The 53,364-nt window shown below is 48.8% G+C and overlaps 11 protein-coding genes across 11 annotated transcripts; 6 read left to right on the top strand and 5 right to left on the bottom strand.

The window, feature by feature from the left end:
- Nucleotides 1-13,132: 13,132 nt before the first annotated feature.
- Nucleotides 13,133-16,036, top strand: H6S33_010242 (uncharacterized protein; the record flags this gene model as incomplete). Its single annotated transcript, XM_044841606.1, has 3 exons — nucleotides 13,133-14,846; nucleotides 15,055-15,892; nucleotides 15,949-16,036. 3 exons carry the CDS (start codon nucleotides 13,133-13,135, stop codon nucleotides 16,034-16,036), a joined length of 2,640 nt encoding a protein of 879 aa, XP_044697385.1.
- A 1,834-nt stretch (nucleotides 16,037-17,870) lies between these two features.
- Nucleotides 17,871-18,716, top strand: H6S33_010241 (uncharacterized protein; the record flags this gene model as incomplete). Its single annotated transcript, XM_044841605.1, has 3 exons — nucleotides 17,871-17,901; nucleotides 17,974-18,582; nucleotides 18,640-18,716. The coding sequence occupies 3 exons, from the start codon at nucleotides 17,871-17,873 to the stop codon at nucleotides 18,714-18,716; spliced, it is 717 nt and encodes a 238-aa protein (XP_044697384.1).
- A 1,108-nt stretch (nucleotides 18,717-19,824) lies between these two features.
- On the bottom strand, nucleotides 19,825-20,672 carry H6S33_010240 (uncharacterized protein; the record flags this gene model as incomplete). The annotated part of the gene is made up of 3 exons (XM_044841604.1): nucleotides 19,825-20,348; nucleotides 20,423-20,618; nucleotides 20,670-20,672. 3 exons carry the CDS (start codon nucleotides 20,670-20,672, stop codon nucleotides 19,825-19,827), a joined length of 723 nt encoding a protein of 240 aa, XP_044697383.1.
- Nucleotides 20,673-21,062: 390 nt separating this feature from the next.
- H6S33_010239 (uncharacterized protein) lies at nucleotides 21,063-22,161 on the bottom strand (the record flags this gene model as incomplete). Its single annotated transcript, XM_044841603.1, has 3 exons — nucleotides 21,063-21,873; nucleotides 21,926-22,010; nucleotides 22,080-22,161. The coding sequence occupies 3 exons, from the start codon at nucleotides 22,159-22,161 to the stop codon at nucleotides 21,063-21,065; spliced, it is 978 nt and encodes a 325-aa protein (XP_044697382.1).
- Nucleotides 22,162-25,318: 3,157 nt separating this feature from the next.
- On the top strand, nucleotides 25,319-27,030 carry H6S33_010238 (uncharacterized protein; the record flags this gene model as incomplete). Its single annotated transcript, XM_044841601.1, has 3 exons — nucleotides 25,319-25,530; nucleotides 25,612-26,650; nucleotides 26,719-27,030. 3 exons carry the CDS (start codon nucleotides 25,319-25,321, stop codon nucleotides 27,028-27,030), a joined length of 1,563 nt encoding a protein of 520 aa, XP_044697381.1.
- A 1,933-nt stretch (nucleotides 27,031-28,963) lies between these two features.
- On the top strand, nucleotides 28,964-30,738 carry H6S33_010237 (uncharacterized protein; the record flags this gene model as incomplete). The annotated part of the gene is made up of 5 exons (XM_044841600.1): nucleotides 28,964-29,181; nucleotides 29,274-29,659; nucleotides 29,717-30,266; nucleotides 30,326-30,413; nucleotides 30,469-30,738. 5 exons carry the CDS (start codon nucleotides 28,964-28,966, stop codon nucleotides 30,736-30,738), a joined length of 1,512 nt encoding a protein of 503 aa, XP_044697380.1.
- A 319-nt stretch (nucleotides 30,739-31,057) lies between these two features.
- H6S33_010236 (uncharacterized protein) lies at nucleotides 31,058-32,791 on the bottom strand (the record flags this gene model as incomplete). The annotated part of the gene is made up of 12 exons (XM_044841599.1): nucleotides 31,058-31,072; nucleotides 31,126-31,203; nucleotides 31,265-31,459; nucleotides 31,523-31,558; nucleotides 31,626-31,776; nucleotides 31,841-31,920; nucleotides 31,983-32,037; nucleotides 32,123-32,178; nucleotides 32,246-32,366; nucleotides 32,431-32,452; nucleotides 32,522-32,540; nucleotides 32,762-32,791. 12 exons carry the CDS (start codon nucleotides 32,789-32,791, stop codon nucleotides 31,058-31,060), a joined length of 858 nt encoding a protein of 285 aa, XP_044697379.1.
- Nucleotides 32,792-36,722: 3,931 nt separating this feature from the next.
- H6S33_010235 (uncharacterized protein) lies at nucleotides 36,723-40,874 on the bottom strand (the record flags this gene model as incomplete). The annotated part of the gene is made up of 1 exon (XM_044841598.1): nucleotides 36,723-40,874. The coding sequence occupies one exon, from the start codon at nucleotides 40,872-40,874 to the stop codon at nucleotides 36,723-36,725; it is 4,152 nt and encodes a 1,383-aa protein (XP_044697378.1).
- A 622-nt stretch (nucleotides 40,875-41,496) lies between these two features.
- H6S33_010234 (uncharacterized protein) lies at nucleotides 41,497-42,061 on the top strand (the record flags this gene model as incomplete). Its single annotated transcript, XM_044841597.1, has 3 exons — nucleotides 41,497-41,579; nucleotides 41,663-41,901; nucleotides 42,045-42,061. 3 exons carry the CDS (start codon nucleotides 41,497-41,499, stop codon nucleotides 42,059-42,061), a joined length of 339 nt encoding a protein of 112 aa, XP_044697377.1.
- An 805-nt stretch (nucleotides 42,062-42,866) lies between these two features.
- H6S33_010233 (uncharacterized protein) lies at nucleotides 42,867-43,937 on the bottom strand (the record flags this gene model as incomplete). The annotated part of the gene is made up of 1 exon (XM_044841596.1): nucleotides 42,867-43,937. The coding sequence occupies one exon, from the start codon at nucleotides 43,935-43,937 to the stop codon at nucleotides 42,867-42,869; it is 1,071 nt and encodes a 356-aa protein (XP_044697376.1).
- Nucleotides 43,938-51,033: 7,096 nt separating this feature from the next.
- Nucleotides 51,034-51,994, top strand: H6S33_010232 (uncharacterized protein; the record flags this gene model as incomplete). The annotated part of the gene is made up of 2 exons (XM_044841595.1): nucleotides 51,034-51,147; nucleotides 51,200-51,994. The coding sequence occupies 2 exons, from the start codon at nucleotides 51,034-51,036 to the stop codon at nucleotides 51,992-51,994; spliced, it is 909 nt and encodes a 302-aa protein (XP_044697375.1).
- Between the last annotated feature and the right edge of the window lie 1,370 nt (nucleotides 51,995-53,364).

The raw sequence follows: 53,364 nt of genomic DNA, 5'->3' as shown, positions 1-53,364 counted from the left end.
TATAACAGTGCAATTAAGTCCGCATGCTTGATCTTAAAAATGTCCCAAGGTCATCTCTACAATTGGCCCATGATCGAAGTGCACATATATGCGGAGGCACCCCTGAATTTTGCGTTTGTTTACATTATAATTATCAGGAGGTAATGAGCAACAAAAAGGAATCTGGAAATTGGGGTTGAAGGGTTAGGGGTATCAGCACACAGAGATGACAACACCGAGTGATATTTTATGAAGGCATTCGTCCATTAGGGGTGGTCGAAGCACAACACTGGGGAATTCCGGGCATCAGAACAATTTTATTAGAAATACTATAAGTATAAGATCTGAGTAAGTAATCTCTAAGCCTGCGAAAAAAAGTATAACTTTAGGGTTGGGGTTGCAGTCGATCGATGGGATAATTAAACCTTCATGTACTAGTGTACTGTGTGCTGAACTCTCGATCTCAGGTTTAAAATTTAAGATAGAACCCCACAAGATTCATAACTTCGATTCGAATATCAGGGATTTTTTCTGGGCATAAACCGTTATACTTTTGTATCCGAGACCAAGCCGGCCGGAAGTAGTACTCCATCACATGGGCGGGGTCGACCCAGGGGGGATTTATATATATATATACATGCCGGCTCCTTTTTCCTTCGAATAGTGGCTGTACTAAATGCGATGGGGAAGGTCATGAGACTGAGTTTTCTGGACACTTTATGTATACATACGTACATACATACATACTTACATACATACATTATCCTCCTCCTTCACCGATCCGACCCGCCGGGAATTCGAACCTACCGCCCCTTGCTTTGTGCATATTATGCAGTTGTAGAGAGTTAGCCAAGAGGGGAGTTTAACTAGGTTTTCGATTTGACAGCTGATACTTTGGGTCCAGGTTTTTTAGCTTAATTGAAGCTTAATTGGTGCGCGCCTAAGGGAGCTGGCTTAATTAAGTACTAGCTCTAATTAATAGATCTAGGCTATTGTTTACTTTGTCGTGATTATGGGCCTATGGGCGAGTAACTGACTTGGCGGGCTTGTATTAGTTAGATTGGGGGGGAAATGCTTATGGTAGTTGTTCCGGCCACGTACGGGGGAGCTTTTAGATATCTGATGATGAAACGAGCGGGGCGGGCACAGGGAAGTGGGAGAGCGGGAAAAAAGCTAAAGTGCAGAATGCTAGTATATATGCGAGCCAAATAGAAGATGGATTTGTGGGGTATTGGATACGGAGAAACGAGTCGATCTGGTTCGACCTTGATTAATTGTTTCGTTCCCGGGACATGATCATGATGATAATGATAACGGCATTATGAGTGATTGCCTGTGACTCAGCATTTTCTCTACCTCTTATCCCCATAGGTCTCAGATATCGATAAGATCACCCATCAGTACTACTGATTTATCTATCAATAATCAGCGGGACAGAGACAACTCGGGCTCGTACTGTATATACCAATCTAACTAGCTACATAGCCACTGCTCACGCCCTAGCAGTACAACTACATGTAGCTACACCGCGCGCGGCGCCCGGCCGTCCGTCGCAGCGCGCATGCACGTCATGCATTTATCTTTTTCTGGTTGTATGGCATATGTCGCAATATATTATTTTTGCGCTTGAATTTACCATTTTCCTGCATGGCAGCGTGGCAATGTTTCACGGATGGTCCAGTACTGTACTGCTCTACTACACTGTGCTCTGCTGCGCTGCGTGGTGGTTGGGTTATAGGCAATCCAGCTTCAGATATATCAATAACAGGAATATTCGGACTGTAGGTACTCCCTATCTGGGTGTGGGGGGAAGGGTGGTACTGTACTGGTATTACAAGTATACTACATGCTTTTTTTTTTGTTTATGTTTTGCAATTTTGAGGAAAAGCTAGTTAGCTAGGGATCGGATACTAGATGTCACGTACGTATAATGCAGGCTCCCAGAGTTGGGGGTAAGTATATCGAGAGTGTAATTCTGCGTATATATATATTCTACTGCTACTACTACTACATGTATCTATGATTCAGCTAGCTAAGGAAGTAAGTATTTACTTGCATGCATCTACATATCAAAGACATCTCCCATCCCCTCCTGCTCCCTCTGTTGGTAAAGCCAACCACGTCGTATGAAACAGGAACTGCATCTATCGACTGGAAACTTCGCATGAAAAACATGCTCATTGTTCCCGCACCAAGGTTTTCTGCCTCATCACAGCAGCAGCATCACATCCACAAATGCCGCATAGTTAGGTATGTAGCTAGTAGTAGGAAAGGGGTGCACTCATATTGTCACGGATCATTCATTAATGGGGCTGGGCGGTGAATATGATTACCAGGAGCAAACACGTGGCGGGTGCTTTGGGAGTTGCTGTGATGGTTATTGGGGAGGATTCGAAAGGGATCGAAGGGTTGAAGGATACACACGTTTGAGGGTAATATCTGGCTCTAGCTTTGGCTCGTGGCTTTCTGGTATTCCCTGATGTAATGACTTAGTATGGATACTCGAACCCCGAGACAGGTTGCTTCTGCGATATGTAGATAGGGCGGTGTTCGGGATTGGGGGTTAGTTTCTTCTTCCTTTCTTTCTTTTGAGGCGGTGAGGAGATAGGTATCTGAGAAGAGATTCCATATGGTATGATGTCAAATTTTTCCATCCTACTGATAGGTACGTACGGCAGATTGATGAAATTGATCCAGGCACGTGTATATGAGTATTCATACTTTCAGATGCTGGAGGGGTCGGAGTTAAACCCTCAAATTAGCCTGCTGAGTTATATATGACCAGAAGCTGGATGGGGATCCAATGAAGGTGTAAGGAAGAAAGAAAGCCCAATTTGTTTATATAGGTAGGTATTGTACATAAATACATTGCGATTAATGAGCGTTGTTGTTCAATTACAATTTGTGAGAGGGGGGAGGGGGATATGTGCCAGGCCTTTCTCTTTCGTACTGCGGTTAATTGACAAAGCCTCACTGCTTAATGACAGACGTGGTACATGGGTACATAGTAGATCTACGTGCGTGTATGTGTATGTGTATGTGTATGTGTATGTGTATGTGTATGTGTATGTGTATGTGTATGTGTATGTGTATGTGTATGTGTATGTGTATGTGTATGTGTATGTGTATGTGTATGTGTATGTGTATGTGTATGTGTATGTGTAAGTGTAAGTGTAAGTGTAAGTGTATGTGTATGTGTGTGTGTGTGTGTCTATGTAGGTACTATGTATGCACTCTATATACGTAAGAAAGCGGGATCATACTGATCATGATACCGGGGCTCTACAGAAAACTACCTACAGCCTAGCTAGCTAACATTAGAGATGTAGTAACGGAAATCTTAACCGCGGCGTAGGAAAAAAGTAAAAAAAAAAAAGGAAGAAGAAAACATACTGGTTCGAAGGGTACCCAATGGTAGTTAATCTGAACCCGTGACATGCAGGACATATATGATGATCCGGGGAGACAGACGGGATGCAGACTAGAAAGAGGAAATATATGATTCTTTGGTGCGTACGTACGGGATGACTTCCACGCCTGAGGCGTGGAGATCGATATCGATATAAGAGCCTCCTGGTCCGCGGATGAATGGGGAAGGATGTGAAATTGCGATATATCTTTCTTTGGCCAGATCTATAGAGCCCTTAATTGGTTTGATCAATGATATAGCATATTGGCCAGCTATAATGATAATGACTCTAAGATATGGAGCCACCTGAATGGAAATGGAACCACCTCAATTCACTGAAAAGCAATACTACGCGGGTACCCGAAACATGTGACCAATACTTCCCCGACCTCCTCTTCTATGTCTTTTTTCACTGCGGTGCATGGTAGTTGTAATTGCGAACGTATACGTACTGCATGAGGGGACGGCACAAGAGATGCTACTAGCTGACGTTTTCGGGACACCGTAATCTGCTTTGTGAGTACTTTGTATATATCGTGCCATTATTTTTCAGGAACTGGATTCGATTTGGGGGGAGCTGGTGGGGAGTCGCTAATCTTGATCATTGGTGGGGACTGCACTGTTTACTGGTGGTTAAAGACACGGGGCTGGGTGGGGGTTGTTATGGCGCAAGCATTATGATACTCGGCCGTGCGGATCTAGAATGCAATGATCGATTCAAGGGGGTATAGAAAACCCTGTATCGTTAATAAGTAGATATATAGACTAGAGAATACTTATATGAGCATTTAATCGTCTTCACTTAATAGTTGGAGTATGTATATCTTTGTTGGTTCTAATAAGTTCGTGAGTTCGTAACTATGGGTTAGTTAGGGTACTTTAGGGTTATATAGCTCTAGGCTTATCTATATGTAGGTATAAGGGTTATGTAGTTAGGTTTAACTAGGGTTATATGCGAGCCGTTCGATAGTACATATGCATTCTTGCAACAACCTTAGATGATTCTTCCATACACCAAGACTCAACTGAACTGAAGGTTGAGTGATCCAGCTAGTACCAAGTTCATTGGATTTGGTTTCAAAAGTAAAGGCTACCAAGATGTGAGTCTATATTCAAGAAACGGACTCCATACATGGGCGTCACGAGTTCATATAATCTTAATTAACCCTAAATACATGTAGTTCTCTTCACGAAAATTTTGCGTTTGTGGCATTCATACTGTAGCCAGATGTTTAGTAGCAGGTCATATTGTAGCGTACACTTTATATGACTGACATAAGATCGACCTTGATACAAGGCATAAAGGTTGTGGTAAGAATTCTGACGTGCTTGCCTTTGAAATTGAGATAAAAAATACTGTAAAGACCTTCTTTGTTAACTCTAATGATGTCCCTAACTTTAACTTGGCAAACATACCCAGTCCTTAATTGGTTGAAATTAACAGTAGTAATATAATCTGCGGGTATCTCGTTCGTAATGCCATCCTTATTGTCTGCGTGTCAAGATCTTGTATTTGAGTTGTTAAAATATTGAAATGTGTACATAATAGGGCCCATTGGGTTGATAGCTTCTTTGATCCTAGGTTCATGACAAGTCACTCGTTATCGGACATTGATTTCCGTTGGATATCTGTCTGGCTCTTTAAACAATAGCGAAACCGTGCCTGAGCGTTGTATCGACACCTTGTCCAATAGTGACTGTATAGATGGCTACATGTAGGCAGTCAACCTCATATTTACTACTCAATCAATTGCAAGTCACTTCTCGACGCACCTTCTACCTTCGCGATCCCCACAAGCCCAGAGGCATATAGCAGATGTAGCGTGAACCCAATTGCTCACCAACGACACCCGACTGATAATACCAAAATCACGATAATAAGTTAAAGTAACTAGAACAAAGATCTGGAGTAACCTCAAACGCCCGCGGGTGGCAATTCCGACCCAGCCATTCCCCGTATGTGGAAACCCTAACGCGTACAGATATTTTACTGAAGTCCGAGGGCGTCTATGATGTAGGCGAGCCGTTTAAAGGCTTAGAAATTGGGGGAGTGTTTCCGGTTTGCATATTATTCTATATTGCACATCCATATCTATCACATATCAAACAATGACTCCCATTTGTTATAAGTTACTAGCTCATTGCTTTGCGATTATTTCTTTATCCTGTTTTTATTACTTTCTTTTGTCTTTTCTTATTGTGTGAGAGGCGGAGGAAGCGCTTGGGAAGTTCTGGGGTAGTGCGATATTGTCATAGACTACGGTCTGCATATAATTAATGAGTTAGACAAAAAAAAATCTATCACATATCAATGATTGATCCTGCGGAGTGCATGTGAAGTGGCGTTAGAGTCGCAGAAGAAGATACTCGCAAAGGATATGGCTATATACTAGACACTGGCCCTTCCTGCAACTATATCCGGTTAATACGGAGTTGGCTCCTGGTATTGTTGATAGGAGATTGAGAAATCTAGGTGTGGGTTAGGGTTCTATGAGAAACGGCCACCTTATTCTGTGAGTTTTGGCTCTTTAAATTCACTCTTAGGTCAATATTACGGGGTTCTACTAGATCGGAAATATAGCTACTGTATTCTAGTGGCGTAGACGTCGAATATTAAACCAGTCATTGACATTTAGAGTATACTAATAACTATACCAAACCATCGTGGCTCTACTATAACTATCGTATCTATAAGTAGTACATATATACGCCATAAGATCTCTCTGTACTTATATTTAACTATGAAATTTGAGCTACAAAAGGAATTTCTTGCCTATATCTTGATGTCTCCCGTGGTTTCTCAATTATAGTATAAATATACCCTAACCCTTAAGATCTTGCTTGACACCGAATCCCCTTGAGCTCTACGACGACTCAGGGTAGTAGGGGAATCTTCTCTTCTCCTTGTAGGCTCATGTCTTGGGATTAATGACGAAAACCCGTCCCTCGGTTCTAGCAGGTCGGGCATTATAATTTACCCCCACGTGAACCCTAGCCGGACACGAATGTATACTTCAAATTGAATTTCCTCTGATCGAAAGTTTATACTATAAGAGATTAGCAAGGCTTGCCTGTATGTGGCCTTATGTACGTGGTTACTGCTGCCGCTGATCATGTCGATGGTTTCTGAAGAAAAGTATTTGATGGCGTTGTTTATTATTAATGCATCTCTTTATTGAGAATCTACATTTGGATATCACTACCACCTATCTCCCAAATCTTGGGTGCTCTCTGCAGTGGTGGAAGAGTTTTTTTCTCGTGTGGGTAGCAAGGTAGCCAATATATTCCTCTCTCTACCCACCTCCTTCTTCTGATGACAGTCCCCCACGAGATTAACTTCCCCATAGAGGGAGGCGGATGATCAAAGCGTGTAATGTAGTATAAAAACTAGAGATGGTATATCGATAGCGGTCAAGGAGCTAGCTAGGCTGCAACAGTGATACGATAGAGCCTTTTTTGAAACATATATAATCCATTCTCTCTACTAATCACGGTTAGGCCCCCCACTGATTACTGGATCCTGGGGTGCTTCATTGCGCCGAGATAGTCATATTGGATTATGCGCAGTATGTAGATATTTGTTGTAGGTATATGTTATGACTCGCGTCTAGTTGTTAAAACACGACTTGAGAAATTTTGAGATGGGATCCAGCCGGTGACTGAGGCAAGTCTATCTAAAGAGGAATATTATAAGCAATAAAGAGGATTTAGCTAGCTAGCTAATCGATGAGTCCAAAGAGCGTATCGATAGACCCCAAAATGTCCCGGATTAATTAACGGTCTTCCAGGCCCATCACTTTACGTAATTGCTATGCGAGTAGCAGCCTTTCTCGCAGCTGACCACTCAGATGATTTTCCGGGACACCGAGACCCTAGCAGCGGATAGCAGTACCCTTAGACAATGTATGTAAGTTAATATATTGAGCCGTTAGGTTAGAATATCGAGACCGTGCATACAGCAAATGTCCGTTGGCGGTTCATCCGGCCCGCCAGACGAGCCTTCCAAGATATGAATGCGTTCACATATATCGAGCCCTATATAACAATATCTGTAGACAGCATTTTGCGAACCGACTCAGGACCATACAAAAAAAAACATCATATCAAAGTTTGTGTCCGAGTGATATTTCGTGTCTGAAACGTCAAGAGGGGAATGCTTAGGGTCACAAAACGCCATCCCTTGCAGGTTCATTGAGCTAATCCACTGGACCAACCAGCCTTGCATGCCTCCACATATCGGACAGGTCAGCCCCCAAGTCTTTCCCCGCAATTCCAAGTTCGAAATGTTTTGTGACTCTGGTAAAGTGCCGTGTGAATTGAAACATAAGATCGTCGGAGCCGAAGAATCTTGGAAAAAAGACCTGTAGTTTCCTGGCCTCAGGTCTGTAGTCATCACGAGGATATATATATCCATGTAATCTTGAAACACTCCGATCATGTATTTCTGCCCCTGCCAGTGGGTGAATGATATGACTTGCATAATCAGCTATCAGCTCTAGCTCTCGAAAAAGAGTAGAGCGCATTTTAAGTGAATAGATAGCTACGCATGATGCGAGTTGTAGATTGCGGAGTACTCTGGGCCGCCGCAGGTATGAAGCTCGAAAAAGCAACACAGACCGGCCGACAGTTACGAGTTTCGCCATAAGTTGTATTCTACACCATCTTTGAGGAGTAAACCCTTAGCCGGGGACAACGCACAACGTCATATTCATCCTGGTGCGTTTTTCTTCTTTCTAGAACCCGATGCGATGACATCTCTTGAGCTCCCCAGCTATGGATGGTACCTACAAAGAAGCTTTAGGCTTGAGCTAGAATTCCGGGGGGAAACGTGGACCAGTAGAGGTATTAGTTCGCGTGCACCCCGGATGTTTGCTGGCAAGTCTAGGATGTAAGGCTAACAAAAAAAAGGAACAGTGTGAAAAGCTGGGGGATCTGTTGCGTAGAAACTGGGGTTTCCCATAATGAGTATGCCCCAGAGTATGTAGAGTGCTGATAGTCCATGTGCAGCAGGACAGTCTAGTCCATTACTCTAGATATCCGTTATAAATCTCGGCCCAAGGGTCGGAAAGCGAGATGGCCGTGGTGAATCCCAGTGATGCTGGAAATAAAGCTTATTGCGGAAAAAGCGCCAGTGCTTGATCTTCTGTACTCCGATTACGCCAGGATAGCGTCCATATCAACATCTTTCGGCGAACAGTGACCAGCTACATATCTGGCCATGGGCCCGCATCAATTGTATTCATGTAATCACCGGTAAATGCACGGTTTGAAGCCCCCTCTTATCACTCGCCGCGCGCACCTCAAAAGTTCATGATAGGCGAGGAATTAAGCGGAGGAGAGGGGTGTAAAGTTTAAAAAGGACCGCCCAGTGCAGTCAATCATCAGTATGAAAAGTATTTAGAGTAACGTGACCAGTCCTTTTTCGTACATTGACCGTGGCCCTGCAGCGGAAGAATTAGTTTCCCCACCTCACCCCCAGCACCCGCAGCTCGCCCCATCTTTGAGGATAGCATTCATCCCCTTACTCTAAAGGACCTGGAAAACCGAGACCTCAAGGGGGGAAAAACAGAAAAAAAAATTAGCCTGAATAAACGTCTGCTATTGGCTGGAGTTTGACAGAAACCAGCTCTATTATGCGGCGCCGCACTTTACTCTTACATTTCAAGACGTGGCCATCATTCTTTTCTTTCCTTCTTCTGCTTCTGACGAATGTGAGACATGTCCCGGAGGTTTGGTGGTGGTGCCATAGGGTGGGAAAATCAGGAACAAGGAAGATGCTGGATGATGGAAGCAACTATTCCTTCTTCTTCTTTCGTGATCGTTGTGATATGCTCTCTAATGGCATCGCTGTAAGGATTAATACTCTATCCATGGTAACAGTTGGAGGGGAGAGATGAAGGTCAGGAAGCTTCGTGGACTCTTCGCTTTTTTTGTTTCGGGGCTCAATCCCTCCCCAGTCTAGGCCAAATTAAAATGTGGGATGTGCTCAATCTGTCGATTGTTAGATAACGTCGTCTTAACATTGGAAAGTGTTAGATGTGAGCTCTCACTCATGCTCACTTCATTTTTCTTTTCTCCATCAGAACTATCGAATTCAGATACCAAATAAGCTGCCAAGAACAGTAGTCTAGTGATGAAGCTAGGAGGCAAGAACTACATATGCTCTCTGTTAAAGCCACCAATCAACATGGGCAATTGTAACACATTTATTATTATGTTTGCACGCGCTCAGTTCAAGCGATAGAGATGTGATATAACCCTTATCAAGGGCCAGTAAACAATCGCATCATTGTCCGATGGAGTAGGTAGCAAGAGCAAGGTTCATTGATAGGAAGGGCGCTAATATTCCCAGAACACCGGAAGGTGGAAGAGTTCCTTTCCTTTAGGACTCTTTATTCTCTTCCTCGGAGGCATATGCACCGGTGGCGCTCAAAAATACTTGTCTACTCTATGGTAGAGTAGGTACTCTAGATTACTGTGCACATACATGTATGTACGTAGTGTGGACGTATTCTATCCAATGTGCCACTTTATTGATGCACGCGTGTCGTGCAGATTTATATTCAGAGACATCCACAATGAAAAAGGAGTTAAGCTTGTGCAAAGACCTAAAATATTGGCAGAAATGCGTATGTAAAGGCCTAATTTGAGGTTATCGATATTTAGGCAAACCGCACTTTATGTAAAACTGCCGTTTAGTAGAAGCACACACTCCAGAACCGGGACTTTCCCTGGAACATACACATCACAGGTTTCAGCCTCACCCGTTGATTGTGAATAACGTGACATGATCACCTGGGAGACCTTGGAAGTTGGAGCTCTGTAACTCAGTAGATATTTGTCCACTTCCAACTTGTTCAGTTATGAGTTTTTATGCCAGGACTAACTGCCGTCGATGTTTTGTACAACTCCATTATTTTTAACGCTGCATATCCTTGTACCTAGAGTAGGTAGAGTACAAAGGTGCAAGGGCCCACCACAGGTGGCTGCAGGCGGTCGTATGTGTTTTTCTTTCTTAAGAGGTGCCGGCACGGCCGTGCTTTGGTAAGTACCGTCGGTCTGTACTCGAACACTTGGACGTACGACTTCCACATATACACAGTCTAAGCTGGGGAGGTACTGTTGTCTACTCGCCGCCAGCCGTGATGTGGATAAGAGGGAATAATTAAAGGCGAGAACTCCTTAAAAATTTATTCCCGAGTGAATTTAATGGCATCCAGAGGCGTCTGTGGACTATTTTGCTTGGCAGCAATTGAACTTGAATTTCCTTCCTAATGAATATCAAGTTCATGGCTTCTCCAGAGAGGTCACATTGCCAGGCGGTTGAAGGCTTTCGATGTTCAATTTTTAATTGCCCAAACAAGCAGCTTGTTGCAGGTGGCAAACAAGGTCATGGTCCCTGGATTTAAACTCTTGCCCTTGCATATTAGACATTGGCGGCTCTGCTAGTACCCCTTCTTCTCTCAATTGCCTGTGTAAAAGCGTTACGTTTGAATAGAATAGCATGCCACCAGGATTCAGAACTCGGATTGTATCCCAGATATCCTTTCATTTCGGACGTTTCCAGGTTATTGTATGTAACGGGGTGACGATGATAAGTAATAATCCTCGCTGCCGCAAGGACGAGCGGAGATTTAAAGCCGTGCGTGATAATATATATCACAACATTAATTGAATCGGGGTAACGAGCGGTGAGCGCCAGATATCGTGCTTTTTGACCCGCGGCCACGACCACGGGTATGAGGTTATTGTCCGTAACATTCTTTACCACTGGTATAGGATTACTATAATATACCCCTAACTATGTTGGTAGAGGTTGCAACAAGAGAAACCCTTGACCATTTCACTTTAGTTAGCCCCGTTTGACTCCGACTCGCAAGGTGACCAGTTCAGCCTCTGTAACGTCAAAGGCTGACCTATGTAGTTGTAGTTATGAAATCCAGCCAAACCGAAATTCTGAGATTTTTTTTTATTTCGGGAATCTGCTTCTCGGGTAAATTTTTTGAGCCATTGAATGGATCTTGGCTGCCTCGGAGGGATTGGGAAATCCGAAGTTGTGCCTGCAGCAGAGGGCAGCAGAGCGGCGTTATCGTACCCTAAGCCCCATAAGAAAACCGTTAATTTTCGTGGTTTGGCCGGGCCAATCAACCCGAAACGGGAGCAAGGGCCAAGTTTGTAGCTCTGCACTGACATCTGAACGATTGACCTTTTTTTTATTTTATTTTTTTATTTCCAGAAATCACCACTGAAGGAGTATCAAGGGACGCGTCTGGCCGAGTGAAGGAGGGAAGCAAGGAACCACAAGGAAGCAAAGAGGCTACGCACTTTCAGGAACACGCACATCCACACGAGATTCGAGGCCGATCAACATCTAGGGGGGGCTGGTGGATAAAGTAGGAAATCGTCAGAGAGAAGGAGAGAGGGAGAGAGGGGACGTACACGGGAGTGGAGGTACGCTTCCTCAAGTTTTCAGGTACGGAAACAAATCAGAACAACCGAGAAACAAAAAAACGCTACTGCCGGTGTTAGTGCCCCTCTCACGCTCAGACCGTTCTTTGCTCAGTCACAACTTGCAAGACTGAAGATCCATCTCGCATTCTCACTCGCCTGTGTATAATACAGCTTAGTACATCTATCTTACAGCTTACGGGAGAGAGGAAAAGACACGGGCCTTCTCGTGGAAGAATAACGTATCACATACTGTTCTCTGTATCAAGAAGAGAGATACCGTACACAGTAGGTCAGTTATCTCATCTATTATCCATCTATCATCATCCCCCCCCATCCATATCTTCTCCAATATCCTATCTCATCCACTACTCCCGGGAGTAGCCGCGAAAAAGAAGTAGGTCAAATCATTCTCTGTGAATAGATCATTCTAGCAAGGGGTTGGCTGGTTGAGAGTGGAAGGGATAATAGTGGGAAAATACACCTTCTTTTGCAGTACAGTCAGTTACACTTCAGGTTCACTCAGCAGGAATAAAAACTAAAAAGAAGAGGGGGGAAATAAGAGAGGGAATTTTTTTTAAAAAAAAAATCCCCCGGAATAATCCATCTGACAATTTTTTTTTTCAAAGGCAGCAGAAATAAAGAAAGAGAGAGAGAAAAATAACCCAGTCTCTCCTACTCTGGTTGAATTAGAAACCCGCGCGACGTTTACCATACCAAGATCCAAACTGCGGAAGATTTCCGGAGTTCCCAGACACCTGCTGTCATCACAGGCCGCCCTGTGTGCGAGCACAGACCTGCAGCCCACCACCCAGCGGGTTAACCCAATTTCTGGCGAACCGGCACCGACGAGGCCTGCTACCCGATCGTGTAATTGGTCCTGTTAACTCACTCAGTCGGGTTCCGACAGCAGTTTTCCAGCGGCGGCGGCGAGGTCGCCCTTACTACGTTCCGTATAGACCGTTCCCGTACCCAGTTGGGCGAGATTCTGGAAAGCTACCAGGGAGGGAAGAAGGGGGGGGAAATGGAAATGGCTGATTCATATGCGGCTCTCCTGGGGGTGGGATCTCCTACTGCCGCAGCGCTGGCAGCGGAGTCTGGAAGGTGTGTGGAAGATTTATTTCTCTATTTATTTGTTGTCTTGATTCGACCGTTCATTCGTGCCTTACCGTGAGGGGCTCTGCTTGCTGCTGCTGCATGGGGAGGATCAAAGTGAGAGGAGAGAGGTGCGGAGGTCATCAAAGAAACATCACTACAACCACTATACAAACACCGCTGTGATTCGGAATCGTGAACATGGCTCGGGACCCGGACGTCTTTCGTCCAACACTGGCGACTATCCCGTCAACATCCTGCACCTACGTATTCGAAGATGGTGGATTCAGCAGCGGCGGGTTCAGCAGCAGCACCATGAGCCCCATTTCACCAGTCGACACACCTCCTTCGACACCTACCAGCATTGCCAATTCCTCATCGTTCTCCTCCTCACATAATGGCAGCAAGACTATGAAAAAAAGGTTCTCGGATTCGATTACTGACATGTTTGCTCTTTCGCTGCACAGACGTCGACCTTCATTACAACAGGGCCCTACGATACCCCCAACCAGAACCACCAACAATGCAGGAAGCAGCTCAAAGTCCAGAAATCGGTCTTCCTCTGCTACTGCAGCTGGAACGAGCTACCTACGCAACACAACAACTCCAACACTCAACTCATCACCTTCGATGGCCACGATAGCGTCGACAAGTTCTACAAGCAGCAGCTATAGAGGGGGATTGTCGAGGCGGGACTCAGTTACAGACGTGGCTCGGATCTTCCCGCAGCCACCAACGGGGGTGGGTGTGACGAGGGAAAATCCTATTGGAGACTCGCCGACAGCTTCGCCAGAACCCATCAAAACAATGGCCAGCAGAAAGATAATGTCGACAGAACAATTGAGAGAGGATGAGGAGTATCACGGTGGATTTGACATGGAAGATTGGGATACCTCCAGCTTCGAGGATGGGAATCTTGCTGCACAAAAAGCTGCTGCAGACGTTGGAATGAGGAGGATGACTACAGGCATCACGCGAAAGATATCGGACTCGAAAAGGATTCGGCCACCATCACCTAGTGATGCCGAAGAGGAAGTTGGGGGAAATAAATCGTTAGCCGAAGCGTTTGATGATAAGTGTTCGCTAGGGAAACAGAAGGACCAACTAGTGATTCCCCCAGGATCTGTGGGGAGCGATAAGCGGGAATCTACAACATCAGCTTCTGCTTCAACAATACAGGGATACACATCATCTTCTGATGAGGAATCGACTGCATCTTCAGTCAGATCTCACAGGTCTATGGGATCCAGATCCCGTAGTTCAACATCTGGAGCGTCATCCAAAGCTGGCCTGCCCCAGAACATGTCATTTACTCATTCGAAAAAGCGAGGGTCTAAACCACACAATGCACCCCCACCATTAAATCTAGAGGCGCAAACAGACGACCGGGCATCGGGTTCGAGCACGTCTGCGGTGTTCATGCTTGACAGCCGACGGCCCACTTCAAGGCCACCGACTGCCCCACCTGCTCGGTCAGCCACCGCTTCTCCGTCAAAGTCGATCAACGCGTCGATCAGACATAAGCAGAGTGGTGGGCTTGAGGTACCCGGAATAATCACAAGTCCTGGATCACCAGGATCACGATTGTCATCATTGGCTAGTGCTGCTGCCACTCAGGGGCCTAAATCTCGATCAATATCTGCAACGGCCTTAAACTTAATTTCACGTTCTGATAGTAGCTCTTCAACGGCCACAACACCCCACACAGCAAGGCTGAATCCCGCCACATCTACAACGCCCGCAGGCCGGACTCAAAAATATCTTACCCAAAGAGACCGACAGGGATCGTCAAAGGTTTCATTGTCCTCTTATGCAGCGCAGGCAGCCAAGAGCAAGGCCAAAGGGCAACCAATACTCGAACCCCCATTGCCAGATCCAAAAAATGCACCATCAGTGGCGCCAGCTCCCGCTAGTGGTATGTATTGGTACAAGGCTGCGACTCACGGGCGAGAGAATGTACCCGTTAGAGCTCACACTTGCACACTTGTGAATAATAATATTTACGTTTTTGGAGGCTGTGATGTTGGAACGTGTTTCAACGATTTGCACGTTTTTGACGCAGGTAAGGGTTGCATTACGGCCAGTTTAAGGTTTAGTGATAATAACATGAATTTGGGGTGTAGATTCAATGTCATGGTCTAAACCAAATGTTTCTGGGGATATTCCACCGCCTCTCCGGGCAATGACGTGCACTGCTGTCGGAAGAAAGCTCGTGATATTCGGAGGTGGTGACGGGCCAACGTATTACAACGATATATATGTTTTTGATACCATTACAAACAAATACACACGCCCAAAGCTTCGTGAGGGGACACTAGTACCCTCAATGAGAAGGGCCCATACGGCTTGTCTGTACCGATATGGAATATATGTATTCGGCGGTGGGGATGGTGTCAAGGCATTGAATGATGTATGGAGGCTTGATGTATCGGATCTCAGCAAGCCATCATGGCGGAACATCTCACCATCGCAGCCTCCATCTCGCGTTGGGTCATCATCAACATCACTGGTAGACCATGCGGACCGCCAGGCAAGGCCAACGGCCCGAGGCTATCACACGGCCAACATGGTTGGCTCAAAACTCATTGTCTACGGCGGGAGTGACGGCGATGAATGCTTCAGTGATGTCTGGGTATTCGATGTAGAAACAAGCATATGGCGCAATGTTGGGATTCCACTCAGCTTCCCCAGGTTGAGCCATACCGCCACGATCGTTGGCAGTTATCTGTTTGTTGTCGGCGGACACGATGGCGTCGAGTACTCGAGCGAGGTTCTGTTGCTTAATCTTGGTGAGTTTGATCTTTACTCTACGAAGCCGATCCATGGGACTGATGTGTGGCGACCGAAAGTGACTATGCAGTGGGATAAGAGAAAAGTCTATGGACAGCCGCCAACTGGTAGAGGCTACCATGGCACAGTTTTGAACGATTCAAGACTATTCGTGATTGGGGGCTTTGATGGGTTTGTGCTGCATCTTCTCTGTTTGAGTGGAACATTATATTAACTGGGTTTATTAGGCATGATGTGTTCAATGACACTTATATCCTCGAGCTTGCCGTGAGCAGTTATTACTCGCAAATCTCGCACTTTTCCATCGAGGTATGATCGAGGTTATGGGGTTTACGAAGAACTCTGAAAAATAGTATATTATTACGATTTGAACCGTGGTACAGTATCTTGGGGTGGTTAAATGTTTTTTGGTTTGTTTTGACTTTTTATTTCGATTCTTAATGTCCCGTCACGAGCTGCCTGGAGCTTTCTTGGGGTTGGACGATGGAGCGAGCGTCTCTTTGCTCTTTTTTTTTATTTTATTTGATGCTTTACTTTTTTTCTTTCTTCTTTCCCTTTTATATATCTTTTCTTTCTTTTTATGTTCCGACGGATTGAGGACAAAAGGAGTTGTTTTCTGGGACGGCGAAACATGAACGACAGGCAGACAGGAGTGATTCTATGGGTTGACGAAGGTGGGAGGAAATACCTAAAAGGAATGTGAATGTGGGAAGAGGTGGCAATGATACCTTTGGTGGGGCGTGGCTTTGGGCTTGGCTTGTTTGTTTATTCTTGCTGTGGGGTGTTTTGAATATTTTTGTTATTTTCGTGATGGGGGGCGCAAAACCAATTTTATAGCTTTCATTCGCTCCTGTTTTTCTTCATCGTTTTTGTTTATCTTGTACGCGTATCTTTTTTTTTTCGTTCTGTATCATGAGCCTTCTTTTTCCTTTTAATGAGTGATGGATATGTTGTTGTTTATTTTTTGCTTTCATTTGTTTAGACAATTCTTCCTTTTTCTTCGACAGAGTTCAATACCTTACTCTATCTATTGATTGAATGTTTTACTCTGGAGTTTTTTTTTGCTCATATAGAAGGCGAGGGGAGAGTTTTGCTTGTGTGTTTTTATGTGTTTTTCTCTGGCTGTTCAGTTAAGACAATCAATGATAATTTGGAAATGATATAGGCAGCAAGTTTTTTTGTGCTTTGTGGGCACGTGAAGCGGCGGTGGCAAGCTTGAGAGTTCGTTAAGTAAACTTGCCCACATGCCAAAGTCTTACCCGGGAGCTCTAGATATGTAATCCCAGTGTTCTGGAACACGAAAATCCCAACTGCAGAGGGGAGGAGGGGGGGCGGGTATCTAGGGCCCAGTGGAGGGGATATCCTCGATCATTCGGAGAGACCCGGCCAACAACCATTCTAGAAAGGAAGCAACGGCGAGCGGCGGATAATCCCCGCAGAGCCTCCTGAATGTCAGAATCTCACCACTTCAAATCACGGTCGTACAGGGGGTTTGAGGTTTGAGGCATTCTAGCAAAAGAGGATAACAGTTCCCCGGTTTATTGGAAATACGGGGACCTCATTGGTTGCATGCACCGGGAAGTGTTTTGCATGTAGGATATGTGCTCTGGATTTGGAATGCGGAAGTGACTCTCTCCCACTCTCACTCTCCCTCTTCCTTTCAAAAAGTTTTTCAAGAGCTTCTTTCTCCTGGATCTCCGGAGCACCGCGGTCGGAGGGACGGAGAGAGGGGCAGTCGTATGTTTTTTACCCGAATACTTCCGGTACGTCATACCACTTTTAGTCATGATTGAAGGTTTTGGCTAAGCCGATATTTCCCCGTCAGGGTGTATTTTTGGGATTTCTCCATCTTTAAAAACGATTGAGGCCTCGAGTTTGGAGCTGTCCATCATATTCAGCTTTGTTATCGGTTCATTGACCGTTATTGAGGTCTCTGCTTTTTGTTGTTTTCGAATTCAAGTTTTCTTGGCGAGCGAGGCTGTTGGCGTCATTCAGACGAAATCTTTAGCGTGGGTGCACAGGGTCAACCAATAAGAACATCACTTATTTTCCTACCCGTCTTTTTTTTTTTTTTCCCTTTCTCTTTTCTCGCATCGTGAGAAATAAATACGGTACTTCGGACACAACTTTTGTAAAAAAAATATTCAACATGAAGATTCTCACCAAGGAAGAAGAAGCCGGTATATACACTCCTCCACCCCACCAATAGAGCCCCACCAAAAACTAACATTCTACTTCCCCCCGCCATATAGCCCACTACAATGCCGTCCTTCGTGGTGGTATTACCGGAGGAGTCGTCGGTACCGCTGTCGGTCTCGGAACTGCCATGGTCCTCTCCAGGCGCTGGCCGTTCTTCAAGCAGCTCACCCTACCCTTCAAGGCCTTCTTCGTCACCTCCACCGGTACCTTCGCCGCAATCATCCAGGCCGACCGCTACTCGCGCGGCTTCGAGGCGGACCGCCATTCGGAGCTCCTCCAGTACAAGGATGCGACAGCGAAAGCTCTCGAGGAGGCCCGGCGCAACAGGACCCCTATGCAGAGGGCCATGGATTGGGGGAGGGAGAACAGATACACCATTGTGACGGCGAGTTGGGTTGCGTCCATGGCGCTCAGCTTGGGGCTGGTCAGCAGGAACAAGTACCTGACGGGGCCGCAGAAGTTGGTGCAGGCGAGAATGTACGCCCAGGGTTTGACCCTGTTGGTGTTGGTTGCGAGTGCTGGGTTTGAGGTGTCGGATGCGAAGAAAGGGAAGGGCAACTATGAGACTGTCAAGATCTTGGATCCGGATGACCCGTTGCACAAGCAATTGATCGAGAAGAAGATTCACCATGAGAGCTACGCGGGAGAGGACTTATGGAAAGGTGGGTTTGTTTAATACCCTTGAGGGTTTGTGGACTTGTGCTGACGGAGTGTGATAGATATGGTTGAGGGTGAAGAGAGGAGGTTGCGCGCACGCAAGGAAGCTGCTGCTGCCGCCGCTGCAGGGCGGTCATAAGTATCATTTTTAATGATTTTTTCTGTTTATTTCTTGTGAATAGCTTCTTTGGTGTGGTTTTTTTTGATAGACGGTTTGTGGCTGGCTGGGTGCATTTTTTCTTTACATTATTATCCCTTTTTTTACCCTTCGTGCATGTTTGCGGTTTTTCTATTCTCTCTTCTCCATTCCCTCTATAAAGTAAATGTGAAGTGAACCACGAGAATATTGATGTAGTTGATTTCCCCCCCCCCCCCTCTGGATTTCTTCTAGATGTTTCTTTTCCTAAAGAAATTATATCTAGTCCATATGCGTAGCTCTGACGAGTGTGATTCATCCTCCTCCAAACCATTGGGGCAGGTAACCAACCGTAGGCTGGCCCTTTAAATTAGTCAGAAAAGAGCGGCCAGCACTGATTGGCTCCCTTATCCTATCATCATTATCAATTGTTATTAGATAGATATCTCGTCCAGCTTAGGTACTGCAAGGTAGTGCGTGTAGTAAGACCAAACTATTGGATGATAGAAGAGACGATGAGAATATTAACAGGACTACTAAGCTTCTAGGTTTATACGAGGACAGGCTGTCACGCCACAGTTGTAGTATACTACGTATGTACCTTACTGACAGTCACGTATCCTGTACTTATATAGGCGCACAACACATGTACAGCGAATCGGCACGAATTGAAGTTTTCGTGAGGTGAACGGAAGCTTAGCTTATCCCTAATCAGCCATTGCAACTCTAAGAACTATGTTCTCGAGATCCAAGGGAAGGTAATTGCCATTGGTTGTATTGTGATTTAATTGGGCCTGGGGAGTTGAGGTGTAGGGTGATGAATAAGTAGGGAGTTGAGGAGTTGAGGAGCTCCGCCGGAAGCTTGATTTTTATTATTCAGAAATGTCACTCCCGAAACGCATGTTTGTTTTTATGAGGTGCATCACGTATGTTTAAAAGTTACATATGTATTCATACTTTTTTTTCGTGCCTGCATTATAAGAAAGAAAGAAGAGATATCTACTATACACATCAGAGAGAGAGAAAGAACAAGAAAGAGATGAAGGAAGGAGAAGGAGTCATTATCATGCCACAATTTTTCACAAAAACCCACAAACCCGAGGAACACTCTTCACCCAAGCCGCTCCAACAACCTCGCCTTCCTCCTTTCCACCAAAAACTCCGTCACATCATCCAAGCTCGGCACCCTCCACCCCCCGGGCACCGCCTCCCACCCCGCCGTCGGCTCCCCACCCGCACCCCTCATCGTCTTCTCCATCGCCTCCGCCTCCTTCCTGCGCTCATACGCCAGCAGCACGCCATCCTCCTCGTCGCGGTTGAAGCCATAGTACTCGGCATCGACATTCCTCCGCATCTCGCCCCGCGCGCGCTTCTCGTCGTCCTTCTTCCCCGTCTTCTTGGGCTGCAGCTCCTCAAACAGCTCCTTGACGCCCGGCAGCTCCCGCGCCCGCCCAAAGTACTTGTACCCCCGGGAGCCGGGCACGGCGCGCCCGTCCTCGTCGTAGGCCTTGGGCCCGAAGCGCATGTAGTTTGGCCCGCCGAGGTTGCGGAGCTGCACCTCCCACATGTGTTTCTCGCGCATGAGCTTGTTGATCTCGTCGTTGAGGTCGCGGATCTGGTAGTCGGAGAGACTGGCTGTATGGCTCACAGTACACTGTTAGGCGCGCCCAATTTACTCAAGAAGGGGCGGGAACGGAAAAACAACGTACGATCTTGGATTTTGGTCACTTTTCGTGAAATGTCCTTCACAACCTGGCCACGCCATTTCTCGCAGGAAGGGATCGAGTTCACTTCTGTGATGACCTTGGGCCGGCGGGTTCGCCCCGCGTCGATGATTCCGAGGTCGGCGGCTTGTTGCTCGCGGAAGCGGAAGAGCATGGACTGCGCTTTTTCACTGTTGCGCGCCTGGGAGGCATGTTAGCCGTGAATTGGGTAGCTGGGGGGGGGACTACCTACCATTTTTGAGGTTTTGGGGGGGTTAGGAGGGGCTTAGAGTGGGTATTTGAGGTGGTGAGAAATTGTGGTGGTGGTGGGAGATAGACGTGAGGTGAGGTGAGGTGAGGTGAGGTGTTGTTGGTCTACGCTTTGTGGTGATTGTGAGTGAGGCTCTTGTGGCTCGCTTGGGGCGCAAAGTAGATGGGGACCCCTGCCTGCCCTGTCTGCCCTGCCTGTGGAACCTGGAAATTGTTTTTTCTTCTTTTTGGGGATAGCTGCTTTTTCTAATGTCTGCTACTCTAATATTGCCTGGAGTATTGCAGACAAAAATAAAGACAAAGACAAAGACATTTGTTGCTTTACATAGAAGAGATCCGGTACTAGTATTAACATTACACATATTTAATCAACTTTCTAAGCACTCCCTCCCGCTGCCTTTGCACTCCTAAAAGCTCCCATGGTATGTTCCCACACTGCACTCATCTTCTCCTCTGAGAACCAGTCCCCGGACCTACTCATCCATCCCTTCGATCCCGTCCTTGTGTCTGTACTTTCACCTTTCCAATCCACCAACCACAAGCCCTTTCTAAACTTCTCATCCGTCCCCAACCACGTAAACCCTTGTCCACAATCGTCAATTGGAACCGAGAAACACTTCATGAGGGGTGTCGCGACAGTAGTCAGTACCCTCAGCGGTGTTGGCAGCTCCCGGCCTATTCCAGTCATTACAAAGCCCGGGAATGCGTGGATGAATCCGATTCCGGGATTCTGGTTGGAGAGGTGCTCGAACGCGAGGGAGGTCATGGTCACTGTATGGAGCTCACAGTTTAAGAGTGTGAAGTTGCCGGGTTTTGCAAGACCAAGATCGTCCATGATAAGAGGGCCCTCGCGGCTGGTTCCGAGGACACTGATGACACGAGCAGACTCCGAAGCCTCCGAGGCAGTCTTGAGGAGTGGGAGGAGGTTCGTGGCGAACTTTAGACGACAGTAGTAAGAAACAGTCATTTTACGGTCGAGGCCTTCGGGAGTTTCTTCGCGGCCGGCCATGCTCATGTAGCCGGGTGACATGAAGAGGAGATTTAGTTTCTTCTCCTTTGTAGCGATTTGGGAGCTGATATTATCAACATTTGAGAGCAGAGTTGTATCGGCCTGAAAAAACTGGATTTTGGAGTCGGGGTTGAGCTTTTGGAGCTCGGTGGTGATTTTTGCTCCAGAAGATTCGGATCTGGAGACATTAGTAGGGATTCTAGATTGGTGAGTGGATATAGTGTACTAACCGTCCTACGAAGTAGACTGTAGGTGCTACCGTTGAGGACACAAATGTCTTCATGGCAGTTTCACCAATTCCAGATGTTGCGCCAACTACATTGAAAAAGCTATCAGTACGATATAGCTAGCTAGCTACCTAGCTATCAGGGTGTAGAAACATACCAAACACAGCAACTAAGCCCTTCGCACCCGGCGTGCTTGAAAAAGCAGCATTCGTAGACCTTATCGAAGCTATTCCGACCATATTTCTTTCTTTGTTGATCTGTATAATTGTAAAATTCTGGCTGATAGTTTAACTTGTACTTCCTCCAGAGGTTGGACGCAACAATGAAGGTTTTTATCTAGGTCCCGGATTTAGTACACAGTCAGATTACGCTTAATTCCGCCCGCATCCTTGTGTAACAGAAGCTGCAACCGTACAGAAGCCTGAGCTGCTCGGTCTTCTACAGGCAGGTCTTGGCACGGGTGAATGATTCCTCTACAGTTTCCGGTAGAATTATTGCGAAAGTCAGAGTTAAAAGAGTGGATTTTGTTGGTCTGTGCTCGTAGCAAAAATCTTTTAAGGGCCAATAGGACTATCGGGTCACGGGTAACCCACTTTCGCAATAATTCTACCGGAAACTGTATGGGATGTGATTCGAACCGAGACAACATCTTCCATGTCTGAGTGGGAGAGTTTCGGCTCGGTTCGGAGGTAGAGTAAGATATGACATATGCGTTTTATGCTAATGTCCAGGTGGATAGATGAAGACCAATAGAGCACACATATTTGACATATTTGAAGACTAATCGTGATATCATGTTGGCCCGGCTAGATAGATACAAAAACCAATGGTTACCAGTGCCAAGCCTTGGTCATTGCTCGTTCCCGAGTGATAATACATGAACCAGGGTCAAGTCACATCCTTTTTATTATCTGGATAATCAATAATATCAATATGCCGTGAGAGCCAAGATATGTACCTGCATGTACCTATAATGCCCAAGGCAGTGGCAGTGGGTTTTCTTGGCTAGCCCATTTTTCCGAATTCATAATGGGGCCTGAGGATCATGGGCGTGTTGTCACTGTTGTCTCCAAGATAATAGGTCCATAACGGGAATTTGTAACAGAATGCAGACCATATGTATCTTGTGTCTTAAGATGTAGGACACTGTTCCAAATCGAAGTTGACAGCCGTTGCCAACACTGTACCCCGCGAATGACAAGGTTCCCGGCGCTCCCAGAAAGTAGGCCACTTTGGAATTGTGGGACGGCATATCAATGAGCTCATATCATATTTGCTTCTCAGAGAATGCCGTTTTGGGGAGACCGGCGATGCACCTGTGCTTCTGTACTTGTGCGGTAGATAAGCAAGGTATATTGCTTCAATGCATGTATTTATATATAGTTAAGGATTGTCCAGTTGAAGGTTCCAATGTACTCTAGACTTGAGCAGCCTGTAAGAATCAGTGACGGCTGGTATCGATCTCTATCACCGCAAACACCTCTTTTCGTTTTTCCTTCCTGGGGGTTGTGATGGCTTGGGTAGATAACGAGTGAATGGTACATAGATGTTTATACCTCCACTCGAGTTCACCCCCTCACTCAAGGATTTGACCGTGGCTGGCGAAGAGGCAATAGAAAATGGTCACATGCATATCGTTTATATCCATCCACTTTTGCGGTTTAAGTGAGGGGTTACCCAAGCGAAGGGCGAAAACATTTCTCAGATTGTTTAGTCCAACCTATCTCAGGCACCGAATTCTGACCGCTCTTCAGCCTATCGTTCTTCGATTTGATGTCGGTGAGGGGCTGAGCTATAAGCGAATGCCTTTGGCGGTGATGGCGAGGCATTAACGAGAGGGGGTTTCTGAGAAGGCAGTGGAGAGGGATAGACACGAATCGGGTGAATTCCTGGAGAGCAAGTCAGCTCATTGGTAAATGGATGGCATTCGGGATTTGCCTTTGGTGGAGTGACCTGGTGACGGGGATAAGTGGCTTTAGACAAGTTGGAAACCTCGGAACAACAACGGTGTTCTATCCGTCGGAACAACATCTCAATAATCTGGGCATATCGGCCCGTGCCGCCCCAAGAATGCCGAGGTATGGATATTTGGCACCGTTATATATAAGAACGCCTTACCAGGTAAGCATGCAATTGGCTACTCAGTTAGGTAAATAGAATTGTTCATTACCTCTAAAGGGTCTCTCTCTGCCTCTCTCTCGCTTGTGTCATTTCATTTATGCATAAACCGGGCCGACCCGAGTGAGCCCCAGTGACCGAGTGATGGGTGTTTAATTCCCTCCCTATCTAACTGAAAAAGCTAAACTCACCCGGTTTAACATAAGCGAGCCTTGGCAGAAACATGGCGACAACATGCGATGCACAACGCATGGCGCCTTACAGTTACCAGTAACAAATTTTTTCAGGTAGCCGCCTAGCTAATGATATTGTAATCCATACCGAAGAACAACACATGGCAAAAGGGCTGCATGAGGGATTCCTGGACGCCGAATATATGTAAGTATGGAGAGAGATAGTTGCATGTACGCATGTGTATCGTCTGGTATTTGACAGGAACACGAAGAATGAGCCTCATGCTCCCAAGGAAACAAACCCTGGATTTATCCTTATACTACCAAGTAGCTATGGATACCCATCCTTGGAATCATAATTCCGGGCAGTCCATCCAACCCAGCCAGTAGACTTCGACGCCTAGACTCCCCACGCAACATCCACCATGCAAAGATCAAGCAGCTAGGGGAACCGTGAGTTGACTGTACGGAAGACGCGAGTACACATACGTGGGCGCTGAACCGGCAAGGCCCTGCAGAAAGAAAAAGCCTCCCAGTATGTACTCTACTATGCTCTACGTACATAAGTGACATACTCTGCTTGCGTGTGCCTGCTCTACAGAGATTACTTAGCTACACCCACATGCCTAGGTATCCGAATCCTCAACCCCTCCCCTTCCTCCGGTAAATACTGTACTGGCTATCACCTACATCCATACCTGCAATCACTCCCATTCCTCGCGACTTCGACCCGGTCGCTGGCTGCTGGCTGGCTCACTCGGATTCCAGAAGTACGAAGTCTGCATACATTAAATACGTACCCCGGAAACTGGTCATAGAATATAGAGTACCCACATACGTATATAGGTGTGAATTCATTCGGTAAGTCTCATCCAAGATTCTTCGTGCCTGGTGGGTGATTCGATAAGGCTGAAAACAAGGTGCATCCTGCCCATAAATAGCTGCCCTTAAATAGCTGCCCTTGGAGAAAAAGGGAAAGTAAAAAAAAGAAAAGATCTGCACTTTTTTAAAGGCCACCGTTTTATAAAAACTACCCCTTCATCCCCATCTCAACCATCTCTTCTCCGGTAGTCAAAAAGAAAAAAAAATCGACCATAATATCGTCATGAACATCCCTCAAGAAATCATCGATCAGATAGTGTCGTACCTCCCCGACCAGGTCAGCTACGTGAGAGCGGCGTTGGTCAATAAGGCGTGGAATTACGCTGCAACCTCAATGTTGTACCGCCATATCGGTATGGAGTTCATGCCCCGGAATTCTCACTTTGGGGATATGGAGTACCGGGGGATGTACAATGTTTGTTTGGCACTGGCAAAGTATGTTGCTCTCTTGCGTACCTCTATAGTCAACTACATGTAGCTTGCAGAAGCTGAATTTGTCCTCAATTGCTCTTCAAGGAACCCTTATACCAGTTCAGTGGTCCAATCACTTCTATTGTACTTCCACCAGCCCCAAGCCAACACAACACAACAACAGGAATGGGAACCTTCATTATCACAAATTCGGTCACTTTTGAAAGAAGTCATCGACCGCAACGGGCTTCCTCGGGTCAGAAAACTGTCACTTTTGTATCCTGATTTGCAAATCGCCCATATCCTTCTGAAAGGACTGTTGCCGCAAATACACAGCTTGCAAGTCGTCTCACCAGCCTTTAAACACTTGTATTTTGAGTCCGAGGAACCAACAGTGCTCAGCAACCTCCAGGAGGTGGAGTTCCAGTTTACTCAGGACATCTCTCGACGGGGAGGAGGTTTTCTGTTTTCCGGTGAGCAACTAGCACTTAACCAAGAGTGGAAAGTGATGGAAGACAAAATGCATGCCCGAGTCAACGGTTTTTTGTCTCGATGCCCATCGCTCCAAGTTTTGAAAATAACTGGAACGAAAGAGCTTCACACATTACTCCAATCGGTCCATTTCCCATCGCTGAAAACCCTTGAAATTGGCCAGGTTTTCAGTCACCAGGTCGACTTTGCGGTAATCTGCCTGAGTTCATTCCTTGAACGCCATCCAACAATCACACGGTTGGCAGTCAATAGATTACCTGATGGTTCTTCACATCCGTTTATCATCCCGAAAGAATCAGTTCTCAACATCCGAGAGTTCATATCCTGCATCGAAGAGGTTCCATCAGATTATCTCAGTTTTATCAGACAATTCCAACAGCTAGAGACATTCAGACTTGAGCACCACATGATAGTAGGATCAATCTCACACAGGGAGGTTCTTGAATTGCTGCCCGAGCTGCAACACCACCAGCCGGGAATAAAGAACTTGACACTGCCAATGCCAACACACATATCGGGCTGGACACTAACAGACGAGAAGCGAGCACTGGCAAGATCTGCACTAGCGGAATTTGGCGTGGCATTCGCGGGAAGTGTCCCGGCAGTTGAAAAGTTTGGAATCAGTCAGGTTGGGCGGTTTGATATGGAAGCAGTAAGCGCATCTCTCCTTCCCATATATATTCTTTGCATGTACAGTATTAACATGGCACTGGGTATTAGTCGGAATGGGCACAGGCACTTTCTTTCCACAACTCCCTTCGATACTTTGCTATCAAAATGTCGTTCCTCCCTACCATATCTGTTCACGAACCGGCGAGCTACAGACAAGGCCTCATCAATGACATAGCGCGATCCTTCTCCGCGGTGCCAAAACTGGAGACCGTGGTATTCTTTGAATCCCTCAATCAACAGGCGGTCAAAGTCACAATCCAGAGACTCGATCACGGTGTCGTGGAAGGTATCGAGGAACTGATAAGTGTCGAAGATGTGAATGAGGAGTTTTTTGACGAATTCTTCGACTCAGGATGGTGATTGTAGAATTCCAGTCAGCCCTTTTTTTTTTGTTGGGATGCAGTGATTTTCTAGGAATGGAAAGGTTGAGGGGGAAATAAGCAATTATTTTTGGTTATCTACATGTGGTTATGTACTCATGCGTATGTTGTCGTGATTGTCTGTGCTGTATCTAACCATACCATACCGGTATGTACCGTACACGTAATATTTTTCTTGGGATAGAAAGGTAAAGATTTCCTAGTCATATTCGCCAGCCCCTAGTATTAGAAATATGTTAGGCCTAGGCCGGGCGATCATTTTATGGGATCTTCTCATGCTCATGCACGTAACCACTCTAGTTACCGCTTCACGACCTATCACTCGCGGAGCTAGTGAAAGCGAATGGAATGTGGAAATGATAACCGAATCTTATCTTCCTGTATCCACGTGGCTAACACGCTATTCCGTATTGCCAAGCTGACTCCCTAGCTTGTTACGTTATATATATTCAGAGAATTCTATCTTGCTAAGGGATTTGCGTTCAGTATTACCATCGGGGCTAGGGCAGTTGACAGGGCGACGCGTGGGGAAGACGTTGTGGGCCACTTCGAAGAAAATCTTGAATAATAGGGGGGAAGAGGCTAGTGAAAGACATAATCGAAGCTACCCTGAATGAGGCTTCGGAACACCTCAGCTGGTGTAGCTACCCCATTATATCTATCAGGCCAAGCGCTACTATTCCATTAACATAATTGACCGTAATCTTCATCTTTTGATATGACTAAATATGTGTCGAAGTTGATCCAAATCATACTTCCATCCTGGAAACACGGTAACTAATGTTCAACTTTGACGTCGTCTGTTCTCGTTCTGCCCGAGTTTTGGAGAAGCCTGGGTTTGAGATATATTCTGGTTCCTTGGAGCGATGCTATCAGTCTTCAAACGTTTTGTTCGAGGATACATACCGCATAGTGACTCTCTGCATAGCTGTCCTACTGAGAGCGACGCTGGAAGTAGCATTATCTCGATTCTTCAGAGAACTAACTGTGTTGTCTATATTGTCGTCTATCTTTCGGATGGGGGTTGGCATGTTGATTCTCCTGCCTGAGAATGAGGAGAGATAGTTTCTTCCCTGGAACGATTCCGTGTAGTCACGTTTGTTGCTCTCACCGAAACTATAAATATCTTTAGTAGTTCTTGCCTTGGACTTTGCTATAGGAGTTAAAGGTTGTTCTCAAATTCATGAGAAGAGAATCCAGTATAGTCCTCTAGCTCGTACACCTGGAAAGGAAGGCATGGTATCCCATAAATTTGCTATTGGGCCGGCTAGCTTGGATAGTACATGTAGGTTATCAGAAGTAGAGTACGTACTGGATCAAGGAGACTCAGGAGAGAGCTGGCTTGTACTACAAGGTTGAAAGCCATATCTGTCCATATATGGGTTGGTAAGCGTTCATATCTCTAGTCGCACAAGCGTTCAAATCGAAGCCAATCTTCCGCGTACAGCCGCATCCAAGAACAAGTGCTGTGGAATCGTCCAGAAACGTTTGAATATTTGATTAGGGGATTAGGCTGTCGTCATTGGGTTTTTGGATGATTTGAAATTTGAAGCTTGCGTGGGGTATAAAAGCATAACTAAGGTCTCGGGAATAATTAATTTGATTACTTACCTCGGCATGCCGTTGAGTGTTTTGCCGAGGAATCAGTAATACAGAAATAAGCTTAAGTTAGGGTCTTGGCAAGAAATGATCACTAAACAACCGTTTGATATCAACAGCTACAATACTTGATTAGAATTTGAGTATCAAACAGTCATAGAGGAGGACGAGGTATTATGTGCGATCAAATATTTATATAGATTATAAGCGGTGCTCCGTTGAAAGACCCAATTTTTCTAGTGCTTATTAGCAGTGATTTCGAGTTATAGCTAAGTTTTGGTGTTTACCTCTTTCGACGGCTTATTTACTTTAAAATGTCGCAATTACCTCACGTATCGAGCAGTCAAGACGAAAGCCTAGATCTCGAAAAGGCCTCCACAGCCCATAAAGAAGAACCAAACACCAAAGAACCCCATCCCCAGGCCAATCCCTTAGACTGGGATAGCCCCGATGATGCCGACAACCCAAAGACATGGAGCCTCAAGAAGCGTCTTTTCCACAGTGTCATTCCCGGTCTCTTTAATTTTGTCGTGTAAGACAAGCCCCTCTTGTGAGCCAATGTGTATGCAGCTAGCAAAATTAAATCAAAAGCCTAATCCTAACACACCCATGCCTATACTCCAGATCTCTCGGAACCTCAATATACACCCCCGGCGTCCCCCAAATTAGCAAAGACTTCCACGTGACGCCCACAGTAGCTCTACTGGGTCTTACTGTATACTCACTTGGTCTTGGCCTCGGCCCGATCATTGGTGCTCCGATATCAGAGACGCAAGGACGGAAGGCGGTGTACGTGTTAACGCTGCCGTTTTCACTTCTTTTCACTCTCGGCGCAGGGCTGGCGCAGAATTTCGAGACATTGTTGGTATGTAGGTTCCTTTCGGGGGCATTTGGAAGCCCGGCTTTGGCGGTGGGGGCTGGCACGATTGCGGACATATGGGTACTTGAAGAGGGGGGCGGGTTGGCGACTGTGCTGGTTATTTTGGCGCCGTTTATGGGGCCGGCTTTGGGTACGTTGTGTCTTATTGGTATTTTATGATCGGTGCTGATGGGTTGAGTAAATATAGGCCCTCTTATTGGCGGATATACGGTACTTCACCGTTCGTGGGAATGGCTGATGTGGGCGCTCCTTATCGTCGGACTTCCGATTTACCTCTTAACCTTTTTCACCTCCGAGACGTATAAAAAGGTCATTCTCGCTCGGCGGGCCAAGGCCCGTGGTCTTCCAATCCCGCCGGGACCAACAGGTGTTCAAGCTGCTAAAGTGCTGCTCACAATTACACTCATCCGGCCGCTTCACATGCTTGTTACTGAGCCCATTGTTGGGTTTATCTCGCTTTATGCTGCCTTTTCGTTCGGCGTCCTATTCGCATTCTTTGCGTCTTTCCCATATGTCTTTGGGATTGTTTATGGTTTTGATAGTGGTTCTGTAGGCCTAGCATTCCTAGGGCTGTTTTTTGGGCTATTTTTGGCAGTGGGGACGTTTGCTGCGTTTGATAGGACGTGGTATGCAGCAGCGAGGGAGAAGGCCAAGTTGGAAGGAAAGGCGACGGAACCAGAATATAGATTATATGCGAGTATGGCCGGGTCTTTAGGGATCCCAATTTCGCTCTTTTGGTAAGTTGTCTAGCCAGAAAGTTCTTCCCCGATGTTAGTTGAACTGACGGGTTGGATAGGTTTGCCTGGTCTGCAAAGAGAGATGTGCACTGGATTGTACCAATTCTTGCTGGAATCCCGTTTGGCTGGGGAAATCTTTGTCTTTTTGTAAGACCCAGTAATTATCATTTTTTTATGGTCAGTATAATTAACAGTGCTACAGCTTGGAACAACAACTTATCTTGTGGATGTGTACCACGCCCTCAACGGTGCGTCTGCCATGGCTGCCAATGGACTTCTGAGATATGCTTTTGGTGCAGTGTTTCCTCTGTTCACTGTGCAAATGTATAGAGGACTTGGGATTCCATGGGCGGGAAGTCTATTAGGATTCTTCAGTATTTTGTTGCTACCAATTCCTTGGGTATTGTTTAAATGGGGCGATAAAATCAGGCAGAGGAGCTCTTATCCTACTGGTCAGAATATTGCTAGGTGACGAATTCGTCAGAAGGTTTAGGGGTGACCAGTGCTTTTCAGTTATTCCTTATTAGATTATTTAGATTGGTATTATTGGCCCGCACATGGAGTTTCTAGAAGTATATAATTAATTAAAGAAATGAAATCTATAGTTCCGTATCTCTTGTTCTTACTATACATATCTTAGAGCGTATGTTGCATACTGGAAATCACTGTTGGGAGGATGTTAACTACCTGTTGGATTCAACTAAATACCTCTAAAGTATAGCTAGACTCTGGTGACTCTCTGACTGACCACGCCGCTCGCGCGATATTTCTTGGCTCATGCTCCTCGAAGGTCATAGCCTGGTACACTATCACTGTTAGTTTATCGATTTACAGACTCTACGCAATACTAAAAGCTTACTGAGTGACTACACGGTCCACGATCAGTACTTGAAGTGATATATGTATTGTGTATCGTTGGATATGAGATTTGCAGATTCTAGCGAGGAAAATTAGCTTTGAAACCGTCAGAAAATTGCGAATAAGGTGCTCAAAATTACAATCAATGCTCCTTTTGCCTGTAAGCTTGCCATTCTGCGATCCCTATGGTCAGGGCCGTTCACTTCTCCACTAGTATAGTATGAGGTTTGATGTATGCATGTTGGGCTTGCATGATGATAGGTTTGGGGCTTAAAGTTCTCAGAGATATGTCCAATCAACTCTGCCGAGAAAGCCCGAAGGTCGTTCAATTGGCTCTAGGTGAAATAGTCAGCTTTATGGGAGTCGATATGGTAATTAATCTGTGATTTAGGGCATACGTTTGTAAAGGGCTTTAATGCCGTAATCATATATTCCTTGACACCCCTCTGATTAAAACACAAGTATTTCAGAAGTTCAAGTTGAGGAATTCAGAAGAGATACTTGGTTGAGATTTATACGAGCATATGCTTCCGGGCCAAGAAGAAACAAATGTTCTCCTGCAGAACTTCCAACTCTATCCCTTCCGCTGGTATAGGATAAGTGATAAGGTTTGGTCTTACAAGGGGGAAAGGCGTGAAGTTTTGGCTCATGGCTCCAAGATTTGTGTATGTATAAGTGCAAACTTTCGAAGAAACGATAAGGTGGGTTTAACTAACAGGAGCTGTCCGTTCGAAAGCCACATAACTAACCGGAGTATTATCTGTTTCTTAAAAGACTTTTGACAGTTGCTCCTGTACTGTGCATTTTAGCAAAATTTGTCGTCCTATTATTTCCGTCAGCCTCATTTTCTCGCCTTACATGTTGTTTGTCGTTCAACTGGAAATGATCATCGTTGTTCCTCGGATTGGACGCCCTAACAACCCGAATAACTTAGAATACTTATGTGAGACAAGAAGGATAAACCTTGGTACCGATGTCTAGCCCATTTAAATACGCACCGGTCGATCGTACAAGATCGAGGTTTCCTTGGTACGATCCTCCGCGACATTCCATGCTATACTCCAGTTAACGGTCATAAGCGCGCATATAAAACGCAAATCCTAACACAGCTGCAGGCATACATATATATCACCGATAATCGACCAGGAGTTAGTTAGGGTTTCTCGGTCCAGTGCCTTATTGAACCTGAAACCCGGGTGGACACGTATCAGCCCTGCGGCAGGGTAGACTTCTCCGGGATCTCTGCGGAAAATGTTTAGGCAACGGCCCTCAGTGAATACTCCACATCTATCCGTTAATGACGTACTGGCATCTTGCTATTGACCAATCTAGACGTCTCAAGGGTATCTGTGAGGAATTATGGTTATTGCACTTCTTTACACTGCCAGCATACTTACTGTGACTCAGTCGATATATCTTTGCTGCATATTAGGAAATAGTCCGCTGCACGCCCCCTTAAGGTTGACAGCTGGTCTCACTCCGCGTGGATATGGTTACTGCACTTCAGGTCGATGCAAGGCACATGCACTTTAAGGCTGTGGCCGGGTTGGAAAATGGACCCAACATTCAAGAAGTCAAATTCAGAGTGTTGTATGTGTGCCTGGAGCTGCGTTCAATAAGGATAGATAGCAACCAACTTGAGGCGTAGGGCGTAGAGAAGTATACATGAGGAGTCAAATAAAGTTTGGAAACAGAACTGTTAGTTTTATCGTTTTAACTTTGCCAAGTCCGTAACGATTTGCAGTTTGTTGGCTACATAAAGTTTGTGACCCGGGATATCACAGAAAGCACATGCAGTGATTTCGAAAGTGTACGCCCAAGGAAGGTCCTGACGGATTGATACCTGGGGACAGGGAAGTAGATCTCTTCCCCGCTACGCGGTACTGATGATCCATGACCTGGTTCAATCACATCCTCTCACTCGGGCCTTAGCCCCACAGTCTTTGCCAAGAACCCATCCCTGGCTATTACATTCTTGGAGTCGACAGGAGGATAATATTTCAGGTCCGCATCTTTCCCGGTCCTGGTAATGGGCCGAGACTGGTGGGTCCTTCATGCAAAGATATCTATAGCTGTAGGTTTATCCCATGGCTATAAAGTCTAATCTCTCTTTCTTCCCACCCATAGGTAGCAAAGCTTGGACCTATGAAACCCACGGGACAAACCTTCTACTTTGCCCCTCGACGACAACAGCCAGGAAGCAACGGAAGAAATGTGTTGCCTGTCTCCACAGACAATACCACAAACATGGTCCCGGGGTCTGAAAGAAAGTAACCCACAGCCCAGAGACGTGGCTCGCGATGAGCCCTTGTCTCCGGACCGGCTCAGTAGTCAGATGTTAGTCTGGGGAGAGAAATGTGTGGACTACTCTCCCTCCCGGAGCGCCCACATGTCAGAATACACTTCCGGCTTACGTACGGTACACCACAAAGAACATACGCACCGCCGCAGATTGGGCTAAAAGCGAAGTAAGCAGCTAACGCTATTGAGGGCAAGTCTCGACTCTCGCCTTCAGAATGATCTCCCTTCTAACGTAGAGAATAACTACCTTATTGTTGTTTTCCGGGTGCCCCCTCATACGCTGGATCGGGGGCGAAGTTTGTTGAATTGGGGCCAGGCTTGGGACGCTTCTAACCCAGTCCTTTCCAAACGATAAGTCACACTGGTTGAGTCTACTGCCCACGTGTTTCATGGCGACTGTTATAATCAAAACCGAAGCCCAACTACGACATGAAACGATTGTACCCCATACACTGTTCCAATCCTTATATTAGTGTGTGGTTGGTCTTACGGGGCTGCAGAACATATCTTCATGATCTCTCACTCGTAGTAGTCCACCCATACGTATCACTCTCGAATTTCTGCCAGTGACTCGACTTCTGGCACCTCTGCTGCTGCTGGCTCGAGTCGGCTCAACCTGCATCAGGTCTGGGCTACTGTTTGTATATGCAGCCTAGTTTCATGATAACGGCCATGATCCGTGCCCCAGATAAATCCAAGGTCTGGATATATTGCATTCCGCACACCGTTCCACTTCTAATACCAATGTGTGTGCTAGTCTTTCAGTTTGCAGGACTTATCTTAATTAATGAATTAAGCAAACAAACAAACAAAAAAGCAGGACTTATCTTCATGGTTTATCACTCGTAGTCCACTAGTCTCAAACTCCCATGAGCAACTCAACTCAATATTGGGAGGTGCATATCCGATGAGCTCATGGTAACTGTAGATGTAACTGGTAAGAGTCGCAGTAATGAGCTAATTGTCGAGATCTGTCTGTGGTGTGAGCTTGGTCATGCCTACCATCACTGTACGGATAAACGACGTTGTGAGTTAAGTTGCAACGTTCAGTTTCCGCACTCATCATGAGGGACCATCCTTCAGGACAGCATTGTAAACGGATGGTGGGGGGTCAATCTTGAAGGGATGGTATAAGTAAAAGTGATAAATGAAAGAGATAAACAAAAGCAGGAGTGACTGAAACAGGGCGAAACAACTCAAGCAAGAATCCGAGAGGGAGAATGTGGCAGCGAGGAGGAGTGAAACGATCTTAAGAAGATGATTTCTTGAGAAGAGGGCACGTAACTGGTCTTTCTTTTTCCATCACAAGGGACTGCCCCTCAAGATGGTGGTGGAAACAAAAGGAAGAAGAAAAGTCCAAAGCTGGAGGCAGAAGAGCATGGATAGTAGTGGCGATATGGGGGAAAAGTATCACGAAAGACGGCGGGTGAGTGGGGGAGAGGCAACGATCTCAATAGATGAATCCGTGAGAAGAGAGCTAGTCCCTCGCTTTCTTGATCTCCGTACTAGATGGGGCAGTAATGCATGTAGTTCAGACGAGGGCAAGATATGGGGTGAGTGAAAGAAAGATAGTTCAAGCTACGATTAGATTATGGGACCAGAGATCTGATCGATATCACACTTAACCTACGAGGAGGAGGGCCAATAATCTCCAGAAAAATGTCAATAAATTTACAAAAAGTCTTGCTGGAGAGTATGCTTTTCAGGGTGGTGAGTGCCATTTATTACACATAACGCCAGTATAGACTCCCACCCCTCGGGATTGAACCCATGACCTACTGATGGTCATGGGGACTCAACCCACTCGGTGTCCTCCGTTGACGATGCGTCTACCATTAGACCACACTCGCCCACACAACTTTCAGCACCCCGGAAGTAATACTTAAGGGGGGCGAGGTAAAGCGAGCTAGGGATAGGACACCTAACCCTGCCATGACAATCTACCACAACGTACATCACGACACACTGGCTAACCTCCTGTAGGGCAATAAAAGGGAAAGATAACAGGAGACCAAGAAGGTGTTGTCTGGATTGGTAGGGATGGTAGTGGTGGGGCAAAGTGCGGAAATGAATGGGGAGCGGCCACGGTAAACACATCGGACAACGAAGCTCAAGCGGGAGTGGTCTTAGCCTGCCACGGGAAGGGGGGAGCTATGCGTTCCTCGGGATGCCGCAGCTACGGATTCGGGAGTGACATCGACTTCCGACAAGGAGGCCCACAAGAATACGGCTGAGGGAAAAGTACAGTGGCCGGAAGGGCCTAGTTGTAAGTGGAACTGGCCAGACCGGTACATGTAGCCACACCAAAGATTGGATCGAGAGAGTTACCCAGACGAGTGAAGAGCTACGTATACGATGACCAAACGAGCTGCGTAGATCGCAGTCGAGTGACAGTCCATGACCCTATAAAAACACAACACAGCCGGTCGACGGACCCCAACTCAACTACTATTCAGCATCAACATCGCGGGGACAATCTTTCCTCACAGCCAACTACATCTCGAGGATCCACAAGTATTTTCCACAAGCTGGCTATATGCACCATGATACTCTCCCCTTCTTCCGTTGAGTTGAGTAGAGCGCAACAGAATAGAACAGAATAGAATAGAACGGACCGATACTCACGACTTCAGCAAAATATTCTAGCTATATTCTAAATCTTTATCCTCACAACGGCCTCCCCTCGAACTTAGGACCAGCCAGCCACAATATAGAATCAAGTGTCACTATGATTACCCACCCAATAAAGAGAAGAGAAGAGAAGAAGGGAAAAAGGAAAAAGGGAGGGGGCCAAGAAAGAAAAGAAATCAAGACCAAGCCGCCAATAAGGTAAGTAAAAGAAACAAACGAACCAGCCAAACACAACGCAGATGCAATATTCAATTCCATTCCCACCCCCAGTCCCCAGTCCCCCTCCCCCCCCCCGCCCCCCACAAACTCACAAACGACTGATAATACTACCGTCAGGACTCCAAGGGAGGAGTGGGAAAAAAATCACAACACAAGAAAGAAGATAGAGAAGAAGAAGGAAGGATAAACGCCCAAAGCAAACTCCGTTATCCCCTGAACCCAAACAAAGCACACACAAAAAACCCCACAGCAAGTAAAAAATATGGTACGCAAATCCGATCACTCATTTCATCCGGAAGAGAGAAAAAAAAAGGGAGAATTAACAAAGAGAAAGAAAAGAAAAGGAGAAAGAAGGAAAAGAAACTCTCATCTTCCTCAATATGAATAATGGGGGGAAGGTAAGAGAAAAGAGAATCCAATATACAAATGTCCCACTAACATGCATTATTACGCCGCACTCGTCGTCCCCAAATCAACCTTTTTCGCCACGGGCTCACTGCCCCCCTCCTCCAACGGCCTCTTCACACCACCACCAGCACTTCCACCAGCGACGGCAGCGGCTGCAGCGGCTGCTGCTGCAGCCTCTTTAGCTTCCCGCTCCTTCTTTTCCTTTGCCACTAACAGTGCACGGTACAGTGCCTGCTTCTTCTCGATCGACAGGTTTTTATAGTTAGTCGTAGCCAGCGCTGTCGGCTTCTGCGCCTGCTGAGGAGTCTGTGTTTGCTGAGGCGCTTGTTGGGAGGTTTGTGCCTGTGGGGCAGCTGGGGCCTGAGCCGGGGCTTGGGCTTGAGCCGGAGCCTGGGCCTGAGCTGGGGCCGGGGCCGGAGCTTGAGTGGGAGCTGGGACAGGAGCAGCCGCGGCAACCGGAAGCTGCGGCTTCATAGGCGACTTCAAATCCCTGACGCCCCTCGCCTCCAGCAGCCTACTGAGCTGCTTGACGACCTCGACGCCCACGTTCTTGAGTTTTCCACTGATAAGCCCATGCACGACGGACTGCGCTTGCACGACCAGCTTCGGATCCAGCCCCGACGCGTCCCTGCTTGCCGGGTCCGACGAGACCCGCGAAAGCTGGTTCTTGAGCACCTCTATCGCGGCAATGATCTCCGGGGACGCTGCAAGCTTCGACGGCGGCGGGATGGGGGCGTGCGGGAACTGCTGCGTGGGTTGCTGCGTGGGCTGCTGCTGCTGCTGGGGCGGCGGGGGCCTGTGGACGGGGACCTGCTGCGGCTGCGGGGGCGGCGGCTGGTAGGCTAATGGCATAGGCGGCATTCTCTGCTGCTGCTGCTGCGGGTAGACCTGCGGGGGCGGCGGGGGCGCAGAGGGGTGTGCGTATTGCGGGCGCTGGGGGATGTGTGCAGGGTCCGGGGCGTACATGGGGATCTGCGGATGGAAGTGGTGACCGTTGGCCTGCAGCTGCTGCGACGCATGGTGCTGTTGATAGTACTGCATGTTTTGCTGTGGATGCGGCGGATGGTGCTGCTGCTGCTGGTATGCGGCGGGGCGCTGGGCGGCGATGTTGGCCTTGTTCTTCTCCTTCTCGATGGAGACGCCCTCGTTGATGCCCCACAGCCAGCCCTTCCCGCTGCGCGTAACCTTGGTGAACGCTTTGTGGGCGCCGAGGTTGTGGCGGACACTGCTCTGCCAGCCGGTGGTGGTGACCCGCAGCTTGAAGTAGGGGTACTTGCGCTCGATGGCCTTGTAGATCTGCGGGAGCGTGAGTGCCTGCTGGCCGCTGTTGGAGATGGCCTCGTGGATCAGAATGACATAGGAGGCCGAGGGCTTGAGCAGCGCCTCCGGGGGGTAGTCGGCCTCGTTGATCTCGGGCGATGGAGTGCGCTTCTTGGGCTGCGGCTTCTCCTTCTTGGGCTTTGGCTCCTTCCGCTCGCGCTCACGGCCACGGGGAGGGGATGGCTCCTGGTGGATGTTGGCGTGTGGGTGCATTGCGATCGGGGGCGTATAGCTCGGGGCCGAATTGTACAGCTGGGGATCGATCGGCGGGGCTGACGCATTGAACGCCGCGACAGCCATGAGGGGATTGGACGGCGAGAACGCCTGCTCCGGCTCGGGGATCATCTGCTGCTGCTGCGGCGGCGGCGGCGGAGGGGGAGAAAGCGATTCAGTCGCCGATGCCAGTGCAGCCATTGGGTCAGCGTATGTATGGTGGTTCTCGTGCTGCCCCTCCATGTCCTGTTTTGGCTGTTCTGGTACCGGTGGTTGCTGCTGCTTGGGCGGTCTTCCAGGCCCTTTCTTGGTGACTGGCGACTGCTGAGCCAATGATTTTTCAGCCTCTTTTTTCTTGGCGGGCGTGGGCAAGTACAGCTTTGTCGCCTTCTTGGGCTCCTCTCTGGGCTGCGGGAGGTGCAGCTTCTTCTGCTGCTCTTTGCGCTGCTCACGCTCACGGCGTTCTCGCTCCTTCTCGCGCTCCCGTTCACGCGCGAGCTTGTCCTTTTGACGCTGACGCTCCTCCTTCTCGAGTCTCTTGCGCTCTGCAGCGCGCTCCCTTTCTGCCTCCTTCTGGCGGCGTGCTGCCTCGAGCTTCTCCTTCTTTCTACGCTCCTCCTTCTGGCGGGCGAGCTCTTTGGCACGCGCCTTCTCCGCCTCAATCCGGGAGTGGACGGACTCGTCTTTGCGTGGGCGGCCCCGGCCCCGTTTCTTCTCGACCATGATAGGCTCAGGCGGCGGTGGGGCCTCCTCTTCCTCGTCGGAGGAGGACGAGAGCTCGCTCGAGGAATCGCCCTCGTTCTCGGCGTCGCCCTGCTCGGCCTCGTCGTCCTCGACCTCGACCTCCTCCTCCTCCTCCTCGTCCTCGTCGCCCTCCTCGTCCTCATCATCGTCCTCCTCGTCCTCCTCGTCGTCCGAGCCCTCCATGCTCCCGTCACTGTCAATTTCGCCGTCGCCCTCTTCATCCATCTGGGCCATGTCCTCGTCCTCGTCCTCGTCCTCGTCCTCGCTGTAGTCGTCGGTCTTGACTTCGTTGCCATGCTCGTCTGTGAACGCCAGACTCATCTTGCCCTTCCCTCTGCCTGGTGGCGGCCGTGCCGGCTGCTCCTGCTTCTTCTCCTCAAACTGGCCCCCGCCCTGCTCAACCGGCACCACAATCTTGAAGCCGATGCCGCCAATCTGGACCCTCATGCCGGCCTCGGGAACAACCCACGTGGTCCCCGACCCCACAAACTCCTCGTCCACGAACGCCCCGTTCTTGCCCGTGACCTTGAACTCGAACCGGCGCTTGGCAAAGTTGTACGTCAGGAGTGCATGTCTCCGCGAGATGTTCTTCCGCGGAGGCAGCGGCAGCGTGTCCGCGCCATTGAGCGGCAGGTGGATGACGGGTATGTCGTCCTCCTCCTCGGCCTCCCCTCCACGGAGCATCTGCGGCCTCATCACATCGTCGCCACCACCGCCACCACCGCCACCACCGCCGCCGCCGCCGCCGTCGCCGCCACCGGCGTTCTCGTCCTTCTTCTTCCTCCGCTTCTTCTTCTCCCTCTTCATGCTCATCGCGCCAGGCGCCGTCTTCGGATCAAACCCGCCAAACCCCATGCCCATGCCCGCGCCGCCCACAACCGTGCTCCCGTCGGGCCCGCACTGCTGGAACGAGCTGCTGGTGGCGCCCTCGGCGCGCCCAAACACCACGGACGAGTTCTGCACGTAGAAGACCTGGCCGTCGTCAAAGTCCAGCCGCACAAACGCATTGATGACGTGGGCCGCGCACTCGACCAGGTCCTGCAGCGACGCGGCGTGCTCGCGGTTGCGCAGCTCCTCGAGGCCTGCGATGCCGGCGTTGAGCGAGGACCGGCGGCGCGCGCGCGGGTCGGGGTCGGCTAGGAATTCGTGCAGCTCGCCGGGGTGCACGACGGGAGAGGGGGTGACTTGCGATTGCGGCTGCTGCGGGGCGGTGGGGATCGGGAGGGGGGGGAGGGCGGGCGCGGTGGTTGTGGTTGTGGTTGTGGTGGGGGGGTGTGGGTCGGCGGCGATGGGGATGGGGATGGGGATGGGGATGGGGGGGACGGCGGGGAGGGCGAGCGAGAGGCCGAACGGGTCGAGGGGGTCGAGGGAGGGCACTACCGCCGCGGGGGTGGCTTCAGCGGGGAGCAATGGCGCGGCTTCTACTGCTTCTGGTATAGGCGGCGGCGGCGGTGGGGGTGGGGGTGGTGGGTGAGCATCGTCGGTTCCGGACATTGGATGGTCCTCCGGCTGCGTCTGTGTCTGTGTCTGTGTCTGTGTCTGTGTCTGTGTCTGCGTCTGCACAGGCGGCTCCGCTTTCTGCACTTCCGGCACCGGGCTGCCCGCTTTCTCCGGCACCCGCATCGGCGTGTCCTCGCCCTGCTTCTGCGGTTGCTGCGGTGCCGCGGGGAGCATCTCCTCAGCCACCGGGGGTGGGGGCGCATCAACGACACCACCACCACCACCACCACCCCCGTCTTTTCCCATGTCCACCTCCTTCTTCTCCACCCCCGCCGATTCCTTCACTTCCTTCACTTCCTGCCCCTCCTGCTCCTGCCCCTCCTCCGTCCGCTGCGTCGTCGTCGTCGCCGCCGTCTCCGCCGCCTCCCTCATCACCGCGTCATCGCTAACCGACGCCGGCGGGTTGTTCTCCATCGGGGCCAGATGCTGCTGCTGCTGCTGCTGTCTCACCAGCGTGTTCGTGGCTGTCTGTGTTTTTCCTCGCGAACAGTAAGTAGTTGTGGATGTGTATATGTATATGTATGTAGTTGTAGAGAATGGGTGGTTGTGGTGGTGAGAAGAAGAAGTGAGAGAGAAGTGAGAGAGAGAGAGGGAGGGGGGTTGTTGTCTCCCGCCGTTGTTGTCGTCGCTGTCGTCGCTGGGGAAAGAAAGTGACGGACGGATGAAATGGGAATGGCCGAGCGTGCGAGGTGGTGCTTGGCTTGGCGCTGGGTTAGGGTTGCGTGGGGCATGCACGCGCAGGGGAGCGTGCAGCGGCGGGAGCGAGTGGTGCGGCGGGCGATTGGTGGGTGGGATTGTGGATGTGATATAATAGGACTGGGAGGAGGTACTGGGAGGAGGTACTGGGGGGATTGAGACTCTGGGAGCGGGGAGGGGTGTGCAGTTGAGTGGGTCAATCAATCTGAAATCTACATTATAATTGTGTTTGTACTCGGTCCTCTAAGTATGATCCTCTAGGTCTCAGCTACATCAATCTAACAATCTACAGTACTGCTTCACCACACCTCACCACCCACCACCAAGAACAGCACTGGCAATGGCCGCAACCCCCGGCTCCCACCTCATCCTCCTGCACCAGGTCCCCTCAAAACCCAACACCAAAGTGCGCTTCCTCGGCTGGTACTCCCCCCCTCCCCCCTCCATATGCCCCACCCCATCCCTCCCCTCCCACCCCTACAAACCACAACTAACACCCACCCCAGCGTCACAACCCACGACCCCACCTCCCCGCTCGTCCACCTCACGCACCCGCCCTCGCGCCTCGCCATCCCCGTGGACATCAGCCTCGTGGCGCCCAGCCTGCCGCCGGGGTCGCTGCGCGACGGCGAGTGGGTCAATGTGGTCGGGTACACGCCGCCTGTGGGCGAGGAGCTGGTGGTGACGGCGCTGCTGCTGTGGGGCGCGGGGGCGCTGAGGTTGGGGGAGTATGAGCGGGTTGTGGGTGGGTTGGCGGGGGGGGGGATTAAGAGGGGAGAAGGGGGAGAAAGGGGGAGGGGTGTAGGAGAGGAGGGAGAAGAGGGGGGGGGGGGGGGGGAGAGAGGTGTAAGGGGGATGGGGTACTAATGGGTTATGGGAGGGAATTAGGGGCAGAGGGGGGGTAATTGGGGTAATTGGGGGTAAGGGTGTCAAGTAAAATCGTAATTATAATCATTGGCTTTTTAGTATTCGGGCTTCAATGTTGCGGACTAGTTAGTTAGCTAGCTCCTGGCTATTTACTAACACTGACTGCTACTAACAGCTGTTTGATACTGATACTGGGATACTGATAGTGTTTGACTATTATTACTAGCTAGCTACCACTGATAGCTCCTGGCTGTCACTGCTAGCTACTACTACATAACACTTGCTATCACTACTTTACGTACCAACACTGTCACCAATGAATGGCTATCACTACAAACTACCACCAACGCCAATGGCTATCACTACCGCTACTAACTCTCACCAACGGCCAACACTTGCTACTACCAATTGCTCCTGGCTACTAACAATAATAGTAATAATATTGATACTAATCCCCAGTACCTAGAAATGCAGACGACAACCCAGTGCTCTAGATGCAGATGCAAACCCCTTCAAAAACAACCGTCTAATGATCTACTCGGTCTAAAACACCGACCCAATGAAGGAAAGCAGTCGACAAAAGAGAAAGGAAGAAAAAAAAAGAAAGAAGATTCAAGAGAAAAAGAAAAAAGAGAACCCAACCCAAAGTCTAACCTAACTACGCATACCCTTCTATCCCAACCCCCAAACCGACTACCCAAACCAGCACGCCCCAGGAACCCACAACACAAAGGAAACAAGAAAACGAACGACCAAATAACCCTTCCCAAACGCAGGAAAGCAACATCAAAATACACCCCCAACAACAATCCTAAAGCAGGAAAACTCCAATAAACCGCACAACTACCACCCCCACCTCCCACCCCCCCGTCCCTCCTCCCACCACCGTCCCTTCCATACCTTCACCCTCTCCGCCACCTCCTCCAACCCCACCCTTCCCTCCTCCCCCCTCCCAAAACACCCCCTCACCACCCCCTCCACCACGCCCCCCCTCGCAACCCTCACAGCCCTCTCCCCACCCCTCACCCACCCCACCGGATCCCCCTCCCTCGCATAAATCCCCACATGCCTCACGCCCTCATAAACCTCACTCCCCAGCGCCGCCGCCAGCAGCGTCATACCCACACTATACACATCCGCACTCCCCCTCAACGGCGCGCCCCCCCCGCCCAAAAATCCCCTCAACACCTCCGGTGCCGCAAACCCCGTCGTCACCGCACTCACTTCCTCCCCCCCGCCGCCGCCCCCGCCGCCCAGCTGCGCGCTCGAAAAGTCGCACAGCACGGGCTCCATCAACGCCGCACCGGGGTTCTCGGCGCAGTACGCATCCCACACCTCATCACCCCCCGCGTACGGGCGCAGCAGGACATTGCCCCACTTGATGTCGCCGTGGACGACGCCGGCGGCGTGCACGGCGCGCACGGCGGCCACGAGGCGCTCCGCCAGGAAGAGCCACTGCGCGAAGCCCAGCACCGGTTCGCCGCGCTGGGTCTTGGTCTTTGTTGTGGCGGGCGCGGCGCGGGCGAGGGACTCGAGCGTGCCGGCGGCGAGGTGGTCTAGGTACAGGTGCGCCGTCTTGGGGTCGTAGTAGTGGATTCTCGCAATGCACGGCGGGGATGCGGTGAGGGTCGTTGTGAGGTGTGATAGGATTGAGGCCTCGGCGTGGAGGATGGGGAGGGCGGAGGGGTTGGAGGGCGTCTTGACGGCGAGCTGGGGGGTCAGCGCGTAGACGGTTGACCAGGCGCCGGAGCCCAGTTTGGCTGTGTAGGGGGTTGAGAGGAGGTGCTGGGGCGGGGCGGGGGTGGCGGTGAGAGGGTGTGGGGTGAGGGGGGTGAGCGGGGGGGTGGGGTGCGTGTAGAGGGAGGTCGGGGGGATGGTGATGGGGGTGGGGAGCTTGGGGGCGAGGGGAGACATTGGAGTTGGTGGGTGGTGAGTCTGGCTTGTCCTGGCCTGAGCTGTGGGTTATGAGTGATATTCGAATTGGCTGTGAGTATTCGGGTCGTGAGGAGGATGGGCGGCGCGGAGTTTAAGTACTCGGCGCAACGAACAGGGTGACGGCAGCAGTACGTGGTAAAGGCCGATGTCGACTCGATACTATTTATGTCCGTCCAAACACAGGTAAGGTGCGTGTGGCGAGACAAGGATAGAATAGATTATAGAATGCCGATTGGAGAGGTAGGCGGGTGGGGTGGCGGACAGATATATATATATATGTCTGGATAATCTCCACGCGGAAGCAGTATCGTGAGTAAAAGTACTCAAACGGTTAACGAATTCGGGGAAAGAAAGAAGGAACAAGAATTGCCCGCCTGAATGCCTTTCCTTTTCTTCCAGCTAGAGTAGTAAGTACCTAGTAGTCCCAAGAGCAGCAGCAGAGCAGGCCAGGCAGGAAGGATATATATGTGAGGCAGTCCAGACAGTCCAGGCAGGCAGGCAGGCAGTCAAGTTAGGTTGTGAAGAAATTGAGTGAGTGAGTGAGTGAGTGAGTGAGTGAGTGAGTGCCATGCCCGCCCACCCAACAACCTTTTTTTTTCCCCTTCCCATCCCCACTCGTGGAGAACGCAAGAGCGAGCGCAGTGCAGTGCAGAGAGCGTGCAGAGTGTGCAGAGCGTGCAGAGTTCTGTGCGGTGCTGCTGCTCAGGAAGAACGAGGAAGCACTAAGACGTGCTAGCCAAGCGTTTCAATTCCCCCACACATCCACACATCCACACATCCACATCCATCCACATCCATCCACATCCACACCCATGCCCACGGTCTCTGTCTCTCCACAGACACGCGGCGCAGACACACAACAGCACTTGGAGAGTAATAGAAAAGAAAAGCTCGCTGTGTGACGTATGTCGATCCTCACATCCCATCCCCATCCATTCCATCCCCAAAGGTCCACAACCAACTCCCGGGGCGTCCATGGTGAAGAACCGTTTACCCCCCCCCCCCCCCCCCCCAAAATGGATCCTCATCCCCCATCATGCCCACGACTAAACAAAAACGAAAACCTGCTCTTTCCCGAATCCGAAAAGCAAAAACAAAAAAAGACAAGCAAGCAAAAATTAAACCCCCAAGCCCGAGACCAGGACCAAGACCAAGAAAAACCCACCTGCAGCGGTGGACGTCAATTATCCCGGACGAAACGGAAGCACCGGGTCTTATCTGGCTATTGCCGGTTGAAACAGGAACGTTTTTCCTTTTCATGACTCGGTAAACTACACTTTTTTTCCTTCAAACCACCGCACGCGCACCAGAGTAGTAGTAGAGGGATTTTCCGGAGATAATAGTACTATAGATAAGCGACAGGGATTTGGGGGGGGAGTGTAAAGTAAAGTGTAGAGCGACATGTAGGTGTAGGTACAGGTAAGGTATGGATGGCATATGTAGGTGGTATGTAGTTACGGACTGACGGCCGGACGAACATGACGACGAGCAAGGCGGGTATCGGTTGTGTTTGTGATAATTTTCATTTCCCTTCTTCCCCCTTCACGCACACTAGGTTTGAAAGGAAGCCGTAATCTGTAATCTATCAATCCTCTATCTCTTGCCCTCGAGATAGGTTAGGGAGGTAGATAGAGATAGCTATCTTTGCTTTCTCTCACTCTCTCACTCTCTCTCGCTCTCTCTCGGGCTGTGCAGGTAAGAGGTAGAGTTGTACGACGGGATAGAGATAGAGAGAGGTGGAGTGCGCCAGAGATAGAATATAAAAATACACATCTTCAAGCATAACTCCGATAAGTGCTGACCGCCCAGCCAACCCAATTTGAGCCTCAATGTCCGTGCGCCTAGAGTACATACATACAAATTACATCTACATACATCATGTACCTACGCCGGCTAATTCCATCTGCCTCTTCCTCTCGCTCTCTCTACTTCATCTTCTCCACAACCACCACATACAAACATAAATCCCCGTCTATCGTACTTCCATCCCTCCGCTCTCCGCACAACGGTCCAAACAACACGACAGAACATGTCCTCTCCCCACAGGGCCTCAACATCCAAAAGCCGAGAAGTTAGGCACGACTGTAGATCTCCTCGTGGGTGTGTTTCTGCACTTTGATTCGCCAATGGGGACCACCACCCTCGCCTCTCATCTCTCACCTCCACACACCCACACATGACACCTGTGGAGTAATAACCGGGGCCCGAACGTCAATAACATTGCATAACCTCGACACAGCCACGCGCGGCGAGGCGGTAGGGATGAGTTTGACGTTCGCCTTCCTCCCTCCCCGAGGATATATTGGAAGATCAGCAGTGAAAGGGTCCACCACTTGGCAGTAGAGCCAGGTTGCCTGAATTGACTTCTCATCCACTCACTTGCACACTTTGTCTAAGCATCTTCTCTGCTTGCCTGAGAACTGCTCCGCTATGGTGCGTAAGTATCTACTCACTCCCATCCATGATATTCCATAGAAAACCACTGCTACAAGCCACCCCCGGCAACACCATCCGCCCATCACCACAAGTGCAAGAAAATCCACGCCCGATGGTTCAAACCCCAATTGCCAAAAACCTGAAAAGAAAAAAAAAATGAAAAAAATGAGAGAAAAAAAAAGCAGTAAGAGGTTGTTTCAAAAGCAAGAGGAAGAAGAAATTAGAAAGACACGGTTCGCGATCGGCAGCACGTGGTCGCCGCAGATCGGATTATGTGTAATTAAGTAGAGTACCGTATTCCCCCGCTTTTTTGAATTGGCGTTGGGGGAAGAGAGGAGTTGGCAAGTTGGAGTGGGTATCGTGATTGCGATTCTGCCTGTCGCGGGTGGTGTGGGGGGCGAGTGAGGGGTTGTGATCGATGGTTGCAATTTAATAGTCTGTGCGCTGCGCGCGGTAGTCCCGTGCTCTGGCATGCATGGTATTCTCCAAATGTGAGGCCCATTCTATGATAGGCGCTCTACTCTACTTTAGAGTATGGTTGCAGATACATAGAGATCGATGTCGTGACTCAAGGTTTTTTCTAATTGATCAGAAACCTGGATCGCACCTAGGCTAGATTAGATACAGAGCACATATAATTGACTCCGGCTCCAAGCATATAGAAGAGCCATTGGATAAATTGATGCAACTGATCTGTATGATCTGATGTTACATGGGCATATGGATGTTCATCGTGACTGCCTAAATGCACCCCAAGTCCAATCCAGGGGAACGATGCTATGAATGACTGCCAGAGAGATGAAGATGCCAGATTTCAGATGTATAGATCACCCCTGCCGTTTCAAATGTTGGAGAAGGAGCTCTTGGACGCCTAGTAACTAGCACAAGGTTTAAATTTAACTTCTCAACAATATAGTGTTTACTCGCACTCGTCTTGCGAATCAAGGGGCAGTGAGGCGGACCCAAGATATAGGGTTATTATTCAGGGGCCTATTCTATGTAGCCCTCAATCGATAAACTTTGTCAGTACACAAGACTACTCATTAAGGTTCGAGGCTTAAATCACTGCTGTGGTACTTGCGTGACCAATGCTAGCCAGACGTAGTCGTATGAAGCCCGCCATAATAAGGCTGCGGGCGTAAATTTAAAAAGGGGAGCAAGTCAAGCATGAAAAACAATGTTACTATCGCTCGTTGCTTTGATTGGTAGGCCTTCGAACCATGTTTTGTGGTTTGAGAGAGTGATCTTCGCCCTGAACTTTACAATACATCGCGTTTAGGAATAAAGGAGAGATAGATCTTCGTCTGTGGCTACACGGTGTCATCAGCGAGAGGGACGGGGAGTGACATACTACACGGATGACAACATGTATGTACCTGCAAATGGTACAAGGAAAGTACGTAGGTATTGGGTAGAGACAGATAGCACAGAACTCAAGACAAAAGCAAAAAAGAACAGGTTATCAACAGCTGGGGAGCAAATAAATAACCATATATAAGAGCCTACCAACCTATCAGTTTTCCAAGCTCCTAAACCTGAGTCCTTCTACTACATTCTCCCCGGCCTAAACCTCGAATAGTATTCATAAGCCCTTATATGCCGGTATACAATACGCTGTAGGTTTTGTCGTTGTAGGTTTTGTCGTTGTAGGTTTTGTCGATGTCGTTTAAATGAATTGGCCCAACCTAAAGACGCAACTATCGATTAAATTGAGCTATTAAAATGAGACGGTTATGGCTGAACATTATTGTTTCAATGGTTATAAGCCCGAGCCTGAAGGTTTAGGGTAGTTAGTAAGTTTAAGGGAAAGGTATTTAGTACGACGGTGAGTTAGTGAGTTGATAAACTGGGGAAAGATACTCTAATAGATTTCACGGTAGCTAAGGGGTTTAGGATTTTCTTGTGAAATGGGACCAGAACCATGGATGGCCTTGCCCCATATCAATCCATAAACTGTCCGATACCGGCCACCGCTCTTGAGTAAAAATCTCTATAGTTCTGTGGTTAATATGTCCCTATGATTTCGTCTACTCCTGTCCTGCTCGAATGTGTCGTTCGCCGCTCGGCTGCAGCTGAATCACACAATCTCACTCGTATATGCAAGCGCAACATCCAGCCCAGCCTTAGGTATTTACCTATCCAGCTGTAAAGAAATACCACCAACTATAGGAGGTCTCTTTCTTTCCACATTTTATTTTTGGGTTTTTTCCTCCGTTTATGGGCTTGACGTAGCTGTTATGTTTTTCTGTTATCCCTTGGCCAGGTGCGAGCGGGAGAGGGAAGGTTTAGCCAGCAGTTCCATTCTTTGGACTGAGCACGGTAGTAGTGTTTACACATATTCCGAGAGGTTGCGTGCAGTTACCTCAGAGGCCTTTAGACAATTGGGTTTCCTTTCATTTTTCTTTTAAAACACAGTGTCTCCCCAGGGCAAACCCCCTGAAGGATTTGACTTTGGGGGAAAGTCAATTGTTTCTGCACAACAAGCGGAGAGCATGCTTGCTTTTTCGACAGATTTCAAACTCTAGAACGCGCTGTAACCACAGCCCTTGATGTTCGGGGGGTAAATATGTAGTGTGGCCTCGTTATCTTGCATATATAGCGCTCGAAGGCTGAATGATCATTTCCCTAGTGAGAGAGAGAGTAAAAGTAAAGCAATAGCTACATACTTTGCCTTGTCTTGCTCGGGGCGCCAAGTCGGTTACATACTGTCTTTAAGTGGTTCATATCCTTTGACCATGAGATACTCAGAAACGAACTACGATAACCGGAGGGGAGGGAGGAGCTCAACTAAAATTTGATGGGAGCAAGGCAAAGAAGGGAAGCGATCATTCCCCAAGCTCCTCAGACACTAGACTCCAGAAATTAGTACTGACATCTAATAATCGTGTCTCCATCCTGCTGGAAGAGATGAAAAGAGACAGTGCGGGAACAGGAGCGCCCAGGCAACCCCACCATAAGTTGGGGGAAAGAACTATCCCCGCGTAGCTGAGAAAGAGAACACGAAATGGGATGCCTGGAGGACGCTCATTGTACCACCTGTTTATGCTTCATTGGAGATGAAGGGAGATAAAGGCAGAGGTAAAAGAAAAGACGGCTTGTCGTGTACCAAAACCACCTTAGCACTAAGGGGGCTCTAAGACCACAAAACTTACATAAGTGACTAGTAATAGGTGCGCATGCCTCCAACATTAATGGCGCCTCGCCCGCCTAATGTATTCTCTAACTACCCCTCTCCCGGGGTTACCGTATGTTTTCGTGCTCGAGTCACAGGCTATCACTCGGCCGGTGACTCTTTACAGCACAGTCAGCCTCCTGTCTTGGCAGCAGTGCCCTCCAATAATTTGTCGAAACACCCTTTCCCCTTCCCAAACCTCTTTTACACAAACGGCTGCCGGATGAGCCGAGAGAAAGCTTTTGAAATTATGTAGTTGTTGCCCCTCCTCTTGACCACGCTCTTTCCTAATTAGCCTTGTTCCTCTTTCCCCTCTCCCGTGCAAAGTAATATAAAAGGAGCAAGAAGGACTCAGCGTAGGGTCTATATATCAACATATTCGTGGGTGGTAACTACAACTTTTCAGATCCGACCTTTGGTCTGCACAAATCTTCCGGTGTAGTAATAAACAGAGGTCTAGCAAGGCGTAGCATACAGCTAGCACCACTAAACCAACTGGGAAGGGGGATGAGCTATAACCCTATCTCTCGGTTTCTGACCGTGTGGCGCGCCCCCAGCTCTAAAAGATGCTACAAAAAGTATTGAGAAGGCCAAGTTGTCATATATTATTATTTATTTCTTTACACCACCGCAATGACTATCAGTCGAGTGATATTCCATGCACAGCTTCGATCATCACGGATAGTGCATGCAGTCAAGTGCATGCAGTCAGCACCCAGAGCCCATCATTCCATACACATCTTGTAGACCTTTCCCACGCAAATGTAGTTCATGATCCCATTCCCCCAATAAGTAATATTTGCTTTTGCGGAACGACCAGTATCCGTGCCCGTACCGCACTATATAGGATGCCATACACCACAAAGCTCCCCAATGGCCAAAGCTGTGTGTAGTTAAGCTGTAGTTATAATAGACCAGCACACCCAAGCAGCCCAAGGTGAAGCTCTACAATATTACGAATGATGATGCAACTAACCCAGTGTTAATTGTAAGCTGCATATAACTACCCCCATCTGTATAATATCTAATCAAGTAATCAAACGATCACGAACCCTCAACCCGCAGGGATTATACGGATACGGTGCCTACTACCGCCATAACTCGAAAAATTGGCTAGATCAAAATTACTTGTACGGGAAACTTCTGGTGCAGATCGATGCCATTCAACCAATCACTCAAGTGGTAATCCCTGGACGGAGATAGCCAATTTTTCGAGTTTTGGCGGTAAATCCCTGAAGCTGTTGTAGAGCTCCGAACGTTCCGGTCATCTTTCTTCTGTGCGACGGTAGCTCCAGGAGCCAATGATTACCCACAGCTGCACTTCCGAATCGGGTAGTAGCAGTGAACATCAACCAGACCACATCCATACAGTAGTAGAGAGCATCTGAGTATATAAACCCCACAATGCCTCTCCAACCAACCCGCACACAGAGATCCCACATCTCCAGCTCCAGAAAGTAATAAGAAATGACACACCCAAAGCGCCGCGACATCGAATTCCCGACTCTCGACGGCACCACCCTCCGCGGCTGGTTCTACCCCACAGGCCAAAATGCACCCTCAATTATCCTAGTCCACGGAGTTAGTATCCTCCCTCCCTTGACGTAACACACTTTCGGCTAACACTCGTAAGCTTGCCTGCCTGAAAGAATGGTACTTCGACACCCTCGCCGAATACTTCCAATCCCACGGCGTCTCAGTCCTCCTCTACGACCACCGCAACTTCGGCACCTCTTCAGGCACCCCGCGGCACGAGATCGACCCAAACCTGCAGCAATCCGACGTGCATGATGCCGTCACCTACCTCCTCAGTCTTCCCGAGCAAGTGGACCCCACCAAGCTCGCCGCCCTCGGATACAGCTACGGCTCTGCGCACTGCGTCCGCACCGCCACCCTCGACCGCCGGGTCAAAGCCGTTGTCTCGCTCGCCTCACTCACAAACGGCGAGTGGCTGCTCAACTGGGCGCACCCCGACCGCGACGCCTGGGACCGCCGCATCTTTGCGGACCGGATAGCGCGGGTTGGCGGCAGCGAGCCCGAATATATCCGTGTTTCGCCGGAGGTGGGGGAGGATATGCAGGAGGCGGAGAAGACTTCGTTCATGGCGGCGCCGGATGGAGCAGAGTTCTACTCGCGGATGAAGGCGGAGGTGACGCCGCAGTGGGAGAACAAGCTGACCTTGCAGAGTGTTTTCTGGGTACGGGGGTACCAGATGGAGTCGTCTTTACCGACGCTGGCGCCGACGCCGTGGTTGATGCTTGTGGATGAGCGTTCGGTTGAGATGTATCGGCCGGTGTGGGATAAATCGACGGGACCGAAAGAGTGGGGGGTTATCCCCGGGGCGCACTTTGATGTGGTGCAAGGCGAGGGGCTGGTGAAGGCCTTTGAGCTGTCGTTGGACTTTTTGAAGAGGCATTTGGGATTTTAGGTATATGTGCGTGAGAAACTAGAGCGAGCTCAGTTCTTGATAACAGATTACTCCACTCATATCTTTAAAAGAAGTTAGCCTACCGCCGAGATAGCTTCTCATTTGGCATAAGACATTGTAAATAAGTGCTGGTTTTAACTGAGCGGGGTGCTTGTGCACCAGATTTTCAGAATCAGGATCATCCGAATCGAGGTTCCGTCCTCTTTGAGCTCCATTGTTTCAATTTCGCGTTCACACTCCAAAGGGTATGTTAAAGTCGATCTGGCAACAAACTAATTCTAACCCCGACATACCCTTCGAAGTGTCAATCCGCTAGACACTCTCGGAGCTTTAGATATCCGTACAAGCCTTAGACGAGAGTTATAAAATAGGCTTACACATTCGAGTGAGAAATTATGATCGAGCCTGTTTGCAAATCAGTGATACGAAAGTCTTTTGATACGCATGCTACGTATATAGCAGAGATGGTCCTAATCTCGGGTATTATAGACCACCGCCCATCACATTCTTTTTTTCTCGTTCGGCTGTGGCCTTATAAATTCCTATGCCATCAGCCCAATAGACGGCTCCTCTTCACCCCAGAGGGGAGGGGAGGCTCGGTCTCTTCGATCGCCCGCCGTTTAGCTAGACAACTAAAAATCCGCAGTAATTCTGTCTCGTCGAGACCCTATATGCCGCCCCTCTCGAGCCTACCAAGTCCTTGTGTACCCTTCAACTCTCGAAGCTAGTGCTGCCAGTCAGATGACAAATCATGATTGCGAATTATTGCCCCTACCGGGCCAATGCGAGTGACGCCTTGTGAATCTGCGTCCGCTGTTTTTCTTGTGTCCTAGATAGATGGTGAATTCTCTCCCTTCTCCGTTGGGAGTGTCCAGTCGATGCAAGGCTGAGGTGTGGTTAGTGGGGTGTTAGGAGCGGCCCTGTTGCTGGAGGTACCGATGGGACTGCGACAAGTATTTACATGTAGTGGACGTTGTTTGCCGTTCTGTGTGGTAAGAATATCACGTCGCTTAGTAGGGCCCCATCAGTGAATGAGATAACCTTGCTAGTGGAGCTACCGTGTGTGTGGTGGATGAGAATAGAAAAAAGCAGCGCGGTGATGCGGATGGAGAGTGAGGAAGCGAGAGAAGAAAGGAGAAGAAACGAAAGAAGGAAGACGAAGAAGATGAAGATGAAGGACGGCAGGGCTTTGGAGACCGCAAGACCAGGCTGTGTCATCGGTGCTTGGCTTCTCTTGGCTTCCACTACATGTACGTACAATGTGTAGCTTACCCAAACCTGCGCGAGCTCGCAAGTATGGTTTAATTCCGCTAATAGATACACGTAGCGGGGTAAGCTGTACTCTACTCAAACCCTTAATTCGAGGATCG

This window comes from Morchella sextelata (genome assembly GCF_020137385.1).
Source record: "Morchella sextelata strain SCLS chromosome Unknown scls_4, whole genome shotgun sequence".
NCBI classification, from domain to species: domain Eukaryota; kingdom Fungi; phylum Ascomycota; class Pezizomycetes; order Pezizales; family Morchellaceae; genus Morchella; species Morchella sextelata.
Note: the sequence above shows the minus strand (reverse complement) of the source record. Positions and strands in the feature narration are given on the sequence as shown.